This window comes from Helianthus annuus, chromosome 6, assembly GCF_002127325.2.
Source record: "Helianthus annuus cultivar XRQ/B chromosome 6, HanXRQr2.0-SUNRISE, whole genome shotgun sequence".
NCBI classification, from domain to species: Eukaryota; Viridiplantae; Streptophyta; class Magnoliopsida; order Asterales; family Asteraceae; genus Helianthus; species Helianthus annuus.
In genome coordinates, this window is record NC_035438.2 from 23,369,338 (window position 1) to 23,441,426 (window position 72,089).

Below are 72,089 nucleotides of genomic sequence, written 5' to 3' on the forward strand. Positions count from 1 at the left end.
GTTGTCTTTGCATTGAAGATTTGGCGACACTACCTGTATGGCACTAGGTGTACAATCTACACTGATCACAGGAGTTTACAACACATTTTTAATCAGAGAGAGCTTAATATGCGTCAACGCCGATGGGTAGAACTTCTCAACGATTACGACTGTGAGATTCGTTATCACCCAGGCAAGGCGAATGTGGTTGCTGACGCACTCAGCAGAAAGAGTTACGTGCTCAGTATCCAAAACACCCAAGCCCAGCACAACCTCGAGACCCTTATTCGTGAAGCTCAACATGCTTGCTTTAACGAGCGTACATTGAAAAAGGAAAGGATCTATCACGATGGAGCTCAGTTAGTAAGCAAGTCAGATGGGATATTCTATTATCTGGACCGAATCTGGATCCCTAAGCGGACCGATTTGCGAAAGATTATCATGAACGAAGCCCACAAATCCCGGTATTCTATTCATCCCGGCGCAGACAAGATGTACCAGGATCTTCGTTATAAGTACTGGTGGCCGGGCATGAAAAGGGATATCGCTCTTTACGTTGGAAGCTGCTTAACTTGTGCAAGAGTCAAGGCTGAACATCAAAGACCTTCTGGCTTACTCGAACAACCGCCGATACCTATATGGAAGTGGGAGAGTATAGCTATGGAATTCATAACAAAACTCCCGCCCACGCCATCAGGTCACGACAGTATTTGGGTCATAGTCGATCGTCTAATGAAATCAGCCCACTTTTTGCCGATACGAGAAGACTACAAGGTGGAACGACTAGCCCAAATCTACACCGACGAGATCATTCGTAATCATGGTACGCCTCGTGACATCATTTCAGACCGTGACGCTCGGTTCACTTCGCGATTGTGGGAAACGTTTCAAGCGGCCCTTGGTACGTCGCTTAATCTGAGTACTGCATTCCACCCTCAAACCGACGGACAGACTGAAAGAACGATCCGTACTCTTGAAGACATGCTCCGAGCGTGTGTCATAGATTTTGGTGGAAGTTGGAACAAGCACCTGCCATTGGTGGAATTCTCGTACAATAACAGCTATCATGCCAGCATTCAAATGGCACCTTTCGAGGCTTTATATGGTAGAAGATGTCGATCGACTATTGTATGGCACGAGATCGGCCACTCGCAACTAACCGGTCCCAAGATCCTACAAGAAACGACTGACAAAATCCACCAGATTCGAGACAATTTGGTAAAAGCTCGGAACAGACAGAAAAGTTACGCCGATAAAAGACGCAAGCCCCTTGAATTTGAAGTTGGTGACTATGTACTCCTAAAGGTATCACCTTGGAAGGGTGTAGTCCGATTCGGCAAGAAAGGGAAACTCGCGCCTCGATATGTTGGACCTTTTAGGATTCTGGAAAGGATCGGAAAAGTCGCCTACAGACTCGAACTACCGGAGGAACTCAGTAACGTCCACCCGACTTTCCATGTCTCTAACCTCCGAAAATGCCTTGCTGATCATGATCTAATCGTACCGCTCGACGATCTTCAGGTCAACGAAACATTACACTTCTTGGAAAAGCCTGTCGAAATCACGGATCGCCAGACCAAGCAACTCAGGCGCTCTCGCATCCCGATCGTGAAGGTCCGATGGGAAGGCAAACGAGGCGCTGAGTTCACTTGGGAACTTGAAAGCGACATGAAGGCCAAGTACCCGTAGTTGTTTAAATAAATAGATCTGAAGCATCAAATCGGTAAATCACGGTGATGTGTAGCCTTCGAGCCTAATTTCGGGACGAAATTCCCTAAACAAGGGGAGGCTGTAACACCCCGTGTTTTCGAAAGTCAAAGTCAAAGTCCAAGTCAACTTTGACTTCCCTGATTATTAATGTTCTTTTTATTTTTGTATTATGTGGAGTAAGTGTTGTATAATGAAATGATCGAATGTTTAATCAATGCGACCGATCTACGACTGTGAATGATAGGAAGTAACAATGCGATAAAGTTAATCAATCAACAATCAAGCTAATCGATCAATCAATCAAACTCGAGACTCAAATTATACGAATTTTGGTATTGCTATACGTGTGTGTGTGCCTTATGTGTTACTTGTGCGTGTTTACTTTACGTTTGGTGTGATATTCAAGCGAATCAATCGAAAATCAAATCGAAACTCGAAAAGCAATCGAACTCAATCGAAACCGACATCGAAACACGACTTATCGAAGATTGTATGTTAGATATAGTGGTTGGGATTAAAAGTAATTTGACTAGGAACTCTATCGTATTCGTATCATCGTCCATCGAAATCGAAACATCAAAAATCGTCGCGAAACACTCAAAGTGTGACACGGATCGAACAGGAGTCGCCTGATCGAACAGGCCAGCCGATCGGCTAGCATCTTGCCAGCCGATCGAGCAGCCCACTCGATCGGAGCTCCTGGCCGATCGGCTGCCACTTTCCTCTTTTGGAAGCCTATAAATAGGGCTGTCCTTCTCTTCATTTCCACTTTTGGAAAGTTCTGACCAGCCAGCTCCTATTCTTCATCTTTTCTCAGATTTCTCTCAAACCCGGAAAGTTCTTACTCTAATTCTTGTACGTTCTTGATCATTACTTGATTCTACACCTTTCTATCTTTCAAAACTTGGATTTTAACCGTGAAATCACCAAGATCTAAGTGTTCTTGGGTGATGTCATCATGGTGTTCTTGAAGAACACCAAACTTTGGCCTCATTCAACCGTGAATGGCTTAGATCTAACCGATTTCCACATAAACAAGTTGAGATCTATCAAGGATCTAAACATCCACAAGTTGTGAAGGATTGAAAGAAGGAATCCCAACTTTCTTTCAACTCTTTTACACTCAATGCCTTCAAACCGCTAGAGACGGAGCTTGAACCGGCTAACTAATCATTCTAACAAGTTAAAAGGTTCAAGATCCGGATTCTATATACAAGGTTCACCGATTTTGGGTTAGACTCTAAACCAACGTTCCGAACCGCTCGACGGACGGATTTGGGTGATTTCTGTCCGAGCCGGAGAGATAAGTAAGAACGAAGGTATCATAGTTGAACTCGTTATCAAACTACCTCGATATAGTGACCAGTATCCAAACGACCAAGTGTTAAACGAAAGGCCGACCAGGTCAGGCTTGCTGGCCGAACGGCTAGGCTGATCGAACAGCCCAGCCGATCGGACACACCAGCCGATCGACCGGGCCAGCCGATCAGCTAGCACATGGCGTCTCACTTTTCCAAACTTTTGAGGTATAGTATTGACGAAGTAGTGTTCGATCGAATATGTCACTCGGTTAGTGAACATTACTGTTCGGATCATGAGATACTATGCTTCAACACTTAATCGTTTTCACAACTCGTTCGTAGTAGGGAATGCCAGCCGATCGAACAGACTGTTCGATCGAGTGACATTCCGTTAAGGACTAATTCTGAAATTCCTAGCCGGTCGAGTGAGCTAGCCGATCGATCGAACCGTTCGATCGATCAACTTGAAAGGTAGGAACACTTCAGTGTTCACAAATGCTGCAACGAAAACTTCAAAAGTTCAAATCCTCAAACACAAACACACCAGAGGAAGAAACAATCCACTCGAATGGTCCAGCCTATCGAGCCTACCGGCTGATCGAACAGGACTGTCCAACCGGACACACCAGCCGACCGAACAGCCCGTTCAATCGAACCTACCGTTCGATCGACCAGCCCATTCGATCCATTTACACTTGTTTACTTTCCTGCGTTACTTATCGTTATGCTATCGAACTATTCAGGCTAGTCTTACTCTCAGCGCTCCCTTCAATCTATAACCAATCACTGTGAGTATACTCGATCCCTTTTTGCTTTTAGCACTTTTGGGTGTTACATACGTTACCTATCAAAACACAATCAAACACAAACTATTTGAACGCTAACCGATTGCATGTGCTACTTGACTAAATGAATGCTGTTTATTATGTTTACACGTGGAGTGCTATCTACCTGCCTTAGCAACATAGTACTATAGTTTGGACTCAGCGCCCGTTCACACGGGGGTTGTTAAGGACAATTACTTGCATGGATTATGGTGGTAATCATGTATTGCGAACCGTCTCGGACGGTCAACCCGCAGTCGTTGGTATCGATGGTCCCATGTCGATAATTAACATGCTTCGTTTTCCTCTGTGTACGTGCCTGGTTATGCGTAAACTATTCGAAATCTATATGCTATTATCAAACTTGTGTGCTCACCTTTACATTTTATGTATTGACTTTATTTTAACGTATGTGACAGGTAACTAGGATGCTTACTTGCTAGGAAAGCGAGGCTTGAATAAGTTTCTAGAAGCCCCCAACAAATAGTTGTCTGCCAAGAACAAGCGTCTAAGGCATAGTTGTCTGTAGATCTTGTCCTCTGGCATTACAGCCAGAAAGTCAACAGAATAGGGGTCTAGAAGCAGATAAACAATTGCTGTAATAATATTTGAATCTGAGTTGTCGGAACAGAATTACTTGTTTAGTTGTTATCTGTAATAATATGTTTGTTTATTCGGGATACGGTATGGGACGTATCTTTAACTGGATTATATAAATAGTTGTTATGGAAACTTCTGAACAATCTGTTTCGCTCAGTGCCGCGCCCCGATGATTCCGCCATCGGTTGGGGTGTGACACATGGTGACCAAGTGCTTACATGTCAGATTTGCAGTGCAAAGTTATGGACATCAGAAGGTGGAAAAGGTCGTTTAACTATAAATAAGCTATGTTATAGTATGTGTTGTGGGTATGGTAAAGTTCAGCTACCGCTTTTAAAGGATGCACATCCGTCTTATCAAAATTTGTTTTCTTCCTCAAATGCAAAAAGCAATTTTTTCCTGAAGAACATAAAACGATAAAACTCTATGTTCTCTTTTACATCTATGGGTGGAAAGGTTGATTCTAATATCAACAAGGGCAATGCTCCATTTATATATCGTATCAGTGGCCAAAACTATCATTGCATGGGGAGTCTCAAACCTCCAGATGGAAATGAAGCTAAGTTTTGTCAGCTATACATACATGATACCGAAAATGAAATAACAAATAGACAGGCATTATTCAGGTACGAGTGATTTCTAAGTTCCATTTTTATTCTATTAAAGAACAACTAGAAAGTGAAGCATTTGTAGTTCACTATCAGTATTTAAGTACCATCACTTAATCATTGATCACTGATTCTCTATCCACTGATTACTACAACAGCAGTTGTTAACCATTAGTAGTTCACTATCAGTTGTTAAGTACCATCAGTGTTTTAATCACTAGCAGTGCTTACAAGGTCTCCATCAGTTGTTTGACTTAACAGTAGTTTGCTTTATTCATTCTAAATTCATCAGTGGTTGTAGGTAAACTGAAATGTTACTTTTTCTCAACATACTCTAAAAGTTTTGGGCTGGTATCAGCAGTTGTTAACAACTGCTCTTCCTTAACAATTAATTATTAATCACTGATTCTCTATCCACTGCTTATTACAATAGCAGTTGTTAACCATATGTAGTTCACTATCAGTTGTTAAGTACCATCAGTGTTTTAATCACTAGCAGTGCTTACAAGCTTTCCATCAGCTGTTTGACTTAGTACTAAACAGTAGTTTGGTTTATTCAATCTAAACTCATTAGTGGTTGTAGGTAAACTGAAATCTTACTTTTTTTCAACATAATCTATAAGTTTTTATAAAACGAGATACTATTATAGTTATGTTATGTTAATGTTTTGTTGTTTTTTTTTCTTTTAACAACAAAGGAAGTAAACTTTCATCACCTACTGATAAAGAACTTGATGTTGAAATGATAGAGTATTTGAGGGCTTTATTAGATTCACAAAATATGTTGGTTAAGACATATAGGATGGTCAGAGACCATTTTCACCAATCTCCAGAGGCCAACCTTAGTCTGCGACTTATTTATAGAAGTGAAAAAGACGGTAGGACATATAACTTACCCACCACATCTGAAGTTGCTGCTTTGGTTGTCGGAGACATAGATAAAGCTATAGACCATCGTGATATTGATGTCGAGACTCAGTCGGGAATGCTGCAGCGTATTAGCGAATTACACCCATCGTATCTTGCTTTGCAATATCCGTTACTTTCCCATATGGTGATGATGGTTATAGAGTTGATATTCCTCATAGAGATTTTATGTCCACACAAAAGAAAATAAAACCAAAGTGCACAATGAGAGAATTTTTTTCATATAGGATCCAAGATAGAACTTATGGATTTTCCTTAATTTTAAATGGGCGAAGGTTGTTACAACAGTTTTTGGTTGATGCGTACACAATGATTGAGAGGGAAAGACTAAAGTACATCCGTAGGCAACAAGCCAACCTTCGTTCTGAAACATTTGAGAATCTTCAAAAGTATAAATCTAAAGGTAAGGAAGTTTTAACAGATACTAGAAAGCCTGTTATACTTCCTTCTTCATTTACTGGTGGTGCAAGATTCATGCAACAAAATTACCTCGATGCAATGGCCTTATGTAAGTGGTATGGGTACCCTGATTTCTTCATAAATATAACGTGTAATCCTAAGTGGCCTGAAGTAAAAAGATTTCTAAAAGATTCAACCATCAAAGCCGAAGACAGGCCTGACATATTGTGTCGATTGTTTAAAATGAAGCTTGATTCCTTACTCAATGATTTGAAGGATTCTAAGTATTTCGGTGAGATTAACGCTAGTATGTTATTTCGTTTTCACATCTTATCCTCTGATATATATTTTGTAATCAAGGTTATCAACTACTAAATCTATTTATTTTTCCTTTTTATTTAGTTGTTTATACAGTAGAATTTCAAAAGCGTAGTCTTCCTCATGCACATATATGCTTATTCATGAAGGTCGATCACAAACTTCCAACCATAGATCACATAGATCCATTTATTTCTGCTGAGATTCCGATAAAAAAGAAGATCCTGAACTTTATTCTCTTGTGACTGATTATATGATTCATGGTCCGTGTGGGAATGCTAATTTGAATTGTCCTTGCATGGTTGATAAAAGATGTTCAAAAAACTTTCCAAAGAAATTCACACCACATACAACTATTGATTCAAGTGGTTTTCCTTTATACAGAATAGGAGATTCAGGTCATACAGTTATAAAATCTGGTGTTAGATTAGACAACAGAAATGTTGTTCCTTATAACAAAAGGCTTTTGAAAAGATATCAAGCACACATTAATGTTGAATGGTGTAATCAAGCCGGTTCAGTGAAATATTTGTTCAAGTACATTAACAAAGGCTCTGATATGGCTACTGCGGTAGTTTCTGGTGATACAAATTCAACCATCAAGGAAAAGCCAAAAGACGGGATCAAGGAGTATTATGATTGTAGATATATTTCAGCATGTGAGGCATCCTGGAGAATATTCTCTAATGAGGTTCATTATAGGTATCCTGCTGTTATGAGGCTTCCCTTTCATTTGTCGGGCCAACAGAATGTTATGTATGGTGCGGATGACGATATTGATAATGTTTTAACCAAGCCTTCTGTTGCTTCTTCAATATTTGTGCAATAGATGAAGTTGAACAAGACAAATGAAGATGCTAGAAAGCTGACTTATGTTGAGTTTCCTTCCAAATTTGTTTGGATACTTAAAGATAGATGTTGGCAGGTATGTAAGTCGTACCAGTGTGTTGGCCGAATTCACTATGTATCTCCTGCATTCGGCGAACCTTATTATTTGAGGATACTACTCAATAAAGTTAAAGGGCCTAGATCATTCGAGGAGATACGTACAGTTAACGGTCAATTATTCCCGACTTTTAGAGATGCTTGCTATGTGATGGGACTCTTAGATGATGACAATGAATACGTTGAGGCCATTAAAGAAGCAAGTTTTGAAGGACATGCTGGGTATATTCGAGTGTTATTTGCTACCCTGCTTTTTTCAAATACTCTTTCACGGCCAGAATTTGTTTGGGAGAACACGTGGAAATACTTAGCTGATGATATTGTTTATAGACGTCAAAAAGAAACAAATATTTCAGGTTCTGATCTATCTTTTTTATTTCACATACTACATTTTGATTTTTTAATTAATAATGTTAATTTTTTGATTTGTTAGGTTTAGTGCTTCCTGAATATCAGATTAAGAACCTTACTTTGTTGAAAATTGAAAACTATTTAATTTCCAATGGTTCATCATTACGAAGGTTTGTCACTATGTCGTACCCTGATGACGATTCCTTACGTGATGCTTCTAATCCTCTGATCAATGAAGAGCTGTCACATGACCTAGATGAAGTACAAGCTGAGTTTAACAGGTTGCATCAATCTCTTACAATTGAACAACGAGCGGTTTTTGACAAAATAATGGAAGCAGTTGTAGGGCGTAAAGGAGGCCTTTTTTGTCTATGGTTACGGTGGAACTGGAAAAACCTTTTTATGGAAGACTTTGGCTTCAGCTGTTCGATGTAGAAATGGAATAGTTTTAAATGTGGCTTCAAGTGGTATTGCTTCGTTATTACTTTCCCGTGGAAGGACAGCTCATTCTCGGTTCCATATCCCCATTAATCTAACAGAAGATTCAATGTGCAATATTAAGCCAAATAGTGATATTGCCAGATTATTAAAGGAAACCCAATTAATCATATGGGACGAAGCACCGATGGTACACAAACATGCCTTTGAAGCTTTAGATAGGACGATGACCGACATATTTTCGGAAGGTAGGAGTATTCGTTCGGATATTCCTTTTGGAGGTAAAGTTATTGTATTTGGTGGTGACTTTAGACAAATCCTGCCTGTTATTGCTAATGGTACTAGACAAGAAATTGTTAGTGCATCTTTAAGCTCTTCATACATATGGTCAAAATGCAGACTGTTACGGCTGACTAAAAACATGCGTCTAACTATTGGAGCTGAAAGTTCAAATATGGAGTCTATCAGAGAATTTGCAAAATGGCTTATTGATATTGGTGAAGGAAACGTTGGAGATGATAATGATGGTGACGCCATTATAGAGATACCAGATGATCTGCTAATCACCGATATTTGTGACTTGATACAAAGTTTAATTGACTTTGTATATCCTTCAATTATTGAACAATTTAGGATTCCTAGATTTTTTTCGGAGCGAGCAATTCTAGCACCCAAAAATGAGGTAGTTCATGAAATTAATGATCGATTGCTTTCGTTATTTCCTGGTGATGCGAAAGAGTATCTGAGTTCTGATAGTATATGTCAAATTGGACAAATTCTTGATTCTTTTCAAGAAAGCTTATACTCAACAGAAAATTTGAATGCTCTTAAGATTTCTGGCTTGCCTAATCACAGATTAGTTCTTAAAGTTGGTGTTCCTGTGATGCTTCTTCGAAATTTTGATCAACAGAAAGGGTTATGTAACGATACAAGGCTTTAAATTACTTTTCTTGGTAAACGAGTTATAGAAGCTGAAGTAATATCTGGTGGTAACATTGGCACGAGAGTTTTTATTCCAAGGATTAATATGATCCCGTCTGACAAAAAAATACCTTTTCAATTTCAACGAAGACAATTTCCTTTATCAGTTTGTTTTGCCATGACAATTAACAAGAGTCAAGGACAATCGTTATCAAAGGTTGGTCTTTATTTGAAAGATTATCTCTTCACTCATGGTCAGTTGTACGTTGCATTATCAAGGGTCAAGACCAGAGAAGGCGTTAAAATACTAATATTCGACGCTGATGGAAAACCAACAAATAAGACTTCTAATGTTGTTTACAAAGAAGTTTTTAGTAGCTTGTAATCATTGTTTTTTCTAAGTTTTAACTTCCACCGTTCTAAGTATAGTTGTATATATATTTTCTTAATTACTATTTTGTTTAAATTTTATTTGGTTTAAACTTTATAAACTCTATTGTGTTTTGCATCTTAGAACAATGTGTGATAAATTTATTCATAAGTAATTTATAACGCAGACAATTCTGAAGATCCCCGTGTTCATTATCAATATGGAAGAAAATTATATCGGATTTGGACTGCATAAGAGGCTACGGAATGATCAATTTCAAACCTACACCAGCCAAAAAACTGTTTCACAAAAGTCAAACCACTGTTTGACCAAAGTCAAACTACTATTTGACCAATGTCAAACAACTGTTTGCAAAAATATGATTCTTAGTGGTTCGAAAGTCTGTTTTACCAAAGTTAAAACACTGTTTGAGCAATGTTAAAACGTTGTTTGACCAAAGTCAAACTACTTATGTTAAAAGCTAATTATAATAGATAAAACACTATTTGAGCAATGTTAAAACAGTGTTTGAGCATAGTCTGTTTGACCAAAGTCAAACTACTTATGTTAAAAGCTACTTATAATAGATAAAACTAGATTTTCACCCGGCATTGCTTCCCGAGCTCATGAAACTTACTTATGTTAAAAGCTAATTATGATTAATACATGATATAAAGCATAGAAAAAATATGATATGTTAATGGCTTTGCTATAAGAAAAATTATTTTTCTTTGTTAATTTGAATACCAATTCAATTCAACTAATCATCCACTTTACTCTTGTATCTCAATGTAAATGTAAATAGCAAATTCAATAAGGGGTGTATGTGTAAATATTTTTCATCAGTTGAAAATATGGGAAGACAAAAACACAACCGTCATTATTTCTTCATCATCATTACACATCAAACATCTATCATCTATTCTTTCAAAAATCTCTTCTCTTCAGTCATTTTCTAGGGTTTGAACTTTCTTATTCTCCATCTTCTACACTTCAATCACCAGAGGTTTTATTGTTTTTTCTTCAGCAACTGGTATGTACATTCATATTGTAATGAACTTTATATTGTTTAACCGATCTTAATTCAAATCCTATCTTGCTACAAATACGATTTTAAACGTTTATTGCTATACATTCAAGAAGGGTTTAGTTAAGTGTTTGAATCATTTGTTGAGAACATGTTAAAATAGTTATTATTTGCAGAAAAATTTTAACTCATACTCTGTTTCTATGATTAATTTCAGTAGATACTCTGTTAATACAAAAAGTTAATGTTCATCTTCGAAGCCAACTTTTTAATTACAATCTGTTAACATCTTTACTGTTTTAGGTTTTATGATGTATACTACATTTGTCAAGTTTCTTGATAACCCAGAATCTTTGAAACTGGTATGACATGTTTTTACATACATAATTTATTTTTATTGAGATATATATTTAACAGTTCTTATGGTTTATATTTTCTTACACTACTTAAAAATTATATACAGGATGTACCTATAGCCCTTGATAATCAAAAGTGGGGAGATTGTTGGCAAAAAAATAGGTTGCGAATCTATCATGAGTCTGGTAAAGAATGGGTTGTGAGGGTCAGAACAGAAAATTCAACGCCAATAATAACTGACAGTTGGGACAATGTTGTTAAAGATCTCAATCTGTCGAGGGATACTTTGTTGGTTTTCAAAGCGTTAGGTGATTTTGGGCTTAAACTTTCATGTTTTGTTGATGGCATGTGTGGTGAATCTTATTTCACGTTTAATCATTATGCAAGATTTGGTTTTACGGCATGAGTATTGATCTTAACTTGAATTCTTTTGCATCTTTAACGTGTCAACACTTATTCTCATAAGTTACATACTTCACGTATAGTATTCATTATTTTTAATTTTATGCAGGTAATCGAAGACTGCTTCATTAAACAATTTTACGTAAACAGCCCACCAAGTGGCAAATATCAAATCTGTTATAAGGGTTCATATTGGAATGTTAAGGCATCTAAGGTTGATACCAACTTTGTATTTGCTAGAGGATGGTCAGAAATGTGCAACGATGTTGGGATAGTAGAAGATGATTTGCTTGTGTTTAGCAGAATTGATGATGTTGTTTTTGAGGTAGTAGTTTATAGAGATGAGACTGATATTTGCTTTTTGAAGAAACATGAATCTGACGATGATAGTGTACTTGAGATATCGAAGGCTGATTATGTTGAGAATGCATTCAAGGTACGTAAGTATTTAGCATTAGCATTAAAAGTTTTAATTTTTTAGCATTATATTAATTATTAAATTAATGTTGACCAGGACATCTATGAGAATGAAGAAGTTGTGTCTGTAGGTGAAGGTAGAACCGTTACTCAGGTACTTACTAAATTATTAAAATTATTTATTTTTAATTTAACACATAAGAATTTAATGTTTTTACAACTATTAGTAGTGTTGTTTACTGATGTTATATTTATCCAATAATGTATTATTTACAAGAAGTTACCAACCAATGTCGAATGCACGTCGAAGAGACGCATGTTTTAACGATTGAACAAAACCCAAGATGTAAGTTTACCATCTTAAAGATTGTTATATTACTATTGTTATTAAAGTTACTCTATGACAACAAGTTCAGAAGAAAGGTAAAGTTACTTCTGAGAGAAATGAGATGGTCAAGAATAGGACTAAGGGAAATGCTACCTTACCTGTTGACACAAGTGATCATATTGGATGTTCTTCATCTGCTCATAAAGTTAAGGTATCTATACTTGCCAGTTAATTAGTATATGTTATATAAACTGTTTTTTTGTGCATATATTCAACATTCTTTTAATTCACATGTATATGTTTACTTTTTTATCAAGGGGAAAAGAGCCGCCAATGTTCAGAAAAAGCTTAACCATAGAAATAAGATTGCAAAGACTGCAAAAAAACATTCTAGACATCTTCTCGACCCTGAGTTCTTTCATTTTGATCGCAAAGGAGACTATAGGCTGGTATACCATTTTTTATAACAAACTAATGATTTATGTTTATTTGTCTGACTATTATTTTTTTCCACACAATACATGTAGCGTCTTTGATGTGTGTAAAATGCAACATATAAATTATATCAAATAAGGCATAAAACTAACCCTTTTTAAGTACTAATGTTGGAAAAAGAGTGTTTTTGTCTTCCTTTTGTATTTTCAGGATGAAATGAGCTCAAATTCACAAAAGAAGCAAAAAGACAGCTAATTCTAACACAAATACAAGAAAAGGAATAAAAGTAGACTGCCCGAACCCTCAACGGCAACCTCCCAAGCAAAAAAGAGAAAACAGAAGCCTGAACACGCCCCGTGCTCAGCCAACACGGGGCCGTGCCCAAGAAGCAGCAGAAAAGACAAACATATAAAAGCTTCTATTGCCCACCACGGGGCCGTGTCCAGTGAGCACGGGGGCGTGGCGAAAGTACAGCAGGCGCATTAATTGTAATTGCGAATTACAATTAATGAAGAGAGAGAGTGTCAGACGGGCACGGGGGCGTGTCCAGCGGACACGGGGCCGTGCCCAGCCTTCTGTTCAGCCTATAAATAGGAGTGCTTGGTTTCATTCCAATCCATCCCTTGGCACACCACCTCTCTCACACTTCATCCACCACCCACCACCACCATAACACCATCATCCACCACCATCATCCATTGTCCATCGTAGAGTGTGTGAGTCGTCTCGGGATCCAAGATTGATAGTAAGAGTTCTTGACAATCAAGGCCATGTTTGCCTAAGTCTCTTACATCACTTGGTGAAGACAAGTGTTTAGTATAATACTTTTTATTTTTAATCTTTTGCACTTTTTATTTGGTTTTGTATTAATGACTTTAATAACTAGTTGCTTATGTCGAAGGTGATCTTTCCTTATCGTTTGTCCGTGGTGTCTTGGCATTATTTTACTGTCTATATAAAATAAAAGATTTTCACCATTCATATCTCCACGGTCTATATGGAGGTATGTTGGCTACCTGGTCGAGGGTTAAGGGAACGGTTTGGTAAGGGTCTTGCCCTTGTTCAGCGTTTAGAGGTCCTGCAAGGGACCTGGGTCAAATTTAGTAGGATCTCCTTCAATGCCCATAGGTATTGGATGGCGGGGATCCAAACTCTTTGACCCCCTCATAAGTTAACTACTATTAATACTATAACCCGGCTATTTAGGACTGTATCGCTGCTGACTCAGACTACTTAGCCGAGGGTAACGTCACCGCCAAAAGCGGGGCCTACCATAATTTGCATTAATAACTTAATTCATTATCTTCCAATAATCCAACCCTTTAGGATTGTATCCTTGCTGACTCAAACTACTGGGTTGAGGGTAACGTCGCCTTCAAAAGAGGGGCCTACTACAATAACTAAGATAATCTCTTAAACAAGTGCAAAAGTGCGAAAATAATCAAAGGTTATACTAATACACGAGTCGGATCCAAGTGATTCATCTTGTCTATCTGTTTTTATTTTATTTTTATTTTTCAGCATTTAGTTAGTTTTTATTTTCTTAGTTTAAAAAACATTTTTCTAACTTTTTGATTTGATTAGACGTTGAGGATAAACCGGTACTAAAAGCTCTTGTGTCCTTGGACGACCTCGGTATCTTACCAACACTATACTACGTCCACGATGGGTGCACTTGCCCATATGTGTGTTTAGTGTTAGTAAATATCGTGTTTTACAAATTTAAAACTTGGCTAAAGGTGTAAAAAGGGCTTAATAATATATCTAAATTATATACACACTACACACGCATAAAGTTTTTGGCGCCGCTGCCGGGGACACAAGGATTTTAAGAAAGCTTAAAATCAACAGCCTAATCAGTTTTTCAAAACCTTTTCAAGACGCGCGCACATTTTTCTGCATTTTAGTTTAGTTTGCATTTACAGTAGCCTGAACACGGGGCCGTGCTCACTGAACACGCCCCCGTGCTGTATATTTTTAGTTAGATACCCAGATACAGAGTCTGAACACGGGGTCGTGCTCACTAAACACGCCCCCGTGCTCAACGTGACCAGTAACTTTAATTAAAACGCCCATATACAGACCCTGACCACGGGGCAGTGTTCACCAGACACGGGGCCATGTCCAGCTTCTGTTTCCGTCTTATTTTTGTTTTCTGGTCCCGAGACTCAGTTGTGGTCTGTTGAGTGATTCTTATGGATCAATACTCAAGAGGTTACAACTACACCTATGATGAGGATGGTTATAGGGGTAATTATTGCACTAATTGTCGTAACGCACGCTCGGTTCAATATAATAACTCATATCAACCATCCAATTCATACAACTATTATGAGGAGCCCAGGTACGAGCCGTCAACTTCATACACATCCTATGAAGACCAAAGGTATGAACCTCCTCCCTCATACTCATATTTTGATGAACCAAGGTATGAGCCTTCATACTCATACTTTGAAGATTCAAGAAATGAGCCACCACCTTCATACTCTTATTATGAGGAACCATGGCGTGAACAACCCACCTCATATGAGTACTATGAAGAACAAAGTTTCGACCCTTACCCATCATATACTTACAATGAAGAACAATGGTGTGAACCATCTACTTCATATGAGTACTATGAGGAGCCAAGGATCGAACAACCGGATTCAAGCTTTGAGGATCCCAATTCTTTTTCTCTCACCGAAGTGACCAATAGGATATTAGAACACATTAAAACTATCGAACGTTACATGAAAGAATCTCGCGCAAGGGAAGAGGAATCCCGCACAAGAGAAGAATTAAATTGTAATAATAACATAGAGATAGTTGAAAATGTAAAAATGGAAGAACAAGAAAGTGAAAAACCGACACATGAGTTAAACAATGAAAAAGGTGAGTCCGATAATGTTAAAATACAAGAAGAGTCTAATTTTGAAGAAATTAATCTCTTGTCACCTACTTTCGAAAATCATTGTTTAGTAACCCCTCATGCCAAGTTTTTAAAAGAGTTAAACACTAGTGCTAAAATCAAAGAAATAGTGAGTGTTAAGTTAACTAATGATCAAACTTCGCTAATAAAAGAAGATCCTTTTGAAATTAACATTACACCGGTTCCATGTTTCTTTCAAAATTCATTTATTAGTAATATCACCATTGATAAAGATCTTTGTGTTAACATAATGCCTAACTACATTTTTGAAAAATTAAGTAATAGTGACTTTACTCCACTTCAAATACCCATTTTTCTATCCGATCGAAAAGTGATAAGATCAATCGGTGTAGTTGAAGATGTTTTGGTTCAAACAAATCAAATGGTAATCCCAACCGACTTTGTCATCCTTGATGACGCTCCTCTAGTCTTGGGAAAACCTTTTGTACAAACTCATAAGGCTTTGAAAAACCGGAAATTCAACAATCTACCTCTTCAGTTAGGGGCATTCAAAAGGAGCATAGATCTTGAGCGTTCAATGAAATATCCTTTTGGCAATAATGACCCCCTAATTGAAGATGAAGCTGAACCACCCGATACAACTAAAGAAGATGACCACTTTGTCGAAGAAGAGATCGCCATAGAACAAACCTTTAAGGTTCTTGATCTAGATGAGCCACAAAATAAGGTGTCTTCTAAAGACCCACCCATTGAGCTCAAAGAACTTCCTAAAGGTTTGGAATATGCTTTTCTAGGCAAAGATGGTAGTTTACCTGTAATTATTTCTTCTAAATTAAGTAACATAGAAAAAGAGAAATTAGTTAATCTACTTAAAAAACACAAAAATGCGATCGCTTGGAAGCTTGTAGATATTAAAGGAATAAGTCCTTCCATGTGCATGCACAAAATTTTAATGAATGATGACTACAAAACAGTAATTCAACCACAACGAAGAGTGAATCCTAATGTTCAAGAAGTGGTTAAAAATGAAGTCATCAAGCTACTTGACGCCGGACTAATCTACCCTATCTCCGATAGTCCGTGGGTAAGTCCCGTCCAAGTAGTCCCAAAGAAAGGAGGTATGACGGTAATAACTAATGAGAAAAATGAATTAATACCAACAAGAACCGTCACAGGATGGAGAGTTTGTATAGATTATAGGTGATTAAATGAAGCGACAAGGAAAGACCACTTTCCATTGCCTTTCATTGATCAAATGTTAGAACGATTATCCGGTCATAAGTTTTATTGTTTCTTAGATGGTTTTTCAGGTTACTTTCAAATACCGATAGCACCAGAAGACCAAGAGAAAACAACTTTCACATGCCCCTACGGAACTTTCGCATATCGACGCATGCCATTCGGTCTATGTAATGCACCTGCAACATTCCAACGTTGTATGGTAGCCATTTTCCATGATATGATAGAAAAGACAATGGAAGTCTTCATGGACGACTTTTCCATCTTTGGAGACTCATATGACCAATGCCTCGATAATCTTGAACGAATGCTATCCCGATGTGAGGAAACTAACCTCGCCCTTAACTGGGAAAAATGCCATTTCATGGTAACAGAGGGAATAGTACTCGGTCACAAAATCTCAAGCGAAGGAATGGAAGTTGATTGAGCAAAAATTGAAACTATTTCTCGATTACCTCCACCATCCTCCGTAAGAGCAATCAAAAGTTTCTTAGGGCATGCCGGATTTTATAGAAGATTTATCAAGGACTTTTCAAGAATTTCAAGACCTCTAACAAAATTACTTGAAAAAGATGCACCTTTCATCTTTGACAAGGAATGCAATCAAGCATTTCTAACCCTCAAAGAAATGCTAGTCAATGCACCTATCATGATAGCGCTCGATTGGAAATTTCCTTTCGAAATCATGTGTGATGCAAGTGACTTTGCCGTTGGAGCAGTCTTGGGACAAAGAAAAGAAAAGCATTTCCACCCAATCTATTATGCTAGTAAAACGCTTAATGATGCACAAGAAAATTATACAACTACAGAAAAAGAATTACTAGCAGTGGGGTTTGCTTTTGATAAATTTCGTTCTTACCTTGTTCTTTCTAAAACTGTAGTCTATACAGACCATGCAGCCATCAGGTACCTCTTCAAGAAACAAGATGCAAAACCCCGTTTGATCAGATGGATTCTACTCCTCCAAGAATTCGACATCGAAATCAAGGACAAAAGAGGAGCAGAAAACACTGCTGCAAATCATCTCTCACGCCTAGAAGACCCAGCTTTGGAAGCGACCAGGGACGAGCAAATCAATGAAAAATTTCCCACCGAGTCCTTGGAAATGATGGAGAGTAGACAAGAGCCATGGTATGCCGATTATTCTAATTATCTAGCTAGCGGTATAGTCACCAAAGGATGGCCGCATCATCAAAGAAAGAAATTCTTTGCTGATGTAAAGCATTACTTTTGGGAAGACCCTTATCTTTTCAAAATGTGTGCCGACCAGCTCATCCGAAGGTGTGTCCATGGTAATGAAGCACGAAGAATTCTCCGTCATTGTCATGAAGGTCCATACGGAGGACATCATGGTGCCGCGAGTACCGCACGAAAGGTATTTGATTCAGGGTTTTATTAGCCAACCATTTACAAGGATGCACAAAACCTTGTAAAGACATGTGACGCTTGCCAAAGATCAGGTAATATTTCTTCCAAAAACGAAATGCCCCAAAATGGCATTCTCGTTTGTGAAATCTTTGATGTGTAAGGACTCGATTTCATGGGACCTTTTCCACCGTCAAAAGGAAACAAATATATACTTGTGGCAGTCGATTATTTGTCTAAATGGGCGGAGGCCGAAGCTCTTCCAACAAATGATGGAAGAGTAGTGGTAAAATTTCTGAAAAAATTGTTTTCTCGTTTCGGAACACCAAAAGCTTTGATAAGTGATAGGGGCACCCATTTTTGCAATCATCAACTCGAAAAAATATTAACAAGGTATGGGGTCTATCACCGGGTCTCAACAGCGTATCACCCTCAAACAAATGGGCAAGCCGAAGTGACTAATCGAGGTTTAAAACGAATACTTGAAAAAACCGTAGGACTAAATAAAAAGGAATGGGCCGACAAATTAGACGATGCTTTATGGGCCTTTCGAACTGCTTATAAAACCACTATAGGTACGACCCCATATAAGCTCGTCTATGGAAAAAGTTGTCACTTGCCAGTAGAAATAGCTCACAGAGCCTACTGGGCAATAAAAAATGTAAACTTAGACTTAGAAACTGCCGGTAAAAATCGATTTTGTCAAATGAATGAATTAGACGAACTAAGGAATTATGCATATTCTAACTCCGAAATTTATAAGGAAAGAATGAAGAATTTACATGATAAATATATTAAGTCTAATGAATTTCGGGTAGGAGATCAAGTTCTATTGTTTAATTCACGACTTCGATTATTTCCTGGTAAACTAAAATCTAGGTGGTCAGGGCCTTTTTCCGTCACCCATGTTTTTCCTCACGGTGCAGTAGAAATTAAAGCTCGAAATGGGATACCATTTAAAGTCAATGGCCAACGGCTAAAACTCTACCGAGGATCCATTGAGGAGGAGGAAGAGGAGATCTCGCTTCAAACGGTTAACGAATAAACTCAACATCATACCCGACATGGTACGAACAGGCAAGTGTACGTCAAAAACCGGTAAGTCTTCTAACCATTTTCGGAGAAAGGGGCATGCACACGAGCACAAAAAAAAATTAAAACCCTGCTCGGCACGGGGCCGTGTCCGCTGGACACGGGGCCGTGTCGAGGCGACTGTCGGGATAAAACCCTCTTTTCACAACAGTTACCTCATTCCACACGCCCCGTTTTGCCGAAAACGCTCTGGTTCCAGGCGATTTTCCGCAGATTTCCGACGTCACTACCACGTTTAACAACATCAAGGTATGATTCTATCATCTTTAGTAGTTAGATTAGTTACTTGCATGTGGTTAAAACATCAAAAATTGGGGAAAAATCTAGGGTTCTTCGTGTTCATCCGGATCGAACTTCAAATTTTTGATGCAATCTGTTAGTAGTAGTTTAGATTAGTGTAGTAGAAAGTAAATAAACATGTATTGTTGATAGATTTGTTCGATTTCCTACTAAAACCCCAAACCCTTGTTTTTGAACCGAAAAAGACGAAATTGGTAGGGTAAACGGTTTGTTTTGGGAAAAACGACACTTAGGGCTTCATTTTCGGGGGAAACCGCAACTATTGGGCTAAAAATTTTTAGGTTTTCGGAACCGGGACGAAAAATGAAGTTTTTGGGTTACAGACGCCTAGACACGGGGCCGTGCCCGCTGAACACGGGGCCGTGTCCAGCCCACTGTTTGCAGTTTCTTTTAAAATTTCTTTGTTTCGTACTAACTTTTGGTGTATTCTTTCAGATGTCAAAATTCACAAGGTTCAACGCAAGCGAACTCGATGCTAGGGCGCGATATGAAATACTCCAAACAAGACCCGAGGAGTACCCTAGGCGAGCATGTACGGACTTGTTAACCATGGTGAACCAACTAGATCGATTCAACAACATCGTGACAGGGCCACTAGCAGTTGCATTGAACACTCGGCTTCGGTCGGTGCATCAATGCACAATGGAGTTTTACAGTACTTTCGCTTTCAATTCGAGGTGTGACCCGTTTGACAATGAAGGGGTCGCATTTCGGTGTGGCGGGACACAGTACTCAATCTCCATGGCACAGTTTGGATCTATAATAGGACTATACGGTGAAGAGGAATCGGGAAATGAGGAAAACACTGGGGGATTACGAGACTTGGACGAGACCGAACGTCAAGCCACATGGGCTCAAATCGGTGAAGGAATCTACAACCCTAGCAGCACTAAGAGTACCAAACTGAGGGACCCGCTATACCGCTACATTCACAGGCTCCTTACCTACTCGCTAAACCAACGTCACGACAGTAGTGGCGTTGTGGGGTTAAAAGATTTGGTTGTCCTTCACTGCATCCACAACCGGAAGCCTCTCGATGTTCCATATCTCCTATTGCGAAACATGCATCTCAATCGCCTTGCTCGAGCTCCAACACCTATCTTCTTTGGGGGATGGGTGTACCGTCTTTTCAAGCACTTCACGAACATTCCAAGGTCCTTTGAAAGAAGTCCATGGTCAGGACGAGTTGACTACCACATTTGCCGAGCCATGAACTTGCTTTATGAGGCGGAAGACGGGACGGTGAGCTTCCAAAGGACGCAAGGCTATGCATGGAACCCACAGGAGGCCCTAGTTCTTCATGCACCACCTCCCCAATACCAGTACCAACCCCATGGCGATCGGGGTCAATCCTCCTCACAAGGAGGCGGTTTTCCTAACTTTCAAAGTTTACATGATCTTTTGCAGGAAAACCTCATGTGTACCAGGAACACCTACAATCTAGCCAACAACACATACCACCGGGTCGGAGCTATTGAGCCCAACATCAACGATATACAAGATGATATCGGTAGCATCCGGGAGTATATGGCGGGGCATGGGGGTGGAGGTGAGGATAGCGATGAAGACATGGAGTAGGAGGCTTGAAGGAACAAGGAGCGGGTTGGTGGTGAGCCCACAGGTTTAAGTACCCTTTTCTATCGAACAATTTATGGCCTGCGTGCCACTTGTTGAACAATTTACTTTCCTGAACTACTTTTTATTTCCGTTTTATTTTTCTACTTTATGCTTGGAGACAATTAACTGTGGTAATGTAGGATGTTTTATGTTTGCTTGGTGTGGTATTGAGTGATGAAACAGGTACAATGCAAGGGTTAGAGTGCTAAACCTTAGCACTTACAGGCCCAAAATGGAGAAACCGGGAGACGAAACCTGTTTTTCAGGCTCACAGACTGTCCACACGGGGACGTGTCCAGCCGACACGCCCCCGTGTTCATCTCCCAGACCTGCTGTTTGGTTACTGACCTGCAATTATTTTCCAGACACGGGGCCGTGTCTAACCAACACGCCCCCGTGTTCACCTTCTGTAAGTTTTCGATACTGGCAGTTCACCACGGGGTCGTGTCCAGTGACCACGGGGCCGTGTCCAGACTGCCAGTAACATAAATCTTTGCTTTTTAACACCACATTACACATCCAATCAACCTAAAAATTTATTTTTGGGACACATTGAGGACAATGTGTAATTTAAGTGTGGGGGGGGGGGGAAGCTAACACTTTGAAATTTTGCAAGTCCTAACAACAAGCCTTACACAAAACTCTATTGGAACCGCTAAACACCCCAATTTTTTTACAAAAAAAAAATTCATTTTTTTACTTGTCTAAAGTTTAAGTTAGGAAATCCCAAGATTAATAAGGTTATATTTTTATAAAATTTACAACCGAAAGCGTCGTGATAACAAGAACCAACATAAGAAAATTATGAAACGGCATAACAAGTCTAGTTAAAATTTGATTATATATACTTGATCACATTAAAAACCCATTCCCACAAAAGTGAGTTTTGAGCCTTTATAGAGCATACAAATTTACATCTTTAGACTAAATGCTCATTTTTCGTTTCTTGTGTGAATAGCCGCTTGGTTCTTACAACTCTAGAACTTGCCACGACGATTCATTCCCGGTCCTTACCAACTTAAACCCAAGTAAGTAAATGATGGAGGCATTAGGACTAACCATTTTTTCTTTCTACACCATTATTTTTCAATTTTTTTTACCACCTACCCAAAATCCCCCTAGTTAACCCCTTTGAGCCTAAACCTTTCGTTTCTTTACCCTAAACCCTTTTTTACCCACCAAAAACCCTTTTATTTTTTTTCACCCTTTATTTTAGTAACAAGCTCGGTTTTTCGCAAGCTCGTTCTTTTATGTGACTAAAAAAATGATGATGAAGTTAAAAACAAACAAAGCTATGCAAACAAAAGCTTGTTTGGAGAAATACTTCAAAATAAAAAGTCACTAAAAACAAAAGTGTGTTACGAAAACCGACGCTTTTTACGCTTTTCGCCCTTTTACTAACCAATAACCCAACCACCCACCTTTAGCCCAAGCCTAACCCTTCACCCAAAAGTCCTCTTGATATTTACAAAGGTATAGAGTTAAAAAGGAGGAGGATTGATTGCTTGGCAAGCCTATGGAAGGCGTAAGCTCCATGCCGCTCTCGAGTGATTCACTAAAAAAAAATACACCTTCGGCCGAGTGTTGAGTGATTTCTCCCGTGAGGTATGTGAACTTGTATATAAATGGAATTTTTTAAAAAAAAGGCATGTTATGCCCAAATAAGTAATTTATCCTATGAAACGTTCTAAATAAATCATAACGAATAGGATTGTAAATAAATAAAAATAAAACCCAAAAAGATCTTGGATTCCCGACACTCTATGACAAGCCAAAAACCTTCTCTTCTACCCATTCCATTTGGGAGTGTAAGCCACATTTAAAGAGTTTTGCTTGAGGACAAGCAAAAGTTCAAGTGTGGGGGTATTTGATGTGTGTAAAATGCAACATATAAATTACATCAAATAAGGCATAAAACTAACCCTTTTTAAGTACTAATGTTGGAAAAAGAGTGTTTTTGTCTTCCTTTTGTATTTTCAGGATGAAATGAGCTCAAATTCACAAAAGAAGCAAAAAGACAGCTAATTCTAACATAAATACAAGAAAAGGAATAAAAGTAGACTGCCCGAACCCTCAACGGCATCCTCCCAAGCAAAAAAAGAGAAAACAGAAGCCTGAACACGCCCCGTGCTCAGCCAGCACGGGGCCGTGCCCAAGAAGCAGCAGAAAAGACAAACCTATAGAAGCTTCTATTGTCCACCACGGGGCCGTGTCCAGTGAGCACGGGGGCGTGGCGAAAGTACAGCAGGCGCATTAATTGTAATTGCGAATTACAATTAATGAAGAGAGAGGGTGTCAGACGGGCACTGGGGCATGTCCAGCGGACACGGGGCCGTGCCCAGCCTTCTGTTCAGCCTATAAATAGGAGTGCTTGGTTTCATTCCAATCCATCCCTTGGCACACCACCTCTCTCACACTTCATCCACCACCCACCACCACCATAACACCATCATCCACGACCATCATCCATTGTCCATCGTAGAGTGTGTGAGTCGTCTCGGGATCCAAGATTGATAGTAAGAGTTCTTGACAATCAAGGCCATGTTTGCCTAGGTCTCTTACATCACTTGGTGAAGACAAGTGTTTAGTATAATACTTTTTATTTTTAATCTTTTGCACTTTTTATTTGGTTTTGTATTAATGACTTTAATAACTAGTTGCTTATGTTGAAGGTGATCTTTCCTTATCGTTTGTCCGTGGTGTCTTGGCATTATTTTACTGTCTATATAAAATAAAAGATTTTCACCATTCATATCTCCACGGTCTATATGGAGGTATGTTGGCTACCTGGTCGGGGGTTAAGGGAACGGTTTGGTAAGGGTCTTGCCCTTGTTCAGCGTTTAGAGGTCCTGCAAGGGACCTGGGTCAAATTTAATAGGATCTCCTTCAATGCCCATAGGTATTGGATGGCGGGGATCCAAACTCTTTGACCCCCTCATAAGTTAACTACTATTAAACTATAACCCGGCTATTTAGGACTGTATCCCTACTGACTCAGACTACTTAGCCGAGGGTAACGTCACCGCCAAAAGCGGGGCCTACCATAATTTGCATTAATAACTTAATTCATTATCTTCCAATAATCCAACCCTTTAGGATTGTATCCTTGCTGACTCAAACTACTGGGTTGAGGGTAACGTCGCCTTCAAAAGAGGGGCCTACTACAATAACTAAGATAATCTCTTAAACAAGTGCAAAAGTGCGAAAATAATCAAAGGTTATACTAATACACGAGTCGGATCCAAGTGATTCATCTTGTCTATCTGTTTTTATTTTATTTTTATTTTTCAGCATTTAGTTAGTTTTTATTTTCTTAGTTTAAAAAACATTTTTCTAACTTTTTGATTTGATTAGACGTTGAGGATAAACCGGTACTAAAAGCTCTTGTGTCCTTGGACGACCTCGGTATCTTACCAACACTATACTACGTCCACGATGGGTGCACTTGCCCATATGTGTGTTTAGTGTTAGTAAATATCGTGTTTTATAAATTTAAAACTTGGCTAAAGGTGTAAAAAGGGCTTAATAATATATCTAAATTATATACACACTACACACGCATCAGTCTTCCTGCTGAAGTTGCCAGACGAGCAGGTCTTTCTCTTGATCTTCATCCTTTGAAAGTTCAAAACATGGTTGGAGTTGTGGAGGTTTATGATGTTAAGTCGAAGTTAAATGAACTGAACCCACGTTATGCGTTGGACGGGTGGCGAAAGTTTATGACTGACAATAACTTGAGGTTTGGTGATATGTTGCACTTCACATACGTGTCTTCACAACAGAAGATCGTATTAAATCAAGTTACGTCAGTTTAACAAAGACATTTAAGTATGTTCTGATATCAGATACTATAACTATGAATTTTTTGATGGTGATGTTGTATGTTTTTTTTAGATTATTAACTTGATGGTTTGTTGCTATGTATGGCTAACATGATAAAACACTGTTATTAGCACTTTATGTTTTATATATAGATGATATGATGTTTCTTTTTGCTAATAGTAACTACAATTAGTAGAAACTTGGTTTATTAATTGCAAATGTGACATTCTTCTGCATTTATAGGTTTATGAATTCAGAATAATGGATGGATATATATGACTGTATTTGGCATGATGATGTTGTGTTTCATGTTGTAAAAACCAGGGAATTGTGAGATAATAGATTGCTTTGCCCAATTAGATTATGTGTTAAATTATAGTTCTTTAAGTCATTGTTTCATTTTCTTGAATTCTATGTAATTTTGTAAAAAAGTTCAATAACAAACAGTGGTTTGAACATCTGTTTGCCTTTTGGTCAATAGTTAATGGAAACCCATGTTAGGTTGAACAGTGTTTTGAAGAGGAAAACAGTGTGAGAAGACAGTAGATCTTAGTAAGTTAAACATCTGCTCAGACTTAAACAGATGTTTGGGCTTTTATATCAGAGGTTTGGAGTTAAACAGTTGTTTGACCTTAAACAGATGTTTGGCCATAAACAGATGTTTAACCTTAAACAAATGTTTTGCCTTACACAGATGTTTCGCCTTCTATATCAGATATTTGGACTTAAACATATGTTTGACCTTAAACAGATGTTTGGCCATAAACAGACGTTTGGCCTTAAACCAAACATCTGTTTAAGGTCAACATCTGTTTGACTATTGGTCAACATCTGATTGACTTTTGGTCAACATCTATTTGAATTTTGGTCAACATCTTATTTTGTAAAGAAGTACAAAAACAAAGATTTTTACAAAATCCCAAATCACCCTATCATGTAAGTGCATTGAACTAAAAGTGAAAATGATATTATTCATGTGATCCTGTTGTGCTTTTGTTTGACCTCTAATATGAGTTCATGATCTAATCCGGAGATTTGAAGACATTGTTGTTGAATCGAATGAGATGGTTGATGTAATGTGGTCGTATTAATAACAAATAGTAATTAATATAACTAAGTTTCCCGAGCCTGGGAAACAATCCCGGGTAAAAACCTATTACTAAATATCTAATTAAACACAGGTATCATCACTATTCAATCCCAATTACTATAGTGTAATTATTACAATTATTTATTATTATTTAATGTTGTACAAATTATATTTTTAAATAATGTATTAATAAATTTTACGCCAAATATAGAATATGAAAAATACGTATCTGTAAAAAAAATAAACACTAATACTATGATTTTATGCCAATGAGCTAATGGTGGAGTGGTAAGGGAGAGACTTGATGTTCCAAATGACCCAGGTTCAATTTCTACCCCCAGTATTTAGTTTCTGCGGCACCTGGTGATAATGAGATACTAGGCGAGTAGGCGGCGATCGTTAGTTCGATCCTTGGACTGAGCGGGTTTTACCTCACCGCACTGTCATGCCTTCGAGTGACGGGTGTATCCCGTTGTAGTGAATTTTACGAGTAACCCATTTGGAAAATTTGTTGAACTTTAAAAAAATTTGATTTTATACCAACCCCTCTCTCTCACACCTATGGGGTTCATGCAATTTGAATGAGGTGGTTGAGTTGGACCTGTAATAAATGTAAGGAAGTGTACAAGACTAGTCAAGAATGTCAAATTATTTTGGAATGATTACACTATCATTATTGATACACAGCTTTTTCATCCACGTTTCACAACCTAGAAACATATGATAGACAATAATAGCCGTCCGATCTGTTTTTGGGTCTCCATCAACTGTATAAATGAAAACAGACTAGTTACTGATATGGTTTTACTTTTTGACACCTTGATTTCATCAACGTTTTTGTAACTTAGCCTTTTGGTATTATATGTAAATTCAAATTCGCTCTCGCTCTCTCTCATCTAACGAATATGGTGTGGTGATAAGGGTGGAGGGTATAGTCAATAACTCTAGGGTATTTGAGTAAAATCCTATTTAATAATATTATGTCATGTCAACTCTCCATTCCACTCCCTATTTTACACTCAATCAGGGCGTATAGTCAATCACCCTAGAGTGTTTGAGTTATAATTTTTTTGATTGGTTCCTCTCTCCTCTCTCCTCCATCACCTTTCTCCACCTTCGGTGACTTTACACCAATTTTACACTCTCTCTCCTACTCAAACACCCTCACTCAATTAGGGGGTATGGTCACCGATCGGTGACACCCATTCAATCACCCACTCCCCGCACATTATACCCCTCACCCTAAGATGTTTTTCCTCTGTTCAAAAAGTAGATTATTCAAATCTTGTAAGATATAGGTTTAGAATTGTTTTAAACAATTCACTCCGTACAAACTGCTTAATTGCAGATTCATTTTTTTTTTTTCAACAAGACCGCCTACCAAGTTTTTTTATTTTTATTTTTGAATATCATCAAACCAGTTTTGTAAATTTGGTGGCAAATGCCGACATGATTTCCACCAAGCCGAACCCGGAACCACATAGAAAGAATCGGGGTCACCCGACACCAATCTATTACATTTGTTATATAGAATGTGTAATAGAAAATTTTCTAATGATATCCGCATTTTTTTACGATTGAAACTATTGGTTTTATTAGAAAAAAATTGACCCAATTGGCATGATAAAAACTATATATTTTTTTCACTAAAGAAAAAACCTATATAAACATATTACCTAATTAGAAAAAAGTATATAGTTTATTAATTAAGCTCAATTACTTATATCCATCTAATATATAATTCACTTTAAACCATTAAAGGTCCATGTTTTATTTTTAAAATTTTCAATCCAATAACCAATAAGAGGCCTATTTAATTAATTCCAACAGTTAAACATGAGTAAAGGTTAGCGCTTTATTGTTCTTTAAGATATAAAATAACACACATAGAGAGCCATTAGATGTTACTCCTCTTTTTAAGCCAATGAGGTAGTGGTGGAGTGGTTGGGGAAAGATTTGGTGTTTCTTGTGACCCAGGTTCGACTCCCACTTTTCCCATTATTTTCTTGGCATCCAAGTAAAGCGCGAATACAGGTGGCGCCAGTTCGTCTTAGATGGGAGGCGAGGTTTTACCGATTATTCCACTGTCGTGCCTTCTAGCGGGTGGAGGTCGGGTTTCCGCGCATCTGGGAGAGCCAAGGGGCTGGCGGCGCTCGAGTAGTCGACCTTGGCCACAGCGGTCGGTGTCACGGTGGTTGACACGTCGTTCCTTGCCGTTCAAAAAAAGATGTTACTCCTCTTTTTCCTAAGGCTTCCATGGTGGTAATCTTGTTGATTGCGGCTCTTCACTCAAAGAAATTAAGTTTTAATAACACATGTTTAATCTGGTTTTTTATATCTAGTTAGAGCATGAATCATATATAAATTACCCCAGAGGGTCTCCTAATCCTTCCTATTATATATATTATATATATTGTTACAGAAGGATCATGAATAGTAACTTTATTTTTATAATAATATATAGTTTTTTAATATTTTATTATTTTATTATTTAATATTATAATAGTTTATTATTATATTTATTTTTAAGTTTTAACATATTTTAATTATTTTTTTACTTTTTTAAAACCATATGTTTTATCAATTATTTTTTGTTTTTAATAATTCTTTTTTATTTTTTAAATCATATTTCCTTTATCACATAATTTGAAATTTCTCTAATAACTGAAGTTCGTTAATTTGTTTTTTTCTAAAAACTTAAGTACATGGTTGTATTTAATTTTTTTTTACTCTCACCATTCCAAGTTTTGTTAAAATGAAGTTGTATTCAAAATAGACTATTTATTTGGTGTCGTAAAACGACATGATGATATATTAAATCAATTCTAACGGTTTGACTTTCTAAACAACATGCCTCATTTTCAAATAAAGTTTGTTTTACATTATCACTACTTTGTTTCGCCGCAACGCGCGATGTCAACAAATCTAGTTTGTATTAACCACTATGTTTGTCACACATATAATTTAACGTATTTATATAACATTGTGGCCGACTTAAATCACTTTATTATTTTTTATTGATTAGGATCAAATACAAAGGCTTAAATGTCAGATATATGTAGTTGTTAGATTAGATTTTTTTGAAAGATAACGCGAACTTTTATATCAACAAGCAAAGTTTGAGCCCGTGTGTCACACCCCAACCGATGGCGGAATCATCGGGGCATGGCACTGAGCGAAACAGATTGTCCAGAAGTTTCCATAACAACTATCATTACCATTCAATTTATGTAACACGTCCCATACCGTGCCTCAAATGGCAAACAGATTATTACAAATAACATCTAATCAAATATTCTGTTCCGACAACTCAGATTTAAATGCAAATATAAAATAATATTGTTTAAATGCTTCTAAAGACTCGATCTGCAAGATCTACAGACAACTATGCTCTAGACGCTTATTCCTAGCTCGCCTTCCTAGCAGATAAGCATCCTAATTGCCTGTCACATACGTTAAAATAAGGTCAATACATAAAATGTAAAGGTGAGCATACAAGTTTGATATAGCATATAGAGTTCGAAATAGTTTACGCATAACCAGCACGTACACAGAGGAAAACGAAGCATGTTAATTATCGACATGGATCTATCGATACCAATGACTGCGGGTTGACTGTCCGAGACAGTTCGCAATACATGATTACCACCGTAATCCATGCAAGTAATTGTCCTTAACAACCCCCAAGTGAACGGGTGCTGAGTCCAAACTATAGTACTACGTCGTTAAGGCAGGTAGACAGCATTCCACGTGTAAACATAACAACAAGCATTCATTTAGTCACGTAATACATGCGAATCGGTTAGCGTTCAAATAATTGAGTAGTGTGATTGATTGTGATTTAGATAAGTAACGTATGTAACACCCAAAAGTGCTAAAGCAAAAAGGGTTCGAGTATACTCACAGCGATTAATGGATGGATTGAAGGGAGCTCTTGAGAGTAGGGTTAGCCTGAATAGTTCGATAGCATAACGATGAGTAGCGTGTTAAATGGAAACAAGTGATAATGGGTCGAATAGCCTGGTCGATCGAACAACAGGTTCGATCGAACGGGTTATTCGTTCGGTTAGACAATCCGTTCGGACAGCCTGTTCGATCGGCCGGTAGGCTCGATCGGTTGGACTGTTCTAGTGGATTGTTTCTTCCCTTAAGTAGGATGTGTTTGTGTATGATGGCTTGTTCTTTTGAAGTTTTCGTTGTAGTATTTGAGAACACTGAAGTGTTCTTACCTTTCAGGTCGATCGATCGAACAGCCAGTTCGATCGGCCGGCTCAACCGATCGGTTAGGAACTTCAGAAATGGGTCCTAAGTGGGATGTCACCTGATCGGACAGCACGTTCGATCGGGTGGCACTCCAATACGTCGAACGAGTTGAAAATCGATTAAGTGTTGAAGCATAGTATCTCATGATCCGATGAGTAATGTTATCGAACAGCTCGTTCGATCGAACATCACTTTGTTCAATACTATACATCATAAAATTGTCAAAGTGTGGGGCCATGTGCTAGCCGATCGGCTGGCCTGGTCGATCAGCTGACATGTCCGATTGACTGGGCTGTTCGTTCGAACAACCTGTTCGATCGGTCAGCATCCTGACCTGGTCGGCCTGTTCGTCTAACACTTAGCTGTTCTGATTGTTTGACGTTATATCGAGGTATTTTGACAACGAGCTGAACCATGGCACCTTCGTTCTTACCTGTTTCCTCTGCTCGGACAGGAATCACCCAAGTCCGGCCGGTGAACGGTTCAGAACGGTAGTTTAACGTTTAACCCGGAGTCGGTGAACCTCGTAGATAGAATCCGAATCTTGAACCACACAACTATTAGAATGATTAGTGAGTTGGCTCAAGCTCCGTTTCTACCGTTTTGAAGGCATTGAGTGTAAAAGAGTTGAAAGAAAGTTAGAAATCCTTCTCTCAATCCTTCACACTATGTAAATGTTCAGATCTGTGATAGATCTTAGTTTGTTTATGTGGAAATCGGCTAGATCCAAGTGATTCTTGGTGGATTGAGGCCAAATCATGAAGTTCTTGAAGAACACCATGATGACATCATCCTAGAATGCTTAGATCTTGATGATTTCACGGTTAGAAATCAAGATTTGAAAGATAGAAAGGTGTAGGAGTGTGTATTGATCAAGAAAGTACAAGATTTAGGATGAAAACTTACTGAAATCGGAAGAAATCTGAGAAAAGAAGGGGAGCACGAGCTGGTCTGTCAGAGGGTTTCCAAAAGTGGAAAGAATGACAATGACAGGCCTATTTATAGGCTTCCAAAAGGGGAAAGAGCTGGCCGATCGGCCATGCATCCCGATCAGACAGCCTGCTCGATCTGACAGTCCGTCCGATTGGCTGGGCTGTTCGATCGGCTGACAGCCTGATCGATCAACAGCCTGCTTCGAATGTTCGGTGCAACGATTTCTGGTATTTCGATTTCGATTGAAGACGATACGAGTACGATAGAGTTTCCTAATCGAATTACTTTTAATCCCAACCACTATATCTACATACAAGCATCTATATCTCGCATAATCTCTTCTTCACTAACTATCATGATTCGATTTCGATTGCATTCGATTGAGTTTCGAGTTTCGATTTGATTGATTCGATCGATCACCACACCTAACATAAAGTAAACACGCACAGGTAACACATAAGGCACACACACACGTAATATAACACCAAATTCGCATAATTCGAGTTTCGAGTTCAATTGATGGTTCGATTAGCTTGATTATTGATTGATTAACTTTATCGCGTTGTTACTTCCTACTATTCACAGTCATAAATCGTTTCGCATCGATTAAACATTCGATTACTTCGATTTCTCTGATAGACAACACTTACTCCACATAATACAAATAACAAAACATAAAGTAGACTAATTACAGTCAAAGAAGTCAAACTTGACTTGGGCTTTGACTTTGACTTTGACACTCGAAAACACGGGGTGTTACACCGTGGCAAGCTGTAACGCGAACTGTCACACCCCAACTGATGGCGGAATCATCGAGGCATGGCACTAAGCGAAACAGATTGTCCAAAAGTTTCCACAACAACTATTAATACTATTCAGTTAAATGATACGTCCCATACCGTATCCCAAATAATACGATAAATTATTACAGATAACAACTAGTCAAGTAATTCTGTTCCGACAACTCAGATTTAAATAAAATAAATATTGTTTAAATGCTTCTAGAGACTCGATCTGCAAGATCTACAGACAACTATGCTCTAGACGCTTATTCCTAGCTCGCCTTCCTAGCAGATAAGCATCCTAATTGCCTGTCACATACGTTAAAATAAAGTCAATATATATAATGTAAAGGTGAGCATACAAGTTTGATAATAGCATATAGAGTTCGAAATAGTTACGCATAACCAGCACGTACACAGAGGAAAGCGAAGCATGCTAATTATCGACATGGATCTATCGATACCAATGGGTGCGGGTTGACTGTCCGAGACAGTTCGCAATACATGATTACCATCGTAATCCATGCACGTAATTGTCCTTAACAACCCCCGTGTGAACGGGTGCTGAGTCCAAACTATAGTACTACGTCGTTAAGGCAGGTAGACAGCATTCCACGTGTAAACACAATCAACAAGCATTCATTTAGTCACGTAATACATGCATAATCGGTTAGCATTTAAAGTAATTTGAGTAGTGTGTTCGATTGTGATTTAGATAAGTAACGTATGTAACACCCAAAAGTGCTAAAGCAAAAAGGGTTCGAGTATACTCACAGCGATTGATTGATGGATTGAAGGGAGCGCTTGAGAGTAGGGTTAGCTTGAATAGATCGATAGCATAACGATGAGTAACACGCAAAATAGAAACAAGTGATGATGGGTCGAACAGCCTGGTCGATCGAATGGTAGGTTCGATCGAACGGGTTGTTCGTTCGGTTAGACAGTCCGTTCGGACAGTCTATTCGATCGGCCGGTAGGCTCGATCGGTTGGACTGTTCGAGCGGATTGTTTCTTCGCTTGAGTAGGATGTGTTTGTGTAAGATGGTTTGACCTTTTGAAGTTTTCATTGTAGCATTTGAGAACATTGAAGTGTTCTTACCTTTCAGGTCGATCGATCGAATGGTCTGTTCGATCGGCCGGCTTAACCGATCGGTTAGACACTTCGATAGTGAGTCCTCAGCTGGATGTCACCTAATCGATCGAACAGCATGTTCGATCGGGTGGCACTCCGTACTACGAACGAGTTGTAAATCGATTAAGTGTTGAAGCATAGTATCTCATGATCCGATGAGTAATATTATCTAACAGCTTGTTCGATCGAACATCATTTCGTTCAATACCAAACTTCATAAAATTGTCAAAGTGTGGGGCCATGTGCTAGCCGATCGGCTGGCCTGGTCGATCGGTCAGCATCCTGACCTGCACGGCCTGTTCGTCTAACACTTGGCTGTTCTGATTGTTTGACGTTATATCGAGGTATTTTGACGACGAACTGAACAATGGAACCTTCGTTCTTACTTGTTTCCCCCGCTCGGACAGGAATCACCCAAGTCCGGCCGGTGAACGGTTCGGAACGGTGGTTTAACGTTTAACCCGAAATCGGTGAACCTCGTAGATAGAACCCGAATCTTGAACCACTTGACCATTAGAATGATTGGTGAGTTGGCTTAAGCTTCGTTTCTACCGGTTTGAAGGCATTGAGTGTAAAAGAGTTGAAAGAAATTTGGAAATCCTTCTTTCAATCCTTCACATCATGTAAATGTTTAGATCTGTGATAGATCTTAGTTTGTTTATGTGGAAATCGGCTAGATCCAAGTGATTCTTGGTGGATTGAGGCCAAAACATGATGTTCTTGGAGAACACCATGATGACATCATCCTAGAATGCTTAGATCTTGATGATTTCACGGTTAGAAATCAAGATTTGAAAGATAGAAAGGTGTAGGAGCATGTATTGATCAAGGAAGTACAAGATTTAGGATGAAAACTTACCGAAATTGGAAGAAATCTGAGAAAAGAAGGGGTGCACGAGCTGGTCGGTCAGAGAGTTTCCAAAAGTGGAAAGAATGATAATGACAGGCCTATTTATAGACTTCCAAAAGGGGAAAGGGCTGGCCGATCGGCCAGGCATCCCGATCGGACAGCCTGCTCGATCGGACAGTCTGTCCGATCAGCTAGGCTGTTCAATCGGCTAGGAGCCTGATCGATCCACAGCCTGTTTCGAGTGTTCGGTGCGATGATTTCTGATATTTTGATTTCGATTAAAGACGATACGAATACGATAGAGTTTCCTATTCAAATTACTTTTAATCCCAACCACTATATCTATATACAAGCATCTATTTTCCATATTCGATTTCGATTTCGATTGAGTTCGATTGAGTTTCGAGTTTCGAGTTTCGATTCGATTGATTCACTACACATAACATAAAGTAAACACGCACAAGTAACACATAAGGCATACACACGTAATATAACACCAGATTCGCATAGTTCGAGTTTCGAGTTCGATTGATGATTCGATTAGCTTGATTATTGATTGATTAACTTTATCGCATTGTTACTTCCTACTATTCACAGTCGTAATTTGTTTCGCATCGATTAAACATTCGATTTCTTCGATTCTTTTTGATAGACAACACTTACTCCACATAATACAAAACATAAAATAGACTACTTACAGTCATAGAAGTCAAACTTGACTTGGACTTTGACTTTGACATTCGAAAACACAGGGTGTTACAGCCTCCCCTTGTTTAGGGAATTTCGTCCCGAAATTAGGCTGAAAACTGCACATCACCGTGAATGGTTTTACCAATTTCTCGCTTCAGATCTTTATTTAAACAACTGCGGGTACTTGGCCTTCATGTCGCTTTCGAGTTCCCAAGTGAACTCCGCACCTCGTTTGCCTTCCCATCGGACTTTCACGATAGGGATGCGCGAGCGTCTGAGTTGCTTGGTTTGGCGATCCATGATTTCGACAGGCTTTTCCACGAAGTGTACTTTTCTTTGACCTGAAGGTCGTCGAGAGGTACAATCAGATCATGATTAGCTAGGCATTTTCGGAGGTTTGACACATGGAAAGTTGGGTGGACGTTACTAAGCTCCTCCGGTAGTTCGAGTCTGTAGGCGACTTTGCCGATCCTTTCCAGAATCTTAAAAGGTCCAACATATCGAGGCGCTAGTTTCCCTTTCTTGCCGAATTTGACCACACCCTTCCAAGGTGATACCTTTAGGAGTACGTAGTCGCCAACGTCAAATTCAAGGGGCTTGCGTCTTCTATCGGCGTAACTTTTCTGTCTATCCCTGGCTTTCGACAAGTTGTCTCGAATCTGGAGGATTTTTTCAGTCGTTTCTTGTAGTAACTCGGGACCGGTTAATTGCGAATGACCGATCTCGTGCCATACAATAGGCGAACGACATCTTCTTCCATATAGGGCCTCGAATGGTGCCATTTGGATGCTGGCATGATAGTTGTTGTTGTACGAAGATTCGACTAGCGGTAGGTATTTGTTCCAACTACCACCGAAGTCTATGACACACGCACGGAGCATGTCTTCAAGAGTACGGATCGGTCTTTCAGTCTGTCCGTCGGTTTGTGGATGAAATGCGGTACTTAAGTTAAGCGACGTACCGAGCGCTGCTTGAAACGTTTCCCACAATTGTGAAATAAACCGAGCATCACGATCTGAAATGATGTCACGAGGCGTACCATGATTACAAATGATCTCGTTGGTGTAGATCCGGGCTAGTCGTTCTACCTTGTAGTCTTCCCGTATTGGCAAAAAGTGGGCTGATTTGGTCAGACGATCAACTATAACCCAAATGCTGTCGTGACCTGATGGCGTGGGCGGAAGTTTGGTTATGAAATCCATAGCTATACTCTCCCACTTCCATATGGGGATTGGAGGTTGTTCGAGTAAGCCAGGAGGTCGTTGATGTTCAGCCTTAACTCTTGCACAAGTCAGGCAACTTCCAACATAGAGGGCGATATCCCTTTTCATTCCTGGCCACCAGTACTTGTATCGAAGGTCCTGGTACATTTTGTCGGCATCGGGATGAATAGAGTATCGGGATTTGTGGGCTTCGTTCATTATAATCTTTCGCAAATCGGTCCGCTTAGGGATCCAAATTCGGTCCAGATAATAGAAGATCCCATCTGCTTTGCTTACAAGCTGAGCTCCATCGTGATAAATCCTCTCTTTCTTCAATGTGTGCTCGTTAAAACTAGGGGTGTTCAGGATTCGTTTCGAATTCGAAAAATTCGAAATTCGTTTAAATTCGATTCGATTATCAAGTATTCGTTTCGATTATAAGAATTCGAGTTCGAATTCGATTCAATTCGAGTCAAGTAAATCGAATACGAATCGAATACGAATTTATAATTTCAAATTCGATTCGATTCGAAATTCGAATAAAAATTATACATTTTTATTTATTATTTTTATATATAATACATATATAACTTTTATTAACCTATACTATAAATTATTTTCAAAATTTTTCCAAGTATTAAAATTACCCATTACATGACCCATAAGTAAGACCTAAGTAACAAATCTATCAATGAATTTCTAACCATAACAATATTAACTTGTAATGTGGAGTGATTATTCCCGACTTCTCGTTTTGAATTTTAGACTTGTGGTACTTTTTTTGAAAATTTTTAATGTGATATCGTGCTTTATGGCTGCTTTAAAATTTATGTTTCATTTTGATAGTTTTTTACATGTTTTAAAGAATCAAAATTAAATCGAATTTATTCGAATTCGAAATATTAATCAAATACGAATTGGGTTTTTTATTCGAATACGAATTCGAATCGAATTCGATAGGTTTTAATCGAATTCGAATCGAATACGAATTCAAGGAAAAATAAAAATTATTCGAACAATTCGATTCGAATAATTCAAAAATTCGATATTCGATTCGATGAACAACCCTAGTTAAAACAAGCATCCAGGGCTTCGCGGATGAGGGTTTCGAGGTCGTGCTGGGCTTGGGTATTGCGAATACTGAGCAGATAACTCTGTCTGCTGAGTGCGTCGGCAACAACATTTGCCTTGCCTGGGTGATAACGAATCTCACAGTCGTAATCGTTAAGAAGTTCTACCCATCGGCGTTGACGCATGTTAAGTTCTTTCTGATTAAAGATGTGTTGTAAACTCCTGTGATCGGTGAAGATCGTACACTTGGTACCATACAGGTAGTGTCGCCAAATCTTCAACGCAAAAACAACTGCGCCTAGCTCGAGATCATGGGTTGTATAGTTCTTCTCGTGGATTTTGAGCTGACGAGATGCGTAAGCTATAGCCTTGTCCCGTTGCATGAGAACACAGTCGAGACCAAGGTTGGAAGCATCACAATAGACAATGAAATCGTTGTTTCCATCGGGCAACGTGAGGACAGGAGCATTGCAGAGCATATGCTTGAGGGCTTGAAAGGCAGACTCTTATTCAGTTCCCCAAACAAAAGACTTGTCTTTATGGGTAAGGGCGGTAAGCGGCACAGCGATTTTAGAGAATCCTTCGATAAATCGTCGATAATAGCCCGCTAGTCCGAGGAAGGAACGAATTTCAGACAGGTTCTTAGGCGTAATCCAGCTCTTAACTGCTTCAATCTTCGCGGGATCGACATGAATACCTTGATTATTAACGATGTGACCCAGACTCTGAACCTCCTCTAGCCAGAATTCACACTTGGAGAACTTGGCATAGAGTTGATTCCCCTGGAGTAGCTCGAGAACCAAACATAGATGTTGCGCGTGTTCGGCTTTCGATTTAGAATAGATCAAGACATCGTCGATGAACACGATGACGAAACGGTCTAGAAATGGCTTACACACGCGATTCATCAGATCCATGAAAACTGCGGGTGCGTTGGTTAAACCAAAAGGCATGATTTGTGTAAAATGCAACATATAAATTACATCAAATAAGGCATAAAACTAACCCTTTTTAAGTACTAATGTTGGAAAAAGTGTGCTTTTGTCTTCCTTTTGTATTTTCAGGATTAAATGAGCTCAAATTTACAAAAGAAGCAAAAAGGCAGAAAAACTAACATAAACACAAGAAAAGGAACAAAAGTGGATTGCCCGACCCCTCGACAGCATCCTCCCAAGCAAAACAGAGAAGGCAGAAGACTGAACACGCCCCGTGCTCAGCGAGCACGGGGCCGTGCCCAAGAAGCAGCAGAAAAGACAAACTTGTAGAAGCTTCTATTGCTCACCACGGGGGCGCGCCCAGTGAACACGGGGGCGTGCCCAAAGTACTGCAAGCGCATTAATTGTAATTGCGAATTACAATTAATGAGGAGAGATAGTGTCAGACAGGCACGGGGCCGTGCCCAGCCCTCTGTTCAGCCTATAAATAGGAGTGATTGGCTTCATTGCAACTCATCCCTTGGCACACCACCTCTCTCACACTTCATCCACCACCCATCACCATCACAACACCATCATCCACCACCATCATCCATTGTCCATCATAGAGTGTGTGAGTCATCTCGGGATCCAAGATTGATCTTAAGAGTTCTTGACAATCAAGGCCATGTTTGCCTAAGTCTCTTACATCACTTGGTGAAGACAAGTGTTGTACAATTGGTACTTCGAACTTGGAACGAGCATGAAGAAATTAACGATACTTCTTTATCTTTTGAGTTGTTCTGCCGGATCGGTCACTCAAGATCTTTGGTCTCTACCCGGACCCGATGAAAAAAATGGGATCACTCCTTATGGACTCGTTGAGAATGATTCTGGTCTAGTTCGTGGCCTATTAGAAGTGGAAGGCGCTCTGGTGGGATCCTCACGGACATGCAGTCAGTTTGATGTTGTGTAAGACGTGAATAACGCCCGCTGGAACGCCCATGGATTTTATCATCAACTTGATGAATTAATTTCAAGATATAAGGCTTTCCTATTATAACAGGTTGTTGTTTAGCGTTTAGAGGTCCTGCAAGGGACCTGGGTCAAATTTAGTAGGACCTCCTTCAATACCCAAAGGTATTGGATGGCGGGGGTCCAAACTCTTTGACCCCCTCATAAGTTAACTACTATTAATACTATAACCCGGCTATTTAGGACTGTATCCCTGCTGACTCAGACTACTTAGTCGAGGGTAACGTCACCTCCAAAAGAGGGGCCTACCATAATTTGCATTAATAACTTAATTCATTATCTTTCAATAATCAGACCCTTTAGGATTGTATCCTTCCTGACTCAAGCTACTGGGTTGAGGGTAACGTCGCCTTCAAAAGAGGGGCCTACTACAATAACTAAGATAATCTCTTAAACAAGTGCAAAAGTGCGAAAATAATCAAAGGTTATACTAATACACGAGTCGGATCCAAGTGATTCATCTTGTCTATCTGTTTTTATTTTTATTTTATTTTTTCAGCATTTAGTTAGTTTTATTTTCTTAGTTTAAAAATCTTTTTTTCTAACATTTTGATTTGATTAGACGTTGAGGATAAACCGGTACTAAAAGCTCTTGTGTCCTTGGATGACCTCGGTATCTTACCAACACTATACTATGTCCACGATGGGTGCACTTGCCCATATGTGTGTTTAGTGTTAGTAAATATCGTGTTTTATAAATTTAAAACTTGGCTAAAAAGTGTAAAAAGGGCTTAAAATATATACCAAAAATATATTACACTAGCATGCATCAAGGCATAACAACGAATTCGTAATGGCCATATCGAGTTCGAAAAGCGGTTTTGGGGATGTCTTCCTCTCTAATGCGCAATTGATGATAGGCTGAATGTAGATCGATCTTCGAGAAACACTTAGCACCTTGCAGCTGATCAAATAAGTCATCGATTCGAGGCAATGGGTAACGGTTCTTGATGGTCAACTTATTCAATTCCCGATAATCGATGCACATCCTGAACGACCCATCCTTCTTTTTAACAAAAAGGACTGGCGCGCCCCAAGGAGAGGTGCTCGGGCGAATAAAGCCTTTTTCAAGTAACTCCAGGAGTTGGTTTGAAAGTTCCCTCATTTCGGATGGAGCGAGTCGATAAGGAGCTTTGGAAACAGGGTTAGCTCCAGCAATAAGATCGATACGAAAGTCGATATAACAACTTGGCGGTAGTCCAGGAAGATCATCAGGGAACACCTGAGGAAATTCACGAACCACTGGAACGTCTTTGACTTCAACTTTCCTTTTCTTTTCCTTCTCTGCTACTACAATGTTAGCCAAGTAAGCTCTGTATTCCTTGCGGAGATACTTGCTAGCTTGGATACACGACATGAGCTTGAGACCTTTCGAAGCTGTTTCGCCGTACACACATAATAAATCACCATTCGCGAGCGAGAATCGAATCATCTTATCAAAACACACAACTTTAGCATGGTTTTCGCGAAGAAACTCCATGCCTACTATGATGTCGAAACTTCCGAGTTGTATCAGAATAAGGTCGATTGGGAAGATATGATTGTTGAGCTCGAGGGTACAATCACGGAGAACAGAGTTAACGGCGAGAGTTCTTCCAGTAGCGACTTCAACTTCGAATGACGAGGGGAGATAAGAGCGCTTACGACTAAGGAGCTTCTCGAATTCAAACGACACAAAGCAGTTATCGGCTCCAGTATCAAACAAACATGATGCATAAATACCATTCACAAGGAACGTACCATTAACCAGGTTGTTGTCAGCCTAAGCCTGACGGGTGTTGATGTTGAAGGTTCTGGCACGGGCTGCTTGTTGCTGCTGCTGAGGCTGCTGCTGCTGCTTGGGCTCTTGTTTCACCAACCTGTTCGGGCACATGTTTGCAAAGTGGTTAGGATTACCACATGCAAAGCAGACTCGAGCATTGATCACGGGTGCTTGAGCTGCGGGTTGGCCTTGAGGGGCTGGGAATAGAGCTTGATGAGCGGCGGCTTGAACTGGGGCTTGACGGGGACCATAGCGACAGTTCGCAGTGAAATGACCGTAAAGATTGCAGTGAGCGCAGAAACGACAGGCGATCCCCACCGGATGGTGATATGAGCATGTCGGGCAGAGCGGGTGGGGTCCTGTGTAAGCACGCTTTGTTGGCGGTGCATTGGTCACTGGAGCTGGTCGGTGATGAGATTGCTGCTGCACCGGTACGGCTTGTAGAGGGGCAGCAGTGGTTGTGACCGCACAGTTCTTGTTGCTGGAGCTGCTGTTGTTGTGCTTCTTCTTGCGACGTGATGACTTGGACGGTTGAGCAGTAGAGTCGGTGGTTGGTGCAGTTGTAGCTTGATGTAGAGACTTGGATGGCTTATCCCAGAAACCAGACTTTACCCGCTTGTCATTGATCTCGGCGGCAAGCAAGTAGGTCTCTTCAATTGATGATGTCTTGGCGGCATGAACAAAGTCGGCAACACAATCGGATAGAGCTCGAATGTACTTCTTGATGGCCATGTCTGGCGTCTTGACTTGATCGGGACAGATGATGCTAAGCTGCTTGAAGCGAGCAGTTAAAGCAGCGTTATCTCTGTCCTTTTGCTTGATGTTTCAAAACTCGTCCTCCAGCTTTTGGTGTTCATGGGGAGGGCAAAATTCGTCCATCATGATGGCCTTCAGCTCTTCCCAAGTCAGCTCATAAGCTGCATCATTCCCGCGTTTGTTTCGTTCGGCCGTCCACCAGTCTAGAGCTCGGGACTGGAAGACACCGGTTGCATTTAGGGTACGGAGATTTTCAGGACAGCCGCTTTGGCGCAGAGTGACTTCAACTGAATCAAACCATTGAAACATGGCGGTAGGGCCATCTTCTCCGGTAAACTCTTTTGGTCCGCATGCTTTAAACTGTTTGAAGCTGAAAACGGTCTTGTTGGCATCCTTAGGAGCATCGGTTCGCGACTCCTCAGACGATTTGCTGACGTTTTCATACACCTCGCTCACAGCTTTTGCCACTTGCTTGGCGATGATAGCAGCGAGACGCTTGTCTCTCTTCTCTTGGCGGGTAAGTGGGGTTCGGTGTCTAGATGACGACATGGTCTGCAACAGACATCGTCGTAGGTCTCAGACAAAACAAATCGAAGCTCACCTCACACGTCTTACTACTTACTAGAGCTCAGGAACATGATAAGGCATGAACCACATAAACATATAGGCACAAACTCACAGATTCACGTACTCATAGAAGCATAGAAGCACATAGCGCACGTAGATCACGGATACACATAAGCACGTAGAGCACATAAACATATAACCACAGAACACATTCCTATTCAATCACAGAGGTAGTCAGAATACAGAAACCTATCATTTAAAGCTCGCGTGTCGTTCGTATACATCGGTCGCGTATAGCATATCGAGTAGCATCGTATAGTCGTATAGCATGTCGAGTAGTATAGTATAATCGTATAACATATAATATAAGCGTACATTGTAGCATAATGTCGTCTGAATTCGCAGCGACTTGTTACCGTCTTGAGATATAATAGCAATACGAGTCGTGTGTGTTGATCGAGGTGATAGCAAAAATCGAGAGAGCATCAAAATTAAACACGTAAAACAGGCAAACACACTTAAAACACATAAAATCGACGAATTATCAGAGTGAACAGTTGCGGGCTCAGAATCGAAACACATAAAATCGGGAAATAGATTGTCTGCGGCTACTAGACGTCGACTACCCGAAGCGATTCGACTATTCACAGTAGACTTGTCGTCACTTTTCGACTTTCGGGATTGCGTTTCTGCCTCGATTCTTGGGCATTCATTACGCATTCCCTAGGTCATACTCATGAGTTCAGGTCGTTGGAGTCCGTCGAGGCTTTGGTGAGATAAATAAAATCCGGAACAAGTTGTCAAGGTTAGGGTTTCACCCCTTGCTTAGCAACTTCTTCCTTATTTTAGTAAAATTGAGGAGATTATTCATCGAAATATGGATTTCACTCCTGATTTGGTATAATTCTCCTCGTTTGTTATCGAAAATAATGAGGAAATCATTAATAAACTGATAAGATCAGTATTGACCAAGCAATTCAGTCGAGAGTTTGCGGTTTTCACACCTAATCCTGACTGAATCGCTTGATTCTATTTGAAAATTCGAGTGCAGTGATAGCGAAGAGTAACAGGATATAGCACATACGCTTGGTCTGTTGGTTCCTAACTATAGTCTAGGTCTCTAAGACAGCGACCCGGACTAGGTCGTGTCTAGCCTAATTCCCTATAGTTATGGCTCTGATACCAATCTGTCACACCCCAACCGATGGCGGAATCATCGGGGCATGGCACTGAGCGAAACAGATTGTCCAGAAGTTTCCACAACAACTATTAATACTATTTAGTTAAATAATACGTCCCATACCGTATCCCAAATAATACAATAAATTATTACAGATAACAACTAGTCAAGTAATTCTGTTCCGACAACTCAGATTTAAATAAAATAAATATTGTTTAAATGCTTCTAGAGACTCGATCTGCAAGATCTACAGACAACTATGCTCTAGACGCTTATTCCTAGCTCGCCTTCCTAGCAGATAAGCATCCTAATTGCCTGTCACATACGTTAAAATAAAGTCAATACATATAATGTAAAGGTGAGCATACAAGTTTGATAATAGCATATAGAGTTCGAAATAGTTACGCATAACCAGCACGTACACAGAGGAAAATGAAAGATGTTAATTATCGACATGGATCTATCGATACCAATGACTGCGGGTTGACTATTCGAGACAGTTCGCAATACATGATTACCACCGTAATCCATGCAAGTAATTGTCCTTAACAACCCCCGTGTGAACGGGTGCTGAGTCCAAACTATAGTACTACGTCGTTAAGGCAGGTAGACAGCATTCCACGTGTAAACACAATCAACAAGCATTCATTTAGTCACGTAATACATGCATAATCGGTTAGCGTTTAAAGTAATTTGAGTAGTGTGTTCGATTGTGATTTAGATAAGTAACGTATGTAACACCCAAAAGTGCTAAAGCAAAACGGGTTCGAGTATACTCACAACGATTGATTGATGGATTGAATGGAGCGCTTGAGAGTAGGGTTAGCCTGAATAGTTCGATAGCATAATGATGAGTAACACGCAAAATGGAAACAAGTGATGATGGGTCGAACAGCCTGGTCGATCGAACGGTAGGTTCGATCGAACGGGTTGTTCGTTCGGTTAGACAGTCCGTTCGGACAGTCTGTTCGATCAGCCGGTAGGCTCGATCGGTTGGGCTGTTCGAGCGGATTGTTTCTTCCCTTGAGTAGGATGTGTTTGTGTATGATGGTTTGACCTTTTGAAGTTTTCGTTGTAGTATTTGAGAACATTGAAGTGTTCTTACCTTTCAGGTCGATCGATCGAACGGTCTGTTCAATCGGCCGGCTTAACCGATCAGTTAGACACTTCGATAGTGAGTCCTCAGCTGGATGTCACCTGATCGATCGAACAACATGTTCGATCGTGTGGCACTCCGTACTACGAACGAGTTGTAAATCGATTAAGTGTTGAAGCATAGTATCTCATGATCCGATGAGTAATATTATCGAACAGCCTATTCGATCGAACATCATTTCGTTCAATACCATACTTCATAAAATTGTCAAAGTGTGGGGCCATGTGCTAGCCGATCGGGTGGCCTGGTCGATCGGCTGACATGTCCGATCGGTTGAGCTGTTCGTTCGAACAGCCTGTCCGATCGGTCAGCATCCTGACCTGGATGGCCTGTTCGTCTAACACTTGGCTGTTCTGATTGTTTGACGTTATATCGAGGTATTTTGACGACGAACTGAATAATGGAACCTTCGTTCTTACTTGTTTCCCCCGCTCGGACAGGAATCACCCAAGTCCGGCCGGTGAACGGTTCAGAACGGTGGTTTAACGTTTAACCCGAAATCGGTGAACCTCGTAGATAGAACCCGAATCTTGAACCACTTGACCATTAGAATGATTGGTGAGTTGGCTTAAGCTTCGTTTCTATCGGTTTGAAGGCATTGAGTGTAAAAGAGTTGAAAGAAATTTGGAAATCCTTCTTTCAATCCTTCACATCATGTTAATGTTTAGATCTGTGATAGATCTTAGTTTGTTGATGTGGAAATCGGCTAGATCCAAGTGATTCTTGGTGGATTGAGGCCAAAACATGATGTTCTTGAAGAACACCTTGATGACATCATCCTAGAATGCTTAGATCTTGATGATTTCACAGTTAGAAATCAAGATTTGAAAGATAGAAAGGTGTAGGAGCATGTATTGATCAAGGAAGTACAAGATTTAGGATGAAAACTTAGCGAAATCGGAAGAAATCTGAGAAAAGAAGGGGTGCACGAGCTGGTCGGTCAGAGAGTTTCCAAAAGTGGAAAGAATGATAATGACAAGCCTATTTATAGACTTCCAAAAGGGGAAAGGGCTGGCCGATCGGCCAGGCATCCCGATCGGACAGCCTGCTCGATCGGACAGTCTGTCCGATCGGCTGGGCTGTTCGATCGGCTAGGAGCCTGATCGATCCACAGCCTGTTTCGAGTGTTCGGTGCGACGATTTCTGATATTTCGATATCTATTGAAGACGATACGAATACGATAGAGTTTCCTATTCAAATTACTTTTAATCCTAACCACTATATCTACATACAAGCATCTATTTTCCATATTCGATTTCGATTTCGATTGAGTTCGATTGAGTTTCGAATTTAGATTCGATTGATTCACTACACATAACATAAAGTAAACACGCGCAAGTAACACATAAGGCACACACACACGTAATATAATACCAGATTCGCATAGTTCGAGTTTCGAGTTCGATTGATGATTCGATTAGCTTGATTATTGATTGATTAACTTTATCGCATTGTTACTTCCTACTATTCACAGTCGTAATTCGTTTCGCATCGATTAAACATTCGATTTCTTCGATTCTTTTTGATAGACAACACTTACTCCACATAATACAAAACATAAAATAGACTACTTACAGTCAAAGAAGTCAAACTTGACTTGGACTTTGAATTTGACTTTGACATTCGAAAACACGGGGTGTTACACGGACTTTTATATCAACAACCAAAGTTTGAGCCCATAGCAAGCTTCTACCGACCTGGTTACAATTTACATTTACTACACCAAAAAGAAAAACACGTTCACCAAAACTTTCACGTTTGTATGTTGAAACTACGCCACTCCTCCCATGTTATATTTTTAAACTTTGACCGATTCGCCACACAATCGTACACCATTTCTTTCGTTTCTTCCCCTAATCTCTGTTTGTTTACATTTCCACATTCGAATCTTTTTCTGTTTCTAGCTTTCCATATACTCCACATAATCAAAATGTAAACTGCGTGAATAATATACTATTTATCTCGTTGACACTTTGCAGCTTCTCTTAAGGTAATAAAAAAATTGCTCTTTTAATTTAACTCTATGTTTGTCACCTATCCTATGTTATGTGGGATTTTGCATAATACAAATACATATATGATTGGATGTCATATAAAATAGTATTTATGAGGGATTTTGCATAACAAAAATACGTATATAATTGGGGGTTAGGATCAAATACAATGGATAAAATAAATAAGAAGGGTAAGAAGGATTCTAGTCCATTGATCTTAGATTTGAAGGGTTGAGATTAGTTGTAGGGAAAAGAAGATAATAGAAGGGCATAAAGGGAATCTTATATTTATGGATTTTCTCTCTTCACATGCAAGGCACATGCCAATTCCCCCATCGATTTAAAACGTCCATAACTTTTTCATACGACATTTTTTTTTAAAAAAAAAATTCACCATAATAACAAGCGTTTTTTTATCTTTAATATGAGTACCATATTATCATATAAAAATAAAATAAAAAATTTCATTTTTACTGGGTTTTTTTTTTTGCATTGTGTTAAAGATTCAGGTCATTGTGTCTTTTAACTGGGTTTTGGTCAGTAGGGTTTCTATACATTGTGTTATTATCAAAACCTATAACACAATGTTAACTTGGGTTCTATCAATTGCGTTTCTATAAGAACCTATAACACAATAAATGACACAATGAAGATGGTGTTATATCTGAGTTTTCTATAAATTGTGTTATTAGTTCAGGTTATTGTGTTTAATATGTTATTCATTGTATTTTAATATGTTGTCCATTGTGTTTTAATAATTTGTTCAATTTCTTTTATTATCTTTGTTCATTGTGTTTTAGTTTGTTGTGTATTGTGTTTTTAGTTTGTTTTCCATTGTGTCTTCATCAGCTCTCCATTATGTCTTTTATCTGTTGTCATTAATTGTGTCTTTTATCTGTTGTCATCAATTGTGTTTTTATTTAGTCTGATACTTATTGTGTTATATGTTATCGTCATTGTGTTATACGTTATGGTCATTATGTTTTAGTATGTTGTCCATTGCGTCTTTATCTGTTGTCATTGATTGTGGTTTTAATCTACTTTACATTGTGTTTTACATCATGTCCATTGTGTTATTATCAAAACCTATAACACAATGTTAATTTAGGTTCTATCCATTGCGGTTTTATAAGAACCTATAACACAATATACGACACAATGAAGATGGTGTTATATCTGGGTTTTCCATAAATTGTGTTATTAGTTCAGGTCATTGTGTTTAATATGTTATTTATTGTGTTCTAATATGTTGTCCATTGTGTTTTAATAATTTGTTCAATTTTTTTATTATCTTTGTTCATTGTGTTTTAGTTTGTTGTGTATTGTGTTTTTAGTTTGTTTTCCATTGTGTCTTCATCTGCTCTACATTGTGTCTTTTATCTGCTGTCATTAATTGTGTCTTTTATCTGTTGTCATCAATTGTGTTTTTATTTAGTCTGATACTTATTGTGTTATACGTTATGGTCATTGTGTTTTAGTATGTTGTCCATTGTGTCTTTATCTGTTGTCATTGATTGTGTTTTTGATCTACTTTACATTGTGTTTTACATCATGTCCATTGTGTAATATGCAACTGGGTTTTTGATTTTTTTTTTCAAATATAACAGTATGGTACTCATATTAAAGATAAAAAAACGCTCGATTTTATGGTATAATTTTTTTTTTTAAAAACAAATGATGTATAAAAAAGTTACAGACGTTTAAAAATTGGGGGGGGGGAATAACATGTGACTTGCATGTGCATATTCTTTTTCCTCTTGTAGACAAAATTATCCTTTTCATTTAATTCCTCCCAGGACACTTGTCACTCTCTGGTGGCTTCTTACCCTTCTTATTTTTAAATACTTTATATTATAACTCAATGTCATATAAAATAGTACGAGAGTTATGAGGCTTTAATGAAACAAGTTGAATCGTTGGATATAGAAACCTTATGCATTTCTGTTCATTAAAATACTAGGTTATCAGCCGGGAACTTCCCGGGTAGGAAAATTTGATTTACATTAATTATAAGTTTATAAATAAAATAAATACAAACAAAGTGATATATTACTGTTAACGGTAAATAACTAATAACTGGATAACATGATTTTTTTCGATGATTAGTCTCCAACCTTAGCAACTTTTCTTTGCTCAATTTCCCTCATCCATGAACCCATCATTTCCAAGTTACTGCTGACTGCAAGAAACATCCACAAGCCTTAGAGAACAAAAAACACAAAACCAAGTAAAGCTATATATATAATCAGATTTATGCATCTACTGTTATGTCGAAAAGAGATTAGGATACCAATTCAACAAAGGAGATGAATACTTTTGCATCAACTGGACAAAACCTTATGAGAACTCTGTTGTGCCTCCACCTCCATCCCATAAAAACCTATCTTCTTTGTCCTTTATTTGCTGTTGGATTAACATATTCATAAGCTGATGAGATTCCATCTTCTCATTTTCCAATGTGGGCATGCGCTTCCATTGCCAATCCCAAACCGCTTTACCATTCAAGCATGTAGTTAACCCATTTGACCACATCCTACAAACACACATACACGTGGCAACAATGTAAAAGTAAATATTCATAATTAAAAAATAAAAAAGACCATCATTTACTTAAGGAAAATTAAAGTATAAAAAGGTGGGTATACCCATTTGACCCCTTACCTAACTCGTCCAACCGTGCTATTTTTCCACCTCAAAGAGGACCTGGACACAGTCATCAATTCCTGTAATGTTTTCTTTTCTTCATTGAATTCCAAGTGAATCTGAAAAAAAAATACTCATGTGAATATAAAAACATTATGTAGTTTTTTTTTTCTAAAATTACACTCTTTGACCCGAAACTATTGAACCCAATTTTAATCTTATAAGTCACCGAAAGCTTTTTTAAATTCTTATAACAACCAAAAGAGATAAAAATAATACCCAAAAATCCATATATTTGTTTGTTGAGTACATAATCTGGATACAAATAAAAATAATGCTCACCTGTTTTGATCTAAGCACGCCGGTCAATAGTTTTCCATTTATGCATCAATAAATGGCTCGTTGTAACTTCTTTAATGAAAACGCTTCTGCTTCTATCATATATGGTGCATAAGAGGCCTATGATAAAAAGAGTCTAATCTAATCTTGCTGGTCTTTTAAAGGTCTTACCCATGACAATGCCTTCTTTCTCACCGGTGAACATAACCTACATACAATTAATTATTTCAGGAATAGAAATTAGGCTTCCATTTAATAATAATTGTGTACTTTGTTCACCTCATAAGAGAACTGTCTCCTTGCTGGAGCTCAAAATGGATCTATATTCCACCTGTGAATCGATGAACATAAAGATGTAATGATGCACAATAAATATAATAAAAAAGAAAAGCTTTTTTTTTGTAGTGGAACCACTCGTAACTTTGTCTAATTTCCTATAGCACTCCTACAAATAAAGGCGGTTCTAGCAGGTTTAGACTTTCACCATCAGTGGCCCCTAGCTTCTTTGGTTCAGATACGCATACGTGTGATTGAACTCTTGCGTAGAAAGAAGTGGCTATACCACGAGACAGAGGATAGTCACCAGTTTGATGTTTGTTTAATATCATAGATCCTTAGATAGGGGCCAAGTAAACTAACCCTTTATCCTTAAATAGGGCTAAGTCAGTACTTTCTGAACTTTAATAATGTATAACATGATTAACCAGCTCGATGTTTGTGATAAAACGCAAAACGTTTGTACAGTGCTAACCTTTGTGTAGAAATCTGGTGGTGAGTATGAAATAAAGCAAGTCTGACTCAAATCCAAACGCCACCCATCGTCCATCTACACCTTCACCTGAAGAAATAAAAATAATTGTATTTATGAGGAGAGTATACCCGGATCCATGAAATACAAAAAAATTAATAATTGCTTAGTAATTGCTTAAAACAAAGATCTTTTTCTGATGTAACATTTTGATTTATATTAACATTAACATTAACATTTTCTTATTCATCTTTTAATAATGTAATTGATAAAAGATCTTTTATAGAAAATAGCTTTTGTGAGTCAGAGATCTTTAAAGAGAGGGTCTTAGCCACTTGTTAATCATATTTCTAACAACTTGTAAGTTATAACATAGAAAAACATTTACATTTCACGATTTAAATTCTACATAACTCAAATTTATGTCTTAACCCAAATTTAAATTGTTTCCACAAAAACCAAATTTCAAGTAGGAACCGTAACCACAAGGTTTAAGAACAATCAATTACCTCTAGTTCTTGAATTCTTCTTGTTTTCCCTTCTTTTAGTGTATGGTTACTTACACATGTAATTGAGTTTGCTTGAACGAGAAAATAGAGTTCTAGACTTGCAATATTAAGCATTAAATGACTTTTTTTCTTCTATATGAAAGGTAATAAGACTCTATGAAACCTTTGACTCATGCCCAATTTGACCAATCCATTTTGACTTAACTCACATTTTTAATTGGGTCAATAACTTGATCTTGCAAATCTAAGCATATAATTAGATAAACATAGGAATTGCTGGTAATTTGTGATTCATGATATATTAAAATTAGTATTTGATAGATATTTCCAACAAATTAGAACATAAACTTTTTCTGTTTATGAAGTCAAGACTTGCATGATCTCTACCACCACATTTGGAGATGGAGACGAACATTAGAAAAATATGTGCAGTTAATTAAAAAATAGTTAAAATCAAGCCATTTAATGAGATGTTTAGGAAGTATATGAACAAAGAACAGAAACAACAACCATTGCATATAATCTTAACATGGGTTCTATTAAAATGTTATATCATGATTCACCATTGCATATAATCTTAACATGGGTTCTATTAAAATGTTATATCATGATTCACAAATAGGACCACATGAAACTGGAATCAACTTAGAATGTAGTTTAGATTACATATGATCTGTATTTCTCCCAAAACCTAAAAAAAGTAAGATCCCTAAAAAATATATTAAAATCAACTAAAATGTATTCAAACCTCAACAGTCAAACTCAAATTCAACTTCCCAGAACAAAGTCAAACTATCACACACAAATAGATCAATACAATGACAAAAATTTCACTTACAATTGGCTACAACAGAAACCTCCTTATAATCATCTCCAGGATCACCGGTATCAAAAATTCCGTATCTGGCACCACGGCATTTTTGATCGACCTCCTAAAAATCATCACCGAGATCACTGAAGGTTAGATCCTGCAAAACTGAACAGAAGGCAACAAATTAGGTCAAAATCGATGCCAAAAACGAACCGAAAGTAAGTATTAGGGTTGCAAGTGGCGTATTGTACCTTAAATGGATGATGAACAATTGAAGTTGAGAAAAATCGTATTTGAAGATGTGAAATCGGTGTTTGATGTCGATTTTTTTTAAGAAGATGTGTCTGCGGCGCTAGGGTTTTGAGAGGGACGATAGAGAAAAGGAGTTTTGTTAGTGTTGTTGAATGAAAGGAACAAAGGATTTTGGATTTTAGAAGGAATATATAGTCGGGTCAAAATCCGGATCCCGCATAACCCATTAACAAAAAAATGACCCATTCAGTTTTCCGCCAAAACCACATCTAGGAAGCTCTAATATTGTGCCAAGTGTCCCAATTTTTTTTTGTTTATTATATATAATAGATTTTTTCAATAGAATTCAAACGGATTTTATTTATCATTTCAAATTTGCAAGGTTTTTTTTTTCACTGAATAAAATGATTTTATGTCATGTGTGGTTCATTGGTGGCCTTTGGAACATTATAGAAAATAGTATACGTACCCATTACGTTATCCTTTTTATCCTGTCATTTTTATTACGCGATAACCAGAGGTGATACAAAATCATCTATTTAACCAGAGGTGATACAAAATCATCTATTTAGAACCGTTAAAAGAGTTAAAAAAATCATGCTGTCTCGTTTAGGATAAAAATAAAAGAATGATAGCATTTTAAGCAAAAGAGAAAACAAATGAAGATATTTTTCAATTAATACTCATGTTTAAAATGTGCTTTAAAACCAGGGTGCACACGAACGGTAGCGGACAAAAAATTTTTATAGGGTCACCTTTTTTAGAGTTAGATTTCTCATAACTAAATGTTATAAATTTCGGTCGGCTTTCGGTTGGGTTGGAGCGGAGAACATAACAAAATACGATATTATAATTAATATACATGATTGTTACTCATTAGAATTTTCAGATCAGTCACCATGAAAGGTCTTCCAATTCAATTTTTAGGAGTATATTTGAAGAAGAAGAGGACTCAAACATTGATGACCTTCTTAATTCTAGTTTTACATAATTATATACATATAATGCGTATTATATGCATATGATGCTCTCACCATATTACATAATGGTATACATATGGTTCGTAACTATAACTTGTAATTTTACAAACACATATAACTATCGCCTAAAATACATGTTTCATATCTCGGTGACTTCCGAGGCTTCATATAGAGAAACACACACATAAATATATATATATATATATATATATATATATATATATATATATATATATATATATATATATATATATAGGGTAAGGTTCATTTGAGAACCACCTTTATTGCGAAAACCGCGAGAACCAATGTGAACACAAAAAAATACCTAAAAAGATCCAAAAAAACACACAATTTTTTTTTAATATTTTTCTAAAAAAAATCGCTATATTTCGATACAAAAAAAAACTTGTTTTTTCGAGTAACAGTTATGGATGCACATGTGCGTTTGTATCATTTCTTGAATAAATTCCGTAATATATTACCACTAGTAGAAAAATGCACTTTCATTTACATTACAATCCGTAATACACCAATTTTTACATTACCAATATTAAGAATGCACATATGCATCATTATATATAATCATCATATAACGTGTTTTGATTCAAAAGGTTTGTGATTAAGTTTGTGATTTTAAATGATAAAGCAGGCCCATATACATGTGTTTTGGTTAGTTATATCTAGTGGTTGATGGTTAAATTATATTTGTCACTTTATGATGTAATATGTTGTTTGGATGGTATAAAGGGTGTTGATGTACATGTAATAAAGTGAAATATTGGTAATAGTATTGTATTATGGATGGTAGGAGGCAATGGTATTGTATTATGGATGGTAGGAGGTAATAGTAGTGTATTATGGATGGTATGATAGATGGAAGGGAAGGTTTATTCAAAGTGGTGTACCAAAACACGTTAAAACATGTTCATACATATATATGCACATGTGCATTTCTAGTGTTGTTAATGTTATAACAAGTTCATACATATAGATGCACATGTGCATTTCAAATATTGTTAATGTAAAAAGTATTGTATTATAAATGGTAGTGTAAAATAAAGTGCAATTGTCTGATATTAGTAATGTATTACGGAATTTGTCAAAAAAAATGATGCATATGCACATGTGCATGGATAATTGTTACTCGAATTGTTTTTTTTTTTTGGTGATGAAATATAGTGATTTTTTTATAAAAAATAGTAAAAAAAATTTGAGTGTTTTTTGATTTTTTTAGGTATTTTTTGGTTGTGTTCACACTTGGTTCTCGCGGTTCTCGCAATAAAAGGTGGTTCCTAACGGATCCTTCTCCTATATATATATATGTGTGTGTGTGTGTGTGTGTGTGTGTGTGCGTGCGTGTGTCTGTATATGTATGTATATATCAAGCTGCCACGCATTTCCTATACAATAATCAATAATAAAACTGATTAAACATTAAAATATAATTTAAGTATAGTAATAAATGTTTCTTCACAAATACGTAGCAAGTTGCTACACATTTCAGATGCAATAATTAACAATAGTATTAGTTAAACATTTAAATATGATACGAATATAATAATAAATGTTTTGTCAAAAATGTGTAACAAATTGCTAGGCATTTCCTACGCAATAATTATGAATATTATTAGTTAAGCATTTATATATATCTCAAATATAATATTACATGTTTGTTGTAAATGCGTAACAAGTTGATACGCATTTCTATTTCTGAAAGAACAATTAATATTTAAATGAATTCAACATATAAATATAATTCAAACAAATAAATAATAGTTCCGTCGGAAATGTGTAGCAAGTTACTACGCATTTCCAACGCAATAGTTAATAATTAAACGTTTACATATAAATCAAATGCAAATATAATTCATCTGCCATAAGTGCGTAGCAAGTTGCTACGCATTTCCGACGCAATGCTTAGAATTAGTATTTATGTCGCTATTGCATCGCAAATTGGCCAAAAAAAATCAAGGCTTTCGTTCCGTAGGAAATGCGTAGTAAATGTGTTAGAATTTGTGACACATTTTTTTGCGTAACGAATTTCCGTAGCTAAATGACCACTTTTCTAGTAATAATGGGAAGCGTTGAGACAACACATGTACATGACTAGGTTTAATAGCAAGATCTATTTGCATTCATATATGTACAATGATTTATGGCGCACACACTTGATAACACCGTGTAAACTGCAATAACCGCACATTGTTAACGCCTAATCACCCATGGTAGACCTGGGCACTCATCTGTAATTTCGTTAAATCGACACATACTTGTATTGCATAAGATTACATTAAATGACATAACTACATAATGGATACGGATAACCACCACCAATATTACAAAATTAATGTAATCTTTGGAGTGAAAACTAGAAGTTGAGAGGTGCAAAAGTTAGGATTTGATGTAAGTTTATAAATCTGATGTGGCGCTGAGGTGTCGGTTTCTAAGGCTTGCACATTGTGGATGCTCTATTTGAATTCAGCACATAAGGACACAAATCACACTTTAAGAATCAACTCTAATCTTATCATTTTCATTTTTTTTTTTGGTAAAATAATATAACGAAACCTAAATTTGTGTATAAAGACATCGCTACAAAGCAGAAGGCTTTTAGGGAGGAAAAGTTTGTCGGTGAAGGTGAGTTCCTCAATAAACCGCCGGTGATGGTCCATCGTTAAATATAGTGTGGCTAAAGAATTTACTAACCGTTCACAAACGGATATTACTAAGAGATATTCGTAGCAAATAGGTTCCCATCGAGAAACGACTTTAAAGTGTGGGACGAAGTCTTATCTAAAATCTTATTATTAAAAATTGTCACTAATCATCGACAAACTAGCGACAAATATTTATTTATTCTATTTTATTTATATATTGAATCACCTACGGATTCTGATTGTCTATCATCATATTTCTTCAGTGATAATCTTTTGTTGTACTATATATATAAAAGGGGGCTCTGGAGTAGGGATGACGATACCTGTTCGGTATCGAACCGATACCGGTATCGAAAAACGGGAAAAAGTGGTACCGGTACCGGTACTATATAAAAGGGGGCTCATCGCTACTTTGGAGATTCATCCCACTTGATCATTTTACCAAAGAGCAACACAATAAACCAAATGCATCCGATAAGACCACCACACGATGCAATGTTTATACAATTTTTCATAACATTAACTTTTAAGGAATCAAATATTACATTTTCTAAAAAGGGAATAATAAAATGCATGGTGTTTGAGAGAGAGTGACATGTCCAATGAGGACCACACCTTTGATTATAACAAGAGACAAAAAGACACCATAACAAAACAATACACATTTAGCCTAATATTCTGTATAGTATCAACGCATATCAAGCCTATATTCGCGCGGGAGCCATTTCTTATCAATCTTTTTCAGAAATATATGTATTACATGCATGATGCAATCATACATACATATATACATGTGATATACATGTGGTCACTCCTAAGAATTAATTTTTGAGAAAAACCAAAAAAAAAAAAAAAAAAAAAAAAAAAAAAAAAAAAAAAAAAAAAAAACTGGACCGTTTAGAAATAAAGTTAATTCACAGTTTTCGTTCAAAAAAAAAGAGAAACTAGTGAAAAAGTAAATCAAACACTAAAGGAGACATAAAACCATTACTATTATACATACTTAGTTTCTGCATGTTGGAAAATATATAATTGCGAATGTGGGGTAGTCTGTTTGGTTAAAGCATATATCTTTTAAAGAGGAAGTTTTAGATTCAAATCGGGACAAAGGCGAATAATTTAGAATTATTTGGTGTAAAAAAGTAACATTTGCCATTTAATATATATATATATATATGAGTAAATTACAAGTTCTGTCCTTTATGTTTACATCAAATTTCAGGCACTGTCCTTTAGCGCAAAAGTTGACAGACGGTGTCCTTTACCTTTCAAAATCTTGCACGTTTTGTCCTTTAGGCCAAACCCAGTTATATTTTTTGGTTAAATCTAGTCATGTGCAAGGCACATGAGGGTACTATTGTAATTTCACCATTCAAAGGGCTAATGTGTAAGAAATATATGGATTGGGACTATTTTAAAAAAATAGAAAAGATATTAAAATAAAAAGCCTCTGCATACTCTCTCTCTCTCTCTCTTAACTCTCTCCCTCTTTCTTCTCTCTCTAACACAAGCTCTCTCTCTCTCTCTAAAAACCACTGCACTCTCTCTCTCTCTCTAAAAACCACTGCACTCACTAACGAATAGAATATGGTTACATACCGAATTCAGGATGTGGAAGCAAGTTTATAGTGTGTCTCAAGAAATGGCGAAGAATGGGTTTGATTTATTTTCCCTTTTCAGGGGAATTCCAGGCTGATGTAGTCAAGTCATCACATTCTGGAAGAATTGTTGGATTTTTTATGACCTATGCTCAAGGTTTCCCCTACTTTATGAATTAGAACTGGTAAAGAGGTATCTAATGGAATTTCGGTTATGAAGTTCCAGTGGAGTCGGTACCCAGGCACGCTGGATGAGTTGAGACAGCTTGAAGATCTAACTGCTGAACGAGGTTGTTTTAACGGCGGTTGCAGGTGGTGGTGGTGGCTTGTTAATGGTGACCGATGCTATGATTGAAGGTAAAAAGTTTTTTGTGAATTTGGGCTTTAATAATTTGTGCCAATGATGATTCATTTTAAAATGTTGGAATTACCGATTCTATTTACAGTGATGATTCATTTTAATTTTTGGGGTTTTGAGGATTATTAGTTTTGGGGGATTTTGGTTGGTGAGTTAATTTGGAGATGGTGGTTGTAGATGAAGAAGGGTGGTAGTGGTGGCGGTGAAGGGTGGTGGTGGTAGAGGTGGAGGATGGTGGTGATAGGTGGTTCCTAATTTCAGAAATATATATATGGTTATAAAAATAATATCTTAAATTATTTTGTTTTATTTTTATATAATAGCCCCTTGATATAATTTTATCTTACACAATAGCGCCTTGAATGGTGAAATTACAATAGTACCCTCATGTGCCTTGCACATGACTAGATTTAACCAAAAAATATAACTGGGTTTGGCCTAAAGGACAAAACGTGCAAGATTTTGAAAGGTAAAGGACACCGCCTGTCAACTTTTGCGCTAAAGGACAGCGCCTGAAATTTGATGTAAACATAAAGGACAAAACTTGTAATTTACTCTATATATATATATATATAGGGGAAGGTGCAAATGAAAACCACTAGTTATTGTGAAAACTCGAAAACTAATTAAAAAAGCCAAAAAAACATACCATTTTTTTTGGCATACCAATTTTCGCAGGTTTATGTATATAAAAAAAAATTTCAAAAAAAAAAGAATTTTTTTTTTTTGTAGTGCACATGTGTATTATTACACATGTGTACTACAATTTTTTTTTTTAAAAAAAGTTTTTTTATATATAAAAACATGCGACTTTTATAAAAAAAAATTGAAAAAAAAATTTGGTGTGTTTTTTAGGCTTTTTTTAATTAGTTTTCGAGTTTTCACAATAAAAGTGGTTTTCATTTGAACCATCACATATATATATATATATATATATATATATATATATATATATATATATATATATATATATATATATATATATATATAGGGTTGAGTTTATTTCAGAACTCTAAATAACTAGAGAACTTTCAGAACTTCTAATAAACAATCATTTTATATATAAGTTTTTTATTTAGGATCTTTTTATCATCTATTATATGTATTTCTTTGATTACATACATGTTAAAAGTAGTTTGCATAATTTTAATTGCCAAAATTATATATGTGTTATAACTAATTACATATATGTAAAAAAACTAGTTTACATATGTGTAATTATAAAATTACATATAAAAAATGATAAAATTACTCTTAACATGTATGTAATCGTAAAAATACACATAATAAATGATAAAATTATCCTAAACATAAAAATATATAAATAAAAAGATTGTTTATTAGGAGTTCTGCGAGTTCTGTAAATATTTATGGTTCTCAAATGATCCTGACCCTATATATATATATATATATATATATAGGGGACCGCTAAAATGAAAACCACCTCCAGTTGTAAGAACTGCGCGAACCACTTTCTAGCTATTAGATTAAGATGATGGATGGATGAGATTAAAAGTATTTAAAAATAATATAAAGTAGTTTTTGTCTTATTATGTCTTTAATATTTTAATTGAAAAGGGTATTTAAGTAAAATAACTTTTTTTTGTCTTTTTATATATATTATATTTAATTGCCTTTTTGTCCTATTCATTAATTACTTTTTATTACTTTTATTTTTTAAACATAATTTCTTTATTAAAAATATTTTTAAATTCAGATTTTTTTAAAAGATTTTTATACTTTTTACAATTTAAGTTTTACGTTAAACTTTTTACGTTTTACGTTTTTTTGACGCGCCGTTTTTTAACGCGCCGTTTTTTGACGCGCCGTTTTTTTAAGACGTCGTTTTTTCTAAATCTGCGTTTTTTTAACGCGCCGTTTTTCTGAAGTTTTTTAACACGCCGTTTTTCCGAAGTTTTTTAACGCGCCGTTCTTTTACGCGTTTTTACGCGCCGTTTTTTCAAGCGTCGTTTTTTTAAAACGCGCCGTTTCTCCACGTTTTTTAACGCACCATTTTTTACACGCCGTTTTAAACGCGCCGTTTTTTTTTCACTTTTTTTGACGTGCCCCTTTTGTACACTTTTTACGTTTTACGTTTTACGTAAAAGTTTTACGTTTTACGTTAAACTTTTTACGTTTTACGTTTTACGTAAAACTTTTTACGTTTTATGTTTTACGTAAAACTTTTTACGTTTTACGCAAAACTTTTTACGTTAAAAAGTTTAACGGTTTAACTTTTTTTTTACAAAAACTTTTTTACGCAAAAACGAACGCACACAGAAATCGCAAACTCGGGAAATGTCTCAGATATATCGTTATCATCATCGACTAGGTGGGAAAATTGAAAAAGCAACGACATCAAAAGAAAGTCAATCTCGAAAAAAAATGGGGTTTGGCTCATATTATCCGATAATCAAGAGGCTGCAAAAGTGGGGTTGCAGGTTCAAAAAACCTACCCTCCGCCGTGCTTGCCGCGCCATCGTCATCAAAATCTACGTTTTTTTTTCTTTTTTTTTCATCATCGCCACCCAATCGATCGTATTAAAACCCACAGATTCAAAGATCACAAATCAAAACCCTCAACAGATTAAAATCCACTTCAACCACTATTTTTTACAAACCCACCAAAATAATCAAAACCCACCAAACTTCAAGCAGAAAAAACCCAAACTTTTGGAATCAAAGAACCCCAACCAAGAACACCAACCACCTCCCACCACAATCAAAGAACCCCAATCAAGAATCACAAAAACCCAAAATTCAAGAACACCAATCGTCAGTATCACAGTCGCACCACCATCATTCGCCGCCACCACCCCCGACCAACCACCTCCCACCACCGTCTTCCGCCGCCGACCAACCTCCCACCAATCGTCAGTATCACAGTAGCACCACCATCAAAAAACACAAATAAAGAATCCCAAAACCAACATAATCAGAATTAAAGAATCAAAGCATACCAAACCAACATAATCAGAATCAAAGAAACCCCAAACCCAATCAACCCCCAACATACCAAAAAATCCCAGCAAGGCCGCAAAAGAGTGACCAGAGAGATGGTGCTGAACGGTGGCGGAGGAAACGGCGACGGTGGCGGATGAGACGGCGGCGACGGCGACCAAGGTTTTATCAGATCTGAGCAAAACCCCCCAAAAGTTTGACGGTGAAACGATGATAGAGAGAGCCCCAAGGTTTTATCAGATCTGAGCAAGGTAACTGCCATCGTTGAGGGTGCTCGACTGTGGTGGTTGTTGGTAATCGGTGGAGGGGGACGCTTCTGCCGGAGAAACAACGGGGGTCGGAGACAAACGGAGTGTGTGGGTGTGGTGCCGGTGGTGAGAAATGAAGAGAGATTTCATAAAGTGAAGACTTATGAAGATGAAGATCTCTGAAGATCTCAGAGATGAAGAAAGAGTATTAAAAATGGAAGATGAAGAGAGAGAGAGAGTGTGATAAATGACCATATTAAAGAGACAGTAGACAACTGACAAATTGAAAGTGATATATAAAGTAAATGACCATAATACCCTTTGGGTTGTCAAAATCTGATTGGTTGAAAGTGGTTATCGCGGTTCTTACAACTGGAGGTGGTTTTCATTTTAGCGGCTCCCTATATATATATATATATGTTCCATCTGGTTAAAATAAGAAACTATAAACTTTAATAGCCGTTTTTTTGTGAATGGCCAATGTATTAAAAAGAAAACGCTGATGTAATGTAAGATAGAAGTAAGCTTTCTCATTAAAAATTAGGAATATTGAATTTTAATAATCCCAAGTATTCGTCGTTGGCCGCCAACAGTCCCAACTTCAAAAATAATCACTCGCAGTCCTAACTATTGACATATGGCCATCAATGAACCCTAACTAACAGAACCCTAACGCCGTTAGTCTCCGGTCGCCGGAAAACCGTTTATGTCCAGAAAAAGTTTTCTAAAGGTCCGATCTAAGGTTACAAAGAGGTTTGTGATGAAAATGTTGAGTTTCCCGGCCAAAAAGTTGAGTTTTCCGGAGAAAAAGGAGTTTTCTGAAGACTTTAATAATTGGGGCTTTTACTAGAAAAAGGTTCCCAAAGGTCCATAATAAGGTTACAAAGAGGTTCGAGACAAAAATGTTGAGTTTTCCGGTCAAAGATGAGTTTAGAAAACGTTTTTTCGGCGAACGGAGACTAACGGCGCTAGAGTTCTGTTAGTCAGGGTCCATTGGAGGCTAATATGTTAAAAGTTAGGACTGCCAGTGGTTATTTTTAAAGTTGGGACTGTTGGCTGCCAACGGCGAATAGTTGAGATTATTAAAATCCAATGTTCCTAAAAATTAATAAGAAAACGCCAGCAAAAGTTAGACTAAAACGATACAAAAACAAAGGAAAGAACACAAACAAAACTCAGAGTAAGTATCCTTTGTGAACTAAGTTGGACCATTTATAAATAAAGTTAAATCACATTTAGAGCGTCAAGACGTGACAAAGAGTAAATAATTCACTAATGGGCATACCTCAAATAAATGCATAACAATGAATCTACATAAACCTATTGCTATAATATGTCAGTTTTTCTCAGCCTAAAAAATTTATATATTTATAATGAGAAACTTTAATAGCCTTATAGCCGGGTTTTTTTTAGTTAAGACTTGCCAATGTATTAAAAAGGAAAAGGCAAGCGAAAGCTGGGCTGCAAACCAATACACAAACAAAAGAAAGAACACAGGACAAAACACAGAGTACATTAAGACAAAACCAACATAAAACCTAAACCTAAAAGCAAGCCACGTGAAACGCCTCAAATATGGGGGTATTATACGTTGGATTTACATATTGCTATTGGAAATTTCATTACATACGCAGTGTAAAACATTCAAAACATCACCCAATGTCAAATACAAAACATAAAAAAAAATCTCTAAACAAAAAACACAATATAGATTATCGGGATGACGGTCTCTTGTATGGTAGCCTTCACTTCAATGCCACTTCTAACCACGGGAACTCTCAAGCATCCTAAACACTAACCAGATGTTCATTCCAAAAGTCAAGTATTCTGAGTGAGTTCTCGTTAATTAAACAGCTCAATACATTTAAGTATTTAACATACTTTATCTTTAACCTTTAAATCTAGCATTAAGGTGACATTTACCGGTAAGTGATCACATCACCCATCTCATAGTTTTGTATAACTATTAGTAGCCCCGGAGGTCACTACCTTGTAATAGCAGCCCCAAAGGTATATGCATATAACTGTAGCCCGAACATAACTGCCTATAACTGCAACCCTAGAGACATCTGCCTATAATTGACCCCTCACACGCTAGGTTCGTGACCATGGATCATGTGACAAGACTTGTAGCCCCTAGGGTAAGTACCCTATAACATGTATCATTTCATCAACTTTATCTATCAACATCCTTACCTTTCAATGTATGTATATATCATTTTACGTTTCAACTAAATTATCCTTTCATAAACATTACATCAATAAATTGAAACATTTCCTAATAACATTGTGGCTAGAAGCCAAAACTATTCATTAAACCATTCATTTCAATATCATTAGACTTTATTTTACCAAATATGCACATCCCCCAAAATTTTCTAAAAAGAGATCTAGAAACTCGCGTGATACTAAGCTTTAATGCAGTATAGTCTGAACAATCCCATCACCAGGACTCCTAAGTTAAATTTGGTCAACAAACGTATGCGAAAATTCAGCTTTTCGCTTCGGTGTTCATGTGAAATCCTCGGGTGTGAAACCTAGCTTTCACATGAAAAGTCATGCTGAGCGAGAAGTAGTGTTTTTCTTAGGATTATGCGAAAACAACTAATCTACGTGAAATCTATACAAGCGAAATTTACCTTTCGTGTGAAAACTCATATCTTGCAGAAATTACTATGCGAAAAGCTATATGTATGCGGAAACTAAAACAATGCGAAAGATAAAGTTTTCACATCAAGTAACACATGAAAAGTCATGCGAAAAGCACATTTTATTCCCCAAGAAACCCTAGACGTTGAAGATCTAAATGTATATCAAGATATGAACTTTATGTACCCAAATACCTCGGAATGGTCATCTATCAAGATCTCATGCATAAAGGTTCACATAAACTCAAGCCTTAATGAAAAGCCTAACCTTTGAAAACTGAGTTTAAACAAAACCAGAGCTTTCAGCCTCAAAATGACATCCTATGACTCGAAAACACATTTAGTAATGCGCGCAAATGATCGAGCCAAGCTCTACCATGCAAAAAAAACCCGTGAAGAATCCATTGTATTTAAGCTCTTGGTACATCTTTGTGGCTCCTGAATGAATAGTATATTGATACTTGTGTTGTAACATCCCGGCCCATCGCACCACCAATATTATTCTCTTTGCCCTCGATGGGTTGCCCATCCAGGAACTCACAGCTTTGTTTTTGGTTGCCCCAGTGGAGACTTCCTAGGAGGTCACCCATCCTAGTACTACTCCCACCTGAGCACGCTTAACTGTGGAGTTCTCCTCTCATCCACTAGCATTAAACCCAAAACGCGTTGGTGATTTAAGAGGCGAGGAATGTCTTATGAACCAAGAATCTCTCCTGGCCACGGTTGATGTGGGATTTACCTAGGTTGTCATAATGGTCCATGTAAATCTTTCGGTAGTCAGTATCGGTATCATTACATTCACCCCCTCCCCCTTAGGGACTCATCATCCTCGATGAGGTTTGCCCCACCATCCCGAACGGCTCAGGAGTGGCTCTGATACCATTTGTAACATCTTGGGCCCTCGCACCACCAATATTGCCCGCTTTGCCCCCGATGAGTTGCATATCCAGGAACTCACGGCTTTGTTTTTGGTTGCCCAAGTGGAGACTTCCCAAGAGGTCACCCATCCTAGTACTACTCACACATGAGCACGCTTAACTTTGGAGTTCTCCTCTCATCCACTAGCATTAAGCCCAAAACGCGTTGGTGATTTAAGAGGTCAGGAATTAGGGTTGTTCATGAGCCGAACCGAGCCGAGTTAGGGTAAGCTCGAGCTCGGCTCGATTATAAACCGAGCTGGCTCGGCTCGGATTTGAAACCGAGCTGAAAATCTAAGCTCGGGCTCAGCTTGGTTTTAAACCGAGCTGGCTTGGTTCGGCTTGGTTTGGCTCGACTTTAAAAATAAAAATTAATACACAACTCTCAAAATTCAGTATTTTAAAATATTATTCAATACTTCAAAAGAACATATTCAAAATAAGTTCAGCCTAATACATTACAAGCCAAAATCACGTTCAATAATGCAATATAAGTTTTATATTTCAAGTAAATACAATATTTGTTTATTAGCACGACAATCAACCTTTAAATATGTCATAGATATCAAACTAAAAGCCTAAATACATGTAAATAATAATCACTTTTTTGTAATATATTACATGTATAGAAAAATAAAATATATTATAAGTAAAACAATTCGAGCTAAGCCGAGCCAAGCTACCATGTGAGCCAAACCGAGCCAATTTGGCTCGTCACGAGCCGAGCCGAGCTAGGCTCACTTTCTAACCGAGTCGAGCCGGCTCACTTTCAAACCGAGCCATATCGAGCGAGCTTTTTCCGAGCGAGCTCCGAGCCGCGAGCTTTTTGGACAGCCTTATCAGCAATGTCTTATGAACAAAAAATCTCTCCTGGTCACGGTCGACATGGGATTTGCCTAGGGTGTCACAATGGTCCGTGTAAATTTTTCGGTAGTCGGTATCGGTATCATTACATGTGTGCTTCATTGAGAACTTTTATCCTGAGCTCGCCATACATGGGTATCCACATCCGGTCGTTTCTGGTCCTAACACCACAAGTGTTGTCCGTCAATATAATCAAGTGACCCACTGTTCTTTCTCTCTTTGCATACTCATCCTTTAATGCCTTCTCTTAAGCTTCTTTAATTTGTGTCATGAAATCTTGGGTCATCACTAGCTTTTAGGACTTTACCCGGATAAGAGTTTGCCTCTCCTTGCGACTTAATGTATCGGCAACTACATTAGCTTTTCTAGGGTGTTACAATATCTCACAATCATAGTCTTTGATCAGTTCCAAAAAAAATCCTCTGTCTCATATCGAGATCTTTCTTTTCGAAGAAGTTTAAGCTTGTTGTATTTTTCAATAATACATTTAACCCAATAAAGGTAATGTATCCATATCATTAACACAAATACAACAATGGTTAGTTCCAAATCGTGTGTTGGGTAACTGGATTCATGCAGGTTCAGTTAGCTTGAAGCATAAGCTATCACCTTACTGTATTGCATAAGTTCACAACTTAGACCTTAATATGATTCATCGAAATACACCACAAAGTCTTCATTACCATCAGGTAATATCGATATTGAAGCCCGAGTTAACCGTTTTTTTCTTAAATGGTTATATTCCTTCCTTGTTAACTTTGTCAAAGAAGAAGCTATTTTAAAAGTCTTAAAAAAACCTTTGATAATATCTCGCTAATTTCAGGAAACTCCAAATCTCTGTTGGCACCTTTAGAAGACTCCATCGCAAAAGTGTTTGGATCTTTATGGTATCCACCATGATTTCGTCTACATTTACTAGATAACCATGGAACTGAACTTCTCATAGCCAAAATGCACATTTGAAGAACTTTACATTCAACCTTTATTTCCTTTACATTTACAGCAACCCTTTGATATGTGCTAACATGTATAGAAAATATAAATATCACACAATCGAGTTCTAAAATGAATCACATACTAACCACAAAATCACGACAAGTATACTGATCGTGAAGTAGTATAGTGGGTAAGACCGAGTATCAATCCAAGGACACCGATATGTAGCCCTTGATACTAAACCTCTGTCAAATCCTAGTCTGCATATAAAAGCATGATGTCAGCTAACAACAAAATAAAAGCGGTAAATAGATGACAGAATAAGAGAAAAGAAGTAGGAAAGAGAAGGCTAAGAGCTCGACATACAAACAGGATATCTGGTATGGTAGGAATGTCTGTCTACTCAGGGAATCCTAAAGATAATGTTGAATGCTATGGGAAATGGAACTCAGATAAAAAAACCAGCATCTGAATATGCGGCTGGATCGAGAATCGCCAAGGTGTCCAAAGTCTTCTCTCGATCTCGAATGAACGACAAAGTTATCCCAACAATCGTGTGAAGCCCATAGGGTGATGATTCAATCTACTCTCGATCTCACGAAACACTAACGATATCAAAGGGCGAATCAAAACTAAATGGAAAACGTTTGGGGAAGCGGTAAAAACGGATAATAGGTAAGAATCTCACTGTCATACAAGTTCCAACCTATGTCCGGGAAACCTAACCAACCCACAACATCTCCACTTTCAGTCTCAAGGTTAGTGATAACTGAGACTGAAATCTAAACATGCAAGTGATAGATCTAAGGTCATAAAGTCAATGTAATCAATAATCAACACAAAGCCAACCATAAACTCATGCAATTTCAAGTTTAAGACACAAAGTCAAAAAACCGAGATAACATGTATATCTGTAAACACATTCTAGACATCCTCCAAGTGTTAAAACACAACAGAAACCATTAAAGTTCCAATATTAACATAAACAACTATTCAAGATCCAACCCCCATGAACATTCAACAAATATCACAAAATCATCCTATTTATTACACAATCAGATAAAAACTAGCCTAACATCATCATAAAACATGTACAAAGATATGATCTCAACATAACCATAATCAATATAAGTTTTTTGAATCTGAAAACTTATTTAAAATTAGTTAATACAATAACTAGAACCAAACGATCAACCATAGGTCTTCACCCGTACTCCCAAAGTTATCCTGAGTAGTTTCCTGTCAATCCAACAACGTTTCGGTAGTGTGTCCTCATGAACTCCCCAAAAATGAGAAAATGGGTTATATAGATACAGTGCAAGTGGACTGTTTGGAACTTCAAGCGATCCGCTTGGAACTCATGAAAGCTAAGTCAGTACGTGGAGTGATGGGGTGCAAGCGGACCATGCTTATTCCAATTAGTCTGCTTGGAGTAGGGTCTGCAAAAGTGCATGCCATCTGGTTCATCGTAATCCGTGCGAGCTAGCTACGGCACGAATGAACAACTTAATGCTCTAAGTGATCTGGTTGAAGCTGATGAACCCAAAATGAAAGCGGTTGTTGATACTATCAGCATGTAGCTACCTTGGTTCCAAATGGCCCGCTTGGAATCGCCTTTAGTAGAAGTCTTTGCTCTTTATTCCATCTTCAAGCCCAAATCTAAACCATTCCTGGTTTCTTCCCAAATTTCCCATTTAAGTACCAAACCTGCAACTAAACTAAAAGATCAACAAAGTACCCAAAGCTAGCAAATTATAAAAGTAAAACTAGGTGAAATAGTGGGATAAATGAGGTAAAAACATATGAATTTTTGAGTCTATCACTAACAATTATGAAGTCGCAATGAATTTTCTGGTTTTTTCACACCGATAACAAAGGTTTGAAACCAATCTGCAATCTCCAAGGTGTTTTCTTCCATAATTGTTACATTTGTTACAACCACTAACATCTTCCACTTTGGACATTTTGTCCCTCTGTCTCGAGTTATCCCTTCTACATTTTCAAGCAAAACAAAATCATTTCCTCTTGGGCTCCTAAGTACTCAAATCCTCCATAGTAACGTTGTTGTACACAATCCCCCTTAGCTCCACTACTAATTCAAAGGTCCTCGATGAGCTAGCCTTCACGAATGTGTGAACTTCCTGTTGCAACAGTATCCCTATAGTATTCACCACCAAATATCAATTTGAGAAACGTTCTCATAAATTAAAAGGTGAGCATAGTTCATAGCATTTACCGTTTAGACTGTGTGTTATACCCATCCTCTTCTCCTTCATCATTCATTGTCTCCATAATGTCACATCACCATCCTCCTCCATCCCCTCTATCACCCACCTCCAACCCTCAACCTATGTTATATTCATCTCCTAACCCCCTTTTTGTATATTTATTTTATTATTTAAATAGAGAGACTAAAGAAAGAAGAGAGAGTGTGTGAAAGTTGATGAAATGATGGACGGGGTAGAGGTGATATCCCTCCCAAGTTTTGACAGTACGAGAGAGGGGGCCATGGTGTTCCCCTTCATCCCGTGATGATGTGACACCATCTCCTTGTCCATCTCATAACCATAACATATAGCGTTAAAAATGAAAAAAAAAAAAAAAAAAAGGTTCATGCTCTAACCGCTGTGTTGATATTGCTCTTATCATAAGCATTATAAATTAACATAACGATGATATACAACATTAGCATAATTTTTTTTAACTTGGAAAAATAAGCTTGCAAAAGGAAATTACCTTATGTAGCATTTGAGAAGAAATAGATCCTTTAATAAGCCCGTTACCCGAGTACCTTTTGAGTAGTTATGTTTCCATTTGTTTTGTTATTCTTATATTGTTTTACATTTTGTTTGTCAAACACCACAATAAAAATTAAAAGTTCTAGCATCCAGCTCTACCTCCGACTTTACCTCAAGCTAGTTTTATAAAACATTTTTTTTTTATCAAACATGTGTTTTGTAAGTAAAACATATTAACCTCAGTGACACTTTACAAATAAATGTTAGTTCCTTGAAAAATATTTCCATTTACATGTTAGTCCCTTGAAAAATACGCAAGTAAAATAAATCAATCCCTTTGATTAGGTTTGTAGAAATTACTAAAACCCTTTCTGAACAATTTAGAATTTATAAGTTAAAATTCTGACCAAATATTTCAATGATTCATTTGACCAAAAATTTTTCTATAAAACTCTAAAATCCCACCCCCATTTTGGGAATAAAATAAGTTGATGTTGTTGTAATTTTGTCTGCCCGAAACTTCTCTCTTGTAAGTTTTGACATGAACATATATACACAAACATGGACACATGCATGCATGTCATGCATGTGATGTATGGTCATGTGTGCATAACAGTTTGTATTCTGGTCATGTCATTGTCGGCAGAGCATTATTTCTTGAATTGTGTGTTGAAATACAACAGAGTGTGTGTGAGTAAATCGATGGAGGATGGAAAACAATCAATGATTTTGCAATCCATTGCTTGATGATTGACTCCTCGCTGACTGACCACAACTCATGTGTCCCCTCTGTGTTTTCTTTGACCTACTTGTATTTTGTACTATTTTAATTACTTCATTTTCATATGTTAAGTTTTTTTTGCAGCCTTTTGCTTTCACAGTCTGTGGGTTAATAGCCATTCATTCAACTCTTTTATTCCCTGTGTGTATATGTATGTTTTTTTTCATGGAAATGTTAAATGTGTTATGTTTTGATCAAACAAGGTTAACTAGATCATATTTTGATCAAACCATGTAAAAGTTTGATTTGTGTTGTTTTCTAACCTCGGTTTTATATCACGCGTACAAACACAAGAAACCGCCTTCTTTGGGATCTTTCTTTGTTTTCTTTTTGATGCTTTTGATTTAGGGTAAATTACATTTTTTGTCCTTTATGTTTGTACCGGATTGCAACGGATAGCCTTTAACTTCAATAATTACAATCACAATCCTTTATTTGCAAAACCCGTTGCACTCTACATCCTTTAGTACTAACGAGATTAAAAATTTCAGTTAAGTTTATTCACTTAAGGGTATTTTGGTCAATTCATGTTTTTGTCTAAATGTTTAATAAATAAAACAAAAAACATTGCATATACACTTCATCTTCCCCAATATCCTAACCCTAACACCCTAACCACCACATCTTGCCACCACCACCTCATTCTGCCGCCACCACCATTGTCTACTCATCTCCGCCACCGTAAAACCCTAATCTACACCATTACATCTGGTTCAATTTGATTCATAGAACTTCAATTTCTACACCGTCACAGCGTTGGCGCTCATCAATCTTCTGAAATTCTTATTGTTTTGTTCGGAGTATTGATTTATAGAACTTCAATTTGTAATCCTTCCTTTAATACCAAGAAATCCAGTTGTTCAATGTCTAATCACATCAGTTGTGTTAACATCTATTCACAACACAAAGGTTCTTTTAAATCAATTAAGCCTGCTATAGTTACAAACAATAACTATGCTCCGAAGAGAACTTTGTATGTCTTCTGTTTGTATATAAACTATCAATAAACAAAATTCAAAATTTGACAAAAACACAAAACTTTAGTTAATATTATTCATTTTAACGAAGCAAAGTGTGCAAGTAATATTGAAGGTCCGGCTAGGGGAGGATCTAGTCGCCTAATCCTTGTGTACAAACCAACCCGGTTGTGCGGAATCCAACCGAGATAGCAAACCGAGATCGAACACAACAATGATAAACACGAGATACAAGACACGAAGATTCAATGATTAACACCCTTGTATTAATGCTTGAAAAACAGTTACAATGTGTTTACAAATATGCTCTGTAAACTCTCTCTAGTTATCTCGTGTGTGCGTTCTATGTATTCTATCTGTCTTCAGTCTATATATAGTCACTGAACACATCAGCATCGACGACATGGAATTGGCTCTCGACGAATCAAATGACCAGCGACGAAACGAAGGAATGGGCGGCGAAACAGGATCACTGTCGACGAAACAGGTCTGTTTCGTTGACCCCTTTGTGTTTCGTCGAGTTGGGCTTAGGCCCAAACAGTGAAGGCCCAGTATCTTGTTTCGTCGATCTTGATTTCATCCCAGGACTACTTCAATGTCCTCTTGTGTTTCGGCCCATATTTGATGTTGGCACACGACGGAGGAATGTCGTGGCTCAATCCGAATTATATCGAGCCGAGTCGCGTCCACAAATATGTATCAACAAACTCCCCCTTGGACGCTACTCGTGAGATCCGTCTTCCATGTCTTCTATGTCGGAGGATCTTCAAAGTCTTCACGTGTTGAAAGCAGAAAGTGTATCAACAAACTCCCCTTTTCATGTAGGAAGTGTGTTGACAAACTCCCCCTTAACATAAGCTCCCCCTTGAGTTATGCTCGTGAATGACTTGATCTTCAGTACTTGAGATCCTTGTGGTGTTGATGATGGTCGGCAGCAACTCGATCATCTTTATCTTTTGAGTGCCTTCACGTCGTGTCTTCATTCCGAAGCTTGTCATCGACCATGTTTTCCTTGCCTTTAGCATCTGCACATGCAAGAAATCTAAACGCGTAATGAGAACAACTGCTTGGAATATAGTTAACATAACAAACAACACACGTATGACCATATCTCAATCAACTACCGTCCGACAGTTTGAAAGTTTAACAAATTTGTCAATTTTAGTTTTTAACTTTCAAAACTTGCAAATTTTGACCGTTTATGAAGATTTAGTCACTTTGGTTTTCAATCAGGTTTCAGGCAACGAAGACTCGAGATCCAACATCGTACAATCAAAAGTAAGATAGAAATAAAATCTTTTTGGATTTTTTGAATATTTCAAATGTAAAGACAGAAAGCAGTAAATAAATATATACAGAGATGCAGAAACTGAAAGCATTAAATAAATATTTACAGACATTCTTTTTGTGAGTTTCGAGGGTAAGAGAATCATATCAGTGTAAGGTCATGCCAAAACGCTCTTGTTGTTTAATTAGTTAACATTAAGATAAGCATCCTATAACGATTATCGGTATTGTTGTCCACATAAGCTCAACTTATCAAATGTAATCATGGCGAGGGGATACGTTAAGGTATGATTTATACTTACCGACCGGTGTTCATCCACATCACGACACATTCCCGTATCAAGGTATGCACGAGGGTTCATCTTACCGGTGAGTATACCGATTATCATCTGTTTGACCGTATATGATGTGAGAAACTCATTCATTTTGATTTGAAAACAAGCCCTTTGTGATAGAATCACTTATTGATGAGGAACTTGATTTTCGATGCATGAG

At 37.6% G+C, this 72,089-nt stretch overlaps 1 protein-coding gene and 3 long non-coding RNA genes across 5 annotated transcripts; 2 read left to right on the plus strand and 2 right to left on the minus strand.

Annotated features, from left to right (window-relative positions):
• The first annotated feature begins 8,587 nt into the window (after positions 1-8,587).
• LOC110944525 lies at positions 8,588-9,340 on the plus strand. Its single transcript, XM_022186184.1, has one exon. The coding sequence runs from the start codon at positions 8,588-8,590 to the stop codon at positions 9,338-9,340; it is 753 nt and encodes a 250-aa protein (XP_022041876.1).
• A 3,275-nt stretch (positions 9,341-12,615) lies between these two features.
• On the plus strand, positions 12,616-24,803 carry LOC118479725. The gene is made up of 3 exons (XR_004860301.1): positions 12,616-12,671; positions 17,930-17,931; positions 24,708-24,803. It is a non-coding gene; the product is annotated as an uncharacterized LOC118479725 (long non-coding RNA).
• Positions 24,804-48,327: 23,524 nt separating this feature from the next.
• LOC118479726 lies at positions 48,328-51,786 on the minus strand. 2 transcript variants are annotated; one of them, XR_004860303.1, is made up of 9 exons: positions 51,644-51,786; positions 51,420-51,557; positions 50,076-50,162; positions 49,604-49,655; positions 49,496-49,532; positions 49,328-49,419; positions 49,004-49,104; positions 48,633-48,875; positions 48,328-48,521 (listed from the first exon to the last, which is right to left on the minus strand). It is a non-coding gene; the product is annotated as an uncharacterized LOC118479726 (long non-coding RNA). The 2 variants fall into 2 exon arrangements; XR_004860302.1 differs by having other exon boundaries at positions 49,328-49,532.
• Positions 51,787-66,838: 15,052 nt separating this feature from the next.
• LOC110863848 lies at positions 66,839-68,245 on the minus strand. The gene is made up of 3 exons (XR_002549413.2): positions 68,048-68,245; positions 67,639-67,969; positions 66,839-67,524 (listed from the first exon to the last, which is right to left on the minus strand). It is a non-coding gene; the product is annotated as an uncharacterized LOC110863848 (long non-coding RNA).
• Between the last annotated feature and the right edge of the window lie 3,844 nt (positions 68,246-72,089).

Excerpts from the sequence above, each read along its gene's own strand:
- LOC110944525 (XM_022186184.1), top strand. The coding sequence starts at position 8,588 with ATGGTACACAAACATGCCTTTGAAGCTTTAGATAGGACGATGACCGAC.